At 43.0% G+C, this 72,089-nt stretch overlaps 1 protein-coding gene across 1 annotated transcript; it reads left to right on the top strand.

Moving 5' to 3' along the window:
- Positions 1–11,977: 11,977 nt before the first annotated feature.
- On the top strand, positions 11,978–71,210 carry LOC139530186 (protein phosphatase 1H-like). Its single transcript, XM_071326359.1, has 10 exons — positions 11,978–12,711; positions 28,158–28,329; positions 34,728–35,081; positions 40,459–40,571; positions 40,647–40,731; positions 41,228–41,346; positions 54,183–54,246; positions 56,246–56,353; positions 67,760–67,911; positions 68,402–71,210. Exons 1-10 carry the CDS (start codon positions 12,479–12,481, stop codon positions 68,547–68,549), a joined length of 1,548 nt encoding a protein of 515 aa, XP_071182460.1. The 5' UTR covers positions 11,978–12,478; the 3' UTR covers positions 68,550–71,210.
- The last annotated feature ends 879 nt before the right edge of the window (positions 71,211–72,089 follow it).

Here is a 72,089-nt window from a genome sequence, read left to right as displayed (position 1 = left end):
TTTGCATTAGCGTAGCCTCTTCTGTAGCCTGTCAACTATGTGTCTGTCTATCCCTCTTCTCTCCTCTCTGCACAGACCATACAAACGCTTCACACCGCGTGGCCGCTGCCACTCTAACCTGGTGGTCCCAGCGCGCACGACCCACGTGGAGTTCCAGGTCTCCGGCAGCCTCTGGAACTGCCGATCTGCGGCCAACAAGGCAGAGTTCATCTCAGCCTATGCTTCCCTCCAGTCCCTCGACTTCTTGGCACTGACGGAAACATGGATTACCACAGATAACACTGCTACTCCTACTGCTCTCTCCTCGTCTGCCCACGTGTTCTCGCACACCCCGAGAGCTTCTGGTCAGCGGGGTGGTGGCACTGGGATCCTCATCTCTCCCAAGTGGACATTCTCTCTTTCTCCCCTGACCCATCTGTCTATCGCCTCCTTTGAATTCCATGCTGTCACAGTTACCAGCCCTTTCAAGCTTAACATCCTTATCATTTATTGCCCTCCAGGTTCCCTTGGAGAGTTCATCAATGAGCTTGACGCCTTGATAAATTCCTTTCCTGAGGATGGCTCACCTCTCACAGTTCTGGGTGACTTTAACCTCCCCACGTCTACCTTTGACTCATTCCTCTCTGCCTCCTTCTTTCCACTCCTCTCCTCTTTTGACCTCACCCTCTCACCTTCCCCCCCTACTCACAAGGCAGGCAATACGCTTGACCTCATCTTTACTAGATGCTGTTCTTCCACTAATCTCATTGCAACTCCCCTCCAAGTCTCCGACCACTACCTTGTATCCTTTTCCCTCTCGCTCTCATCCAACACTTCCCACACTGCCCCTACTCGGATGGTATCGCGCCGTCCCAACCTTCGCTCTCTCTCCCCCGCTACTCTCTCCTCTTCCATCCTATCATCTCTTCCCTCTGCTCAAACCTTCTCCAACCTATCTCCTGATTCTGCCTCCTCAACCCTCCTCTTCTCCCTTTCTGCATCCTTTGACTCTCTATGTCCCCTATCCTCCAGGCCGGCTCGGTCCTCCCCTCCTGCTCCGTGGCTCGACGACTCATTGCGAGCTCACAGAACAGGGCTCCGGGCAGCCGAGCGGAAATGGAGGAAAACTCGCCTCCCTGCGGACCTGGCATCCTTTCACTCCCTCCTCTCTACATTCTCCTCTTCTGTCTCTGCTGCTAAAGCCACTTTCTACCACTCTAAATTCCAAGCATCTGCCTCTAACCCTAGGAAGCTCTTTGCCACCTTCTCCTCCCTCCTGAATCCTCCTCCCCCCCTCCTCCCTCTCTGCGGATGACTTCGTCAACCATTTTGAAAAGAAGGTCGACGACATCCGATCCTCGTTTGCTAAGTCAAACGACACCGCTGGTTCTGCTCACACTGCCCTACCCTGTGCTTTGACCTCTTTCTCCCCTCTCTCTCCAGATGAAATCTTGCGTCTTGTGACGGCCGGCCGCCCAACAACCTGCCCGCTTGACCCTATCCCCTCCTCTCTTCTCCAGACCATTTCCGGAGACCTTCTCCCTTACCTCACCTCGCTCATCAACTCATCCTTGACCGCTGGCTACGTCCCTTCCGTCTTCAAGAGAGCGAGAGTTGCACCCCTTCTGAAAAAACCTACACTCGATCCCTCCGATGTCAACAACTACAGACCAGTATCCCTTCTTTCTTTTCTCTCCAAAACTCTTGAACGTGCCGTCCTTGGCCAGCTCTCCTGCTATCTCTCTCAGAATGACCTTCTTGATCCAAATCAGTCAGGTTTCAAGACTAGTCATTCAACTGAGACTGCTCTTCTCTGTGTCACGGAGGCGCTCCGCACTGCTAAAGCTAACTCTCTCTCCTCTGCTCTCATCCTTCTAGACCTATCGGCTGCCTTTGATACTGTGAACCATCAGATCCTCCTCTCCACCCTCTCCGAGTTGGGCATCTCCGGCGCGGCCCACGCTTGGATTGCGTCCTACCTGACAGGTCGCTCCTACCAGGTGGCGTGGCGAGAATCTGTCTCCGCACCACGTGCTCTCACCACTGGTGTCCCCCAGGGCTCTGTTCTAGGCCCTCTCCTATTCTCGCTATACACCAAGTCACTTGGCTCTGTCATATCCTCACATGGTCTCTCCTATCATTGCTATGCAGACGACACACAATTAATCTTCTCCTTTCCCCCTTCTGATAACCAGGTGGCGAATCGCATCTCTGCATGTCTGGCAGACATATCAGTGTGGATGACGGATCACCACCTCAAGCTGAACCTCGGCAAGACGGAGCTGCTCTTCCTCCCGGGGAAGGACTGCCCGTTCCATGATCTCGCCATCACGGTTGACAACTCCATTGTGTCCTCCTCCCAGAGTGCTAAGAACCTTGGCGTGATCCTGGACAACACCCTGTCGTTCTCAACTAACATCAAGGCGGTGACCCGTTCCTGTAGGTTCATGCTCTACAACATTCGCAGAGTACGACCCTGCCTCACACAGGAAGCGGCGCAGGTCCTAATCCAGGCACTTGTCAGCTCCCGTCTGGATTACTGCAACTCGCTGTTGGCTGGGCTCCCTGCCTGTGCCATTAAACCCCTTCAACTCATCCAGAACGCCGCAGCCCGTCTGGTGTTCAACCTTCCCAAGTTCTCTCACGTCACCCCGCTCCTCCGCTCTCTCCACTGGCTTCCAGTTGAAGCTCGCATCCGCTACAAGACCATGGTGCTTGCCTACGGAGCTGTGAGGGGAACGGCACCTCCGTACATTCAGGCTCTGATCAGGCCCTACACCCAAACAAGGGCACTGCGTTCATCCACCTCTGGCCTGCTCGCCTCCCTACCTCTGAGGAAGTACAGTTCCCGCTCAGCCCAGTCAAAACTGTTCGCTGCTCTGGCACCCCAATGGTGGAACAAACTCCCTCACGACGCCAGGTCAGCGGAGTCAATCACCACCTTCCGGAGACACCTGAAACCCCACCTCTTTAAGGAATACCTAGGATAGGATAAAGTAATCCTTCTAACCCCCCCCCCCCTTAAAAGAGTTAGATGCACTATTGTAAAGTGGTTGTTCCACTGGATATCATAAGGTGAATGCACCAATTTGTAAGTCGCTCTGGATAAGAGCGTCTGCTAAATGACTTAAATGTAAATGTAAATGTGTCGGTCGATGCTCAATGGGCGAGAGGGCTGGTGAAAGTAAATGGAAAGAGAGTGTGCTCTGCAAGAGCCTGGAGAAGTGACATTAACTGGAGAGAAAACATTGAGCTGAACTTAACAGTATGCCAGTGGAAGGGAGGACAGTAGCAGGTGACCCAACTGTGGTTTGTGACTACTATGAATTCTCATTGTATCCAATTCAGTTGCGGTCATTCTGTTACTGATTTTCAGGTCATTCTGTTACCGAATAGAAAATGTGGTCACTCGTCAGGACACTGTTGATCAGAGGAGCTAGCCAACAACACAGCTAACACAATCACTTCAAACTGAATCTGGAAAGACTGCAAACTAGCTGTAATTCTTTTCGTTTTACCTTTTAAAATTGACATTACTTGTAAATATCCATAAAAATGATGCCAAATATTCATTATTTCGACTGGCTGAGAAACACTGCCTGTCTATCTCGTGCCAACTGAGTTCAAATTTGAATATTGAAACAATGTTGCAAATATCGGAGAGAAAGACAGCAAGGTTTATACAAATCTCCGCTGTTGAAAACAAAATGTTAGTCTTAAAGAAATGTGAGATAATGTCTAGATGCTTTTTATAGTGGAGGTCAAGTTTATAAATAGCCAGGCTGGGCTGATGAGACAGTGGATTGCGCGGTCAGATGGATAATTTTTTGGATAATTTGTATAAGTTTTATAATTTAGAACAAATCATGCTTTTTTTTCATCAATATCATGCAAATTATTACATGGAAATGGCTCGCCCGCGACCTCTGGAGGTGGCGTAGGTGTCGTCACAAGTTTACATTACAATAAAAGGTCTAGCCGAAGGTATTTTCTCAAAACCTCTAGAGAATCTCTCGTAGTGATAATACAGTCTAATATTGTTATGGTAATTCCTGCAACATCTGCAAAAAAATGAAGAAACAAGAACCGCTTCTGCTTGACCAGAATAAAGCTCAAGTGCGGAGATGGCGTCACAGCCAGCTAGACTATTCACAACACAACACCAGCTGCCTGAACAATTACCCAGCTGTTTGTCAGTCATGTCCCTGATCATTGGTCTGGATATGAGTGTCTGCTAAATGACTACAATGTAAAATGTAGGAACATTTTTAGCCACTGTTGCTTAAATTTGGGCTAGGCCCCTTTTTTTCTCCATTTCCGCTTGAATGACGTGACCAAAGTAAACTGCCTGTAGCTCAAGCCCTGAAGCCAGGATATGCATATAATTGGTACCATTGGAAAGAAAACACTTTGAAGTTTGTAGAAATGTTAAAATAATGTAGGAGAATATAACACAATAGATATGGTAGGAGAAAATCCAACCAGAAATGCAATAGTAAGGTCATATTGAAAATAAGCTCCCTTCCACAGGGTGTCAGCAGTCTATGTTCAAGGTTTCAGTCAGTTAACTTCAAAAACGAATAAGAAATATCAGTTTTAGTACAGGGACACAGTCTTGGAAATTTGTGTTTGCGCGCGGCATGAAGACAGTACTCACCTGCTAAAATCGGTTTCCTATTGGACATACTTCTTTGGGTAAGAAATATTATAGTTTGATTACATTTTAGGGTACCTGAGGAGTAAATGGAAACATATTTTGACTTGTTGAAACAAAGTTTAGGGGTAGATTTTCGGATTCCTTTCTCTGCATGTTGAACGAGTGGAATACTCAAATCGATGGTGCCAACTAAACTGACTTTTTGGGATATAAAGAAGGATTTTATCTAACAAACTACATGTTATAGCCGGGACCTTTTGGATGACAAATCAGAAGGACGATTTTCAAAAAGTAAGCGAATATTTAATCGTTATTTGTGAATGTATGAAACCTGTGCCGGTGGAAAAATATTTTGATGTGGGGGCGCTGTCCTCAAACAATCACATGGCATGTTTTCACTGTAATAGCTACTGTAAATCGGACAGTGCAGTTAGATTAACAAGAATTGAAGCTTTCAGCCAATATAAGACACTTATATGTACATAAATGTTTAATATCTATCATCTTTTTTTTTTTTTTTAATTGCGCGCCATCCAGTTTCACCGGAAGTTGTCCCCCGACCGGGACACCTATCCCTATTAACAATGAAAGAGGACTTAAAAATGAATCTTTATTGTTGAAACCAACACATCTGTGGTATAGCCTTCTGTTCATGCAGCTTGGGAGAACAGTGATGTAGCAACATTATTATTTTCACTTTGGAATAACACACACTCACCCTCGGCTCCCAGGAGGTCAACCATAAACCCCTTGTACAAATCTACTACTGTACTGTAGCTAACTTCTATAACAAACCTCAAACACCATTCCTAGCTTACATAGGAGCAACAAGCAATTGACAACTCCTCTCCATCACACACATCACACTGTTTCAGGCATTCTTCTCTCATTCATTCCACTCCATGCCGGTTCTCTTGGTGACTTCGTACCGTATCTTTGGGAGACAGCAGACATTGACATTCATTTCAGGTAAATCTCAGCTAACACCGACCCAGTCAAGGGTGTATGCCCAAAACCCTAGCATGTTTGCGCTGACCTTAGCATGACTTTAGTGTACTTGAATATACTTTATTCTCCGTCATAGCATTACAGCCCTGAGCAGAAATATAAAATTTCAAACAATAATACTGAAGAAGCTTAGACTTTATATTCAGCAATCATTATGAGTGAGTTGACTGGGTTGATTCTGACTTTCATTTCTTGTCTGTCAGAGGTAAGAAGAGCTTGATTGATTTGGGCTCATTTAGCAGACAACACAAGTCCTTAATCATTTATTTGATCATTTCATTATTTTCATCATCAATATCATATCACCTTCGGCAATCTGGTATTGCATCGTTATTTCCTTATACTTTCTCATAATACTGCAGCCTCATATTTCATATGTCTGATGAAAACATCTAGCAGCAGTAGAGAAAATCATCCAGGCTTCCTTTTGAAACCAAGATATATTAAAATCAAATCGAATCAAATTTTATTAGTCACATGCTTACTTACGAGCCCCTAACTGACAGTGCAGTTTCAAAAAATATGGATAAGAATAAGAGATAAAAGTAACAAGTAATTAAAGACGAGCAGTAAAAAAATAACAATATATACAGGGTATGTGTGGGGGCACCAGTTAGTTAAGGTAGTATGTACATGTAGGTAGAGTTAATTAAAGTGACTATGCATAGATGACAACAAAGAGTGGCAGTGGTGTGGAGAGGGGAGGAGGGGGGGGAGGGGGGCAATGTGAATAGTCTGGGTAGCCATTTTACTAGATGTTCATGGAGTCTTATGGCTTGGGGGTAAAAGCTGTTTAGAAGCCTCTTGGACCTAGACTTGGCGCTCCGGTACAGAGAGACCAGTCTATGACTAGGGTGGCTGGAGTAATTGACAATTTTCAGGGCCTTCCTCTGACACCGCCTGGTATAGAGGTCCTGGATGGCAGGAAGCTTGGCCCCAGTGATGTACTGGGCCGTTAGCACTACCCTCTGTAGTGCCTTGCGGTCGAAGGCCGAGCAGTTGCCATACCAGGCAGTGATGCAACCAGTCAGGATGCTCTCGATGGTGCAGCTACAGAACCTTTTGAGGATCTGAGGACCCATGCCAAATCTTTTCAGTCTCCTCAGGGAGAATAGGTTTTGTCGTGCACGCTTCACGACTGTCATGGTATGCTTGGACCATGTTAGTTTGTTGGTGATGTGGACACCAAGGAACTTGAAGCTCTCAACCTGCTCCACTGCAGCCTCGTCGATGAGAATGGGGGCGTGCTCAGTTCTCTTTTTCCTGTAGTCCACAATCATCTCCTTTATCTTGATCACGTTGAGGGAGAGGTTGTTGTCCTGGCATCACACGACCAGGTCTCTGACCTCCTCCCTATAGGCTGTCTCGTCGTTGATCAGGCTTACCACTGTCGTGTCATCGGCAAATTTAAAGATGGTGCTGGAGTCGTGCCTAGCCGTGCTGTCATGAGTGAACAGGGAGTACAGGAGGGGGCTGAGTACGCACCCCGGAGGGGCCACCGTGTTGAGGATCAGTGTGGCGGACATGTTGTTACCTAGCCTTACCACCTTGGGGCGGCCCGTCAGGAAGTCCAGGATCCAGTTGCAGAGGAAGGTGTTTAGTTCCAGGGTCCTTAGCTTAGTGATGAGCTTTGAGGGCACTATGGTGTTGAACGCTGAGCTGTAGTCAATAAATAGCATTCTCACATAGGTGTTCCTTCTGTTCAGGTGGGAAAGGGCAGTGTGGAGTGTAATAGAGTGCATCATCTGTGGATCTGTTGGGGTGGTATGCAAATTGGGGTGGGCCTAGGGTTTCTGGGATGATGGTGTTGATGTGAGCCATGACCAGCCTTTCAAAGCACTTCATGGCTACAGACGTGAGTGCTACGGGTGGGTAGTCATTTCTGCAGATTACCTTAGTGTTCTTGGGCACTAAGGTGGTCTGCTTAAAACATGTTGATATTACAGACTCGGACAGGGAGAGGTTGAATATGTCAGTGAAGGCACTTGCTAGTTGGTTAGCACATGCTCGCAGTACACGTCCTGGTAATCCGTCTGGCCCTGCGGCCTTGTGAATGTTGACCTGTCTAAAGGTCTTACTCACATCGGCTGCGGAGAGCGTGATCACACAGTCTTCCGGTACAGCTGGTGCTCTCATGCTTGTTTCAGTGTTATTTGCCTTGAAGCGAGCATAGAAGTAGTTTAGCTCATCCGGTAGGCTCGTGTCCGTGGGCAGCTCTCGGCTGTGCTTCCCTTTGTAGTCTGTAATGGTTTACAGACCCTGCCACATCCAACGAGCGTCAGAGCCGGTGTAGTACGACTCTATCTCAGTCCTGTATTGACGCTTTGCTATCTGTTTGATGGTTCGTCGGAGGGCATAGTGGGATTTCTTTTAAACTTCCGGTTTAGAGACGCGCTCCTTGAAAGCAGCAGCTCTAGCCTTTTAGCTCAGTGCGAATGTTGCCAGTAATCCATGGTTTCAGGTTGGGGTATGTATGACGGTCACTGTGGGGATGACGTCATCGATGCACTTATTGATGAATGTTGACAGATGTGGTGTACTCCTCAATGCCATTGGAGGAATCCCGAAACATATTCCAGTCTGTGCTAGCAAAACAGTCCTGTAGCTTAGCATCTGCTTCATCTGACCACTTTAAATAGATGAATAGATGAAAACTCTCTCGGTAGGTAATGTGGTCTGCAGCTTACCATGAGAAACTCTACCTCAGGCGAGCAATGGCTCGAGACGTCCTTAGATATAATGCACCTGCTGTTTTTTACAAAAATACATAGACCGCCGCCCCTTGTCTTACCAGACGCCGCTGTTCTATTCTGCCGGTACATCGTATAACCAGCCAGCTGTATGTTGATATTGTCGTTGTTCATCCACGACTCCGTGAAGCATAAGATCTTCGTTTTTAATGTCCCGTTGTTAGTTTAATCTTCCCAATAACTCATCGATTTTATTGTCAAAAGATTGCATGTTTGTGAGCAGAATTGAGGAAAGTTGGGTTTTATTCAATCGCCTCCTACTCCTCAGAAGGCAGCCCGCCCTCCGGCCTCTCTTTCTCCGCCTCCTCTTCACGCAGATCACTGGGGTCAGGGCCTGTTCCAGAGGGAGCCGTATACCCTCCGCCTCGGGCTCGTCAGAGTTGTGAAAGAAGAAAAAGGATTCTGCTAGTCCGTGGTAAGTAATCGCAGTCCTGATGTCCAGAATTTATTTTCGGTCATAAGAGACGGTAACGGCAACATGATGTACAAAAATAGTAAAAAAATAAGTTACAAACAATGCAGATAAACACAATCGGTTGGGGGCACGTAAAACGTCTGCCTTCTGCTCTGGTGTCATTTTCTATTCAATAATTTATTAGTGTATACTCATTAGTATAAGGGGATGCACATGTAAAAGGCCCCATGAGGACTAGCATTTTGTGTCAAATTAAAGCTGAGTCTATGTTTTTGAGAAATTAAGGTATATATTTTTTTCAACCATTTTACATTAAAAAAAATTGGAATAAGCAAAGCCTTTGATTTCTGGTCAAACAGATAGAAAAAGGGTCTTAGAAACATCTAGCAGAAAAGGTCTTAAAAGGTATTATAAGTACATCAAAACACAATAAAGTAAAGACCCCTACCAACTAATATCAACATTTTATATTTTGTTTTGCACAAATTATTTGCCTTCTGTAAGAAATATTGCCTAGTGTCTTGTCATTCTGTTACCAAAAACCCACGTACAGTATCTTTAAGATATTTTCTAATTTCTCTCCCTCATGAGGCGGGAGGATAATGAAAGTTCACAGAATTAACAAGTAAAGGTAGACCTACCAATTTAGTTATATTGTTTTTACTGATAACAATTTGGTTTATGATTTATTAAGTGATTAAAACATGTAATTCTGTTACCAAATTGGTAAAATAATGACCAAAATAACACAACCAGAATGACTGCAACCTTGGCAACAATTGGAATTCATAGTAATCACAAACCACAGTTGGGTCACATGTACTGACATACTATTATATTCAGCTCATAACTGTTTTCTTTCTCTTTCTGTCATCTGGTGGTCAAAGCAAGTGTGTAAAAACAGTCTGGACAACACCTCCCTCTCTCTCTCCCTGTCTCTCTTCTCTCTCCATGTCATTTCAGCAAGCCAGATTGTTCTGAAATCGTTTCTGTAGTTAGAAACAGATAAGATCAGCATTCCTGCAACATTATTTTGTTGAAATATAATTTGATCTCTGAAATATTAAGCTATAGAACCTAAGATCTAATTTGGACCAAACTTTTTTTAAACAATGAGTAAGACATGAGGAATACGAGGAAATTGTCAAAAAGCCACCCATGAACTCCCCACACCCCCTGCCAATCACACCCCAAATATGTTGTTTTTATTGAACCTTTATTTAACTAGGCAAGTCAGTTAAGAACAAATTCTTATTGACAATGACAGCCTACCGGGGAACAGTGGGTTAACTGCCTTGTTCAGGGGCAGAACGACAGATTTTTCGATCCAGCAACCTTTCAGTTACTGACCCAACGCTAATCACTAGGCAACCGCCGCCCCTGTATACTTGTATGTTTAAATCAACAATATGTCAAAGGATTCAATGACTGACAACTGAAACAAACAAATGGATCATACAAAGACAAACAGATAAATCCCAACATATGAGTATACAGTATCAGTTTTCTATGTCTGACAAGTAGTACGGCGCTGCGGCTCTGAGAATTGTTTCTTTATCCTATGTCATGAGTTATTATAAAATTGGTTAGCCAAATGCTAGTCCCGGATGTTGCGTATTGCGTTCATCCAATCAGACCAACTTACTGGGATGGTGCAGGCTTTTAACAGGTAAGGGAAGGGAGATAGCTAGAGGTTATCAAAGGTGTCAAAAAATGTCTGCATCTTTGTCCCATCTCTTTCTCTCGTGAAGTACAGTAAATCTTCTTTCCCTCTAGGCCTGATGTTCGGTCCAGGATCATGGGGAACCTGGTGTTGAAGAACAAAAAGGCCCGGTTTGTCATCACCCATAAACTGCTGCTGCTCTAATACAAGTATGAGGTGAGACGGTGAACTGATGTTGAACTGTGCAGTCAGTCATTCATTCTTTACTATGCGTGTATTCAATCTATCATTATTGGAATCGAATAAGCCTCTGTTATAGCTGAAGTCTTCAACTTCATTCCTAGACTCATGTTTTGAGGATTCTTCCCAGCTACCTGGCTCAGGACAGGGAGAGGCCACTACCTATACAGGTGAGTGTACAATGAAGTCTTCAGCAGGCTGGAAAATGGGATTTATCTGTTTGTCTTTGTTTGATCCATTTGTTTCAGTTTTCAGTAGTTGAATCCTTTGACATATTGTTGATTTAAAAAAAAATCATTTTCAACAAAAATGAACTGGATTGGTTAAAAAGTAATACTAAACAATTTTGATAAAGTGGATGATACATACTGAATTTATACTGTTCTTCATGCTAAGATAGAGCAATATACAGTTGAAGTCAGAGGTTTACATACACCTTAGCCAATATAATTGTAAAAAATAAAATAAAAAAATGCTGGTTGCACGAATAATAATGATAACTAAATGTTACATGAAATGTTAATATAAGAACCTAATGGAAAACCTTTTGTTAATATGTATTGGCAAAACTTCACTTAATGGTGAGGTATGTAATAATAATAATAATGTATATTTTGTCTTGCTGGACATTCAAAATGTGAAATATGAGTAGGTATGATGATTTGAGTCTTGCTTCTTCTGTAGTGGAATAGAGTTGACAACTAGCACTTGAATTGTTGAAAATAAATACTGTGTGTAAATACCGGAGTGATGTATGAATGTTAATTTAAAAAATTCATAGACCAATTTGTTATACTGTATCCATGTGTATATTCTGCAAGTACATTGAAATTAACTTGTTTTGTATATCTATTTTAAACTTTCACATTCCACTAAAACCGAACATAGATTGGACATGGGACATAGTTGTGTTTTCGACATTTTGCTAGGTGGGTTTCCTGTGTTTGGTCCAGACTTTGTTCTTACCTGCAGGGAAAAGCACCATTGTAGGTATGGGATGGGACCGAGACCACCCTTTTTGAGCGAACCACGGTGTGTTTTTATTGCGCTCCCGAGTGCGGATAGAGTGCTCACACCAGTTCAAACGAACAGACCTAGGGGGGGAAATTCGCCAGTTTGGAAAACCCGTTCCAAACCAATTCGGTGTGAAATACCCCTCATTTTCTGGTTAGGTTATTCCACTGCAGTTGACACATAGGCATAGTCCCTACTGTAATTGGACGTTCTATTCCTATACACAAATGCGATAACTTGGACATGTCTGAGAAGGGCATGTGGGAGATAGAATGTGAAATAGACTGAACTGAAAATGCTTTGTCAGACAGAAAAGGAGACTGACTAGGCCACTCCAAAGAGGATGTATGTGTCAGCTGACTGCACTTACCCTATTTCGAGGGTATGAGCAAGGAGCACTTCAGAGGGCAAGCAAACGTTGGATTGAAGTGACTCCTTATATGCTTTTGTAGTGTACCTGCCACTGGACGGCATTCCAGGATAACAACTAGCCTACCTTTGACCTACTGCCTGACGTGCTGCTAATCGTTTAAACTGATCACAGCGCGATGGCTGTGCAACCAAATCCAGAAAACAACCGGTTTGTCACATGACTGTGCTCATCATGAGTTTGTTTCCGCGTCTGAATGAGAGAGAGAGAGAGGGGCATATCTGAACTGTTGCGGTCCGCAAAACGCGCCGCCGAGCCAAGGTGATATTCCGGGCAAGGGGACCCGCACATTACCATCGCCCTGACACGCTGCGGCAAGAACATGCTCACACGGATGAAATCAGCTGTGGCCAATTTTATGGGAGGTATGATGGCTGGCAGTTCAAACGTTGACCATTTCGGTGGCCCCGATTTACCGCTGAAATATCCGTACACAAGACCAGAGTTTCTGGGACTGTCACCGGATGAAATCGAGTGCTCGGCGGATCATATTTCTCGGCCGATCCTCATTCTGAAAGAGACGAAGAGGCTGCCATGGGCCACTGGTTATGCAGAGTAAGTATGCGTCCATCTTTAAGTCGTAGCAAGCTATAGCAGCATTTAAAGCGGTAGGTTCAGCACGCTCCCTGGACCAGAGTCAGAAACATAAACATAATAATTAGCGCCATTTATTTCCATGTGAATAGGCTAATCCAGGGATGGGCAACTCTAGTCCTCGGGGGCCTGATTGTTGTCACACTTTTGCCTCAACCCCGGTTAACACACCTGATTCCAATTATCAACTAATCATCAGTTTAGAACATAATTACTTTTAATCAGCTATGCTTTCTAGGGATGGGGAAAAAGGTGACAGCTCCCCAGCCCCGAGGACGGAAGTAGCCCATCCCTGGGCTATACGGTCTGTCAGAATAGCCTCTAATTAAATTCAAGGGGGTTTATTGGCATGGGAAACATATGTTAACATTGCCAAAGCAAGTGAAGTAGATCATATACAAAAGTGAAATAAACAATAAAAATGAACAGTAAATATATATCTCACCAGTGGGTGCAAAAGTTGCCCCTTGATGTATGAAACGCAAACATAGATGAACACGGTTTCTATTTAGGCTACTAAATGACATTTGCATGGAAATGTTGTTGTGACACAACAACAGAAAGATGCTTTAGTATCCTATTGCTATAGTATTTACCCATACCATACCTGCTGTCTGCTACACCACCTAGCCCTACAATATACTGTTGCATGCCATTGTGCATCATGGCTAAAATATTATGATGGATATAGTGCAACTAGTTGTAGTTTCAGTACCATGAGTTAGGCCTACATGTGAACTATAATGGCATTTAATAGTTGCTTTGCCATGCTATATATCCTTGTGTCTGTCAGGGGATGATGGATTATCACTTCCCTTTACAGTTTCATTATTTATGCATGCCCCATTTCGAGTGCACAGGCAGATTCTATCATGGGGTTGTGGATAGTTTCAGGACATGGGTTCATAAACACTTTCCTTTGCACACACTGTTAAACCACACTGTAAAAGCAACAGTTACTGCTGCAGGTTGCCTTATGAAAAAGCTAACTTGTTCAGTGCTTCAATGAAGAGAGTAGTCTGTGCTGCTATATACATTTTTTTTAAATGAAACAAATCATGAAATGTTTTTTACTATTTCAAATGCCAATGAAATGCTAATTGTGTGGAGGAGAAGGCACGGAGAATAACTTGAAACGCACGTTATACGCATGTCATTCTTCTGAAGCAGCTATATTTGTCATTGATTGGTGAAGGACACTGCATTTTCAGACCCACCTAAATGAGACATTATGTGTTCACAGAGAGACACAGGTGTGGATTGTGCCAAGATGGGAAGTGGAAAAATGACTTTGAAGTCTGTTCTGTTCCCTGTCAGCCATTTAAATACTTGTTTATTTTCCTCAAGCTTAATCTGTCCATCGATCCTCCTGAGTTTTCAGTTTCTTTTCAGCTCTGGTAGAATGACAAATTGTGATAATAGGGTACATTTAGCCATTTGCAATACAAGTATACTTTGTGCAGGAAGAAGGGCTCTCGTTCTGCATCTGTTACAACTTTAACTCCCGTGTCCTGACGATGAACCCAATTTAGATGTGCACATGCTTCTCCATCTCAAGTTGGATACTGGCACAAATCCACCTCAATGTCACAAATGAGCATAACATTTTCCCCCAGTGCAGCAAAGTACAAGATACTGCCTAACATTTTACATTTGAGTCATTTAGCAGACACTCTTAACCCTAATTGCTATGAATAAGTGCCTTGCTCGATGGCACATCGACAGATTCTTCACCTAGTCGGCTCGGGGATTCGAACCAGGGACCCTTCGGATCTGCTGCACAGTGGTGATGTTGAAGATGGTAATGTTTTGAACTTCAAAGTAAAAAAAAAAGTTTTTATATTGGGGCTGCTGTGTTCCTCCTAAACAAACAAACCTTCCAGTCTGCATCCCTCGACCGTTGAATGTTAACTGTGATATCTGTGCATTCCCTCAGGCTTCCATCACAAGAATGAAAAAAGGACTAGCAGCCAAATTTGGACAACCATGGTCATTCAGCACCTACTCAGCATGCATGCAGCACAGCGCTAGATTGCTTTTATTATCAGAGTGGCGTGTAATCTAGTCCGTCAGGCTATGGCTGACATGCTTCTCCCAGCTGTCTGTGTAGGGATGGCACTGCTACACTGCTGTGGATTTGTCAACAGCTGGTTGACCAGCAGGCTCTGTTGTTGTGGTGAGATCTGTCCCCTCCCTCCCCTCTCAGCCAGCAGCCAGGCCCATATTAAGATGATGTGATCTCCACTGAGAACAGTGTCCCGTGCCAAGGAATCACCCTCTTAACTGTGATATAACATAGTCAGAGGCTGCGTTATAAGAGCTGGACTCGAGTTGTTGTATTTCACAGATTGGCGATGGGTGGCGGAAGAATAGAAGTGGCACTACAACAATCCTCCCCTGACCTGGCCGCTTTGCACACTTTCTCCTGGTCTGCTGTCAGGTCCTGTGAGCGCCAACATTTCAGAAGGGCAGAGTCCTGCTCTCTCTATGTCCCCACCTCTCTTTCTCTTACTCATGTTCCCCTCCGTAGGCCTACATGAAGTCTACTCACCCCCTTTTATATGACTGTCTATCTATCGCTATGGCTCTCTCTCTGTCCCTCCCTCCCTCCCTCTTCCTGTCCTGCAGCTACATAGTACTCATGAACTGAATGGAAGAGGACCAATACATTAGTCAATATGTGTCTGTGTAGAATGAACACTGCTAATGTGATGACTGGAGGGTGGCAGACATGCATATCTAAGTGAATGTCACAGAGAAGTGCACATCACTGTACACACTTGGATAGTGGGCAATCACATGATGTAGTAGCACGTGTTTGTCTTTCTATCTTGTAAGGGTGCCAGTAGCAGGGTAACTTAGATGGCCACAAGGAAATGAGTGGTTTCAGTTCATATTGTCGACCATACACAGGAACTGGATCAGAGTCATATGTTCTCTTCTCCTAATATAATGATTTGAATGTGATCAGTCACTTACGTTGGGTTAGAATGATCAATCAATTGTGCCTTTTTGTCATAAATAGATCCTGACAACGTAATCAGAATGTAAGAGATGGAACTTGACCAAAAACAATGGAAAGGCCATGGAAACGCGTGTGGGAAAGATCCCGAATCGCCTCTTTGCCCCCAGCAAAATGTGCTTACATTTAGGCTTTTGTTTATGTATTGTTTATGTATTACACACTATGTTGAGGTGAAAATCGGGAGTGTAATGCTTTTTCAACCCCAATACATGTTCATGTCATCATCACCAATCAACTGCATTACAGTTAAATGACTTCTGACCACCACCGTTTTCTCTATGCTACCAGCTTATATAAACGGGAGTTAGCAGTTATTTCTTCTAAACCTGAAACGGGACCACTTCTAAATCAGAGACGTGAAACTTCAGTCCTCGGGGGCCTGATTGGTGTCACACTTTTGCCTTAGCTAACACACCTGACTCGAATAATCAACCAATCATGATCTTCAGTTTAGAATGCAATTAGTTTAATCAGCTGTGTTTGCTAGGGATGTTGAAAAAGTGACACCTCCGGCCCCCGAGGACTGGAGTGTTCTAAATCTTATACATTGAAAAACAACCAAATATATCAAAATCTGACTTTATTAATTAGATTGTGGACCTGTTACAATACATCAATCATGATTGATTTGACAAATATCCACTTTGTTAGATCAGATTTGTTGAATGTGCACCAATCCGGCAAATGCTTGGGCGGTATACCGTGTATCCCGGGGTATTTGGAAAGGGCCACGGGGTGGTTTTTCAATTCTAACTATTTATTTTGAAGTTTTTCAATAAATGTTCATATTTTGTAGAAAGCAGGAGCAGGTGAGTATTGACGTTTTTATATTGAAAGTCACATTTTTTTTTATATTTTCTTTTTATATAGAGTGATCAGAGGCGTGCAACCAGTTTTACTTCACAGAAAATACATTAGTGCAACACATTTGGCAGAAAATTGCTTAATTTTCATCAGATGACAACTGAAGTGCAACGCTATTTAGCTGGCAGCCACAAGTAAATGAACTTACAATGAAAAGCAAGGTATTTTTAGCAAAAAAACGATGCATGGCAATCATTAGGAACACCTTCTTAGTATTGAGTTGTATCGTCAGAACAGCCTCAATTGGTCGGGGCATGGACTCTACAAGGTGTCAAGCATTTCACAGGTATGCCGGCCCATGTTGACTCCACTGCTTCCCACAGTTCTGTCAAGTTGGCTGTATGTCCATTGGGTGGTGGCACATTCTTGATACACACAGGAAACTGTTGAGCGTGGAAAACCCCAGAAAGGTTGCAGTTCTTGGCACAAACTGCCTGGTACCTACTACCATACACTGTTCAAAGGAACTTCAATATTTTGTCTTGCCCATTCACCCTCTGAATGGCACACATACACAATCCATGTCTCAATTGTCTCGAGGCTTAAAAATCCTCCTTTAACCTGTCTCTTCCCCTTCATCTACACTGATTTGAAGTAGATTTAACAAGTGAAATCAATAATGGATCATAACTTTTTCCTGAATTCACCTGGCCAGTCTGTCATGGAAAGAGCAGGTGTTTATCTTTCATTTAGAATCTGTAGTAACTCTGAGAATAGAAAGGACTATTGTGAAACAGCACAGTGGAAAAATATATGGCAGCTAGAAATGGATGGTCTTCAGAGATAGATGGGAGGGGTTGAGGGTAGCTCAAGGCTGGGACTAAAAACAAACAAAAGATAACTCATGTAAAATATACTGTCCATGAAATGTATGTAGTATGTATAAGCTGGAAGTGGAAAGGGGGATACCTAGTCAGTTATACAACTGAATACCTTCCGCATTTAACCCAACCCCTCTAGTTTACTCCAATTAGGGGAGGGGTTTTAGTTTTAGGGGAAAATCATAAAGAAGGAGAATATATAAATGGGGGATTGGAAATGAGGCGGATGATTACATAGATTGTGGCTTCTATCAATATGCAATATTAAAGCTGATCTACCCCCCAGCAGGTGTTCTTAATGTTTTGTATACACAGGGTGTTTCTAATGTTTATCATAGGAAATGTAGCTGGATTCATTCTAAGGTTTTAACGCGACCCCTAAGTTTAACTTGCTAGTTATTAATTCAGCCACTTACTTAGATAAGGAGACGAGGCATCATATAGAGGTATCTTTCTGCCATCAAGTCAAAGCCCTTTGGATGAGTTATCTGTGCAGCTGCCACTGCTCTTCATTTTCTTGTTTTTTTTCTCTTCTCTGATCGCCTGCCCCCTCTTCTCCGAAGCTGCGGCTCCAGACTCCACACAGACACAGCATGTACACATGCTGCTTCAGAGCTAGTACTGTTCTTCCTTAAGACAAGCATGCTTCAGCTTTGTTCATTTGCAGAATGTCTCTCATTCACATTCGATTGTAAATGTCCGAAGTCACCGAAAATGACTTTCAGTAGCTCCTACCTATATGTCTAACATTATGAATTTGTTTTTATTTTCGTTTGCACTCTTTAGCTAGCAGCCTCCATAGAAATTCTCTATTACTTCTGCTAATTTTCTTAGTTTCATGCAACAGACACCCAATAGGCTTTTGATTTTTGGGGGGGAGCCCCCTTGTGTACTAAGCAGGTAATACCGTAAATCCAGGGATGAGAGAAGGACGGTATGAAAATCTGGATTCCACCCAACCCTAATCTGGCATCCTCCTTCTATCCCCCACGGTCTACGTACTATTGACATCTTTACCGCGTCTATAAGAGAGGACTAGTAAGAGATGTCTATTCTGATTAATGATCAATGTCTGCTTGTGAGGTAAGATTATTGGTGATGAGAGAATCATACTTCTCCTCAGATGCAAATTTCAGCGTGAGGGCTGTTGATTTGCTCTTCTCTGCACTGTGTTGGCTGGCTTCTGACAATGACTGTGGTTGCACAATAATCACACCCTTCACATGCACTTTGGTTGTACTATTCTACTGCCTAACTGTCAAGGCCCGAGCATCACTGGCTACGTTCCCATATCCCAATATCCGCACTAGCGCACACTTAGTAGTGTCCAATACATTGACTTTGTTTCTAAGTGCTAGTGCTATGCTAGTGTGGACTGTGGATATTGGAACAGATCCACTGTCCCGTTATTAGGACCAAGCAAACGGACACTGACGGTTCCAAATGCATTCGGATCTATTAAGGTCAGACAGAGCAAGTGAGGCCCAAGTGTAGAGGAAGTGGAACGAGATAACAAACCAAATGCAACAATCACATGCCTGGCGGTGTCTGAGAAAGGCCTGAAAAATTAACAAATACTCCAGCCACCCGAGACGTCAAATTGTATTAGTCACATGCGCCGAATACAACAGGTGAAGAAGACCTTACAGTGAAATGCTTACTTACAAGCCCCTAACCAACAATGTAGTTTAAAAAATATGAATAAGAAATAAAAGTAACAAGTAGTTTAAAGAGCAGCAGTAAAATAACAATAGTGAGACTATATACAGGCAGTACTGGTACAGAGCCAATGTGCGGGGGCACCGACCAGTCGAGGTAATTGATGTAATATGTACATGTAGGTAGAGTTATTAAAGTGGCTATGCATAGATAACAGAGAATAGCAATGGTGTAAAAGAAGGGAGGGGGAGCAATGCAAATTGTCAAAGTAGCCATCTGATGAAATGTTCAGGAGTGTTATGGCTTGGGGGTAGAAGCTGTTGAGAAGCTTCTTGGGGTCTTTGACAATTTTTAGGGCCTTCCTCTGACACCGCCTTGTATAGAGGTCCTGGGTGGCAGGAAGCTTGGCCCCAGTGATGTACTGGGCCGTACGCACTTCCTCTGTAGAGCATTGCGGTCGGAGGCCGAGCAGTTGCCATACCAGGCAGTGATGCAACCAGTCAGGATGCTCTCCATGGTGCAGCTGTAGAACCTTTTGAGGATCTGAGGACCCATGCCAAATCTTTGCAGTCTCCTGAGGGGGAATAGGTTCTGTCGTACCCTCTTCACGACTGTCTTGGTGTGATTAGTGTGAAAGGACACGGACGGTTCCAAATGCAAGGTAAACATCTATCGTTCTGCCCCTGAACAAAGCAGTTAACCCACTCTTCCCCGGTAGGCTGTAATTGTAAATAAGAGTTTGTTCTTATTTACATAGTTAAATAAAAAACATGTAAGTTTGTTGGTGATGTGGACACCAAGGAACTTGAAGCTCTCAACCTGCTCCACTACAGCCCCGTCGATGAGAATGGGTGCGTGCTCGGTACTCCTTTTCCAGTAGTCCACAATCATCTCCTTTGTCTTGATCACGTTGAGGGAGAGGTTGATGTCCTGGCACCACACGGATAGGTCTCTGACCTCCCTATAGGCTGTCTCATCGTTGTTGGTGATCAGGCCCCTGATCACTGTTGTGTCATCGGCAAACTTAATGATGGTGTTGGAGTCGTGCCTAGCCATGCAGTCATGAGTGAACAGGGAGTACAGGAGGGGACTGATCACGCACCCCTGAGGGGCCCCTGTGTTGAGGATAAGCGTGGCGGATGGGTTGTTACCTACCCTTACCATTTGGGGTTGGCCCATCAGGAAGTCCAGGATCGAGTTGCAGAGGGAGGTGTTTAGTCCCAGGGTCCTTTAGTTTATTGATAAGCTTTGAGGGAACTATTGTGTTGAACGCTGAGCTGTAGTCAATGAATAGCATTCTCACATAGGTGTTCCTTTTGTCCAGGTGGGAAAGTTCAGTGCGGAGTGTAATAGAGATAGCATCATCTGTGGATTTGTTAGGACGGTATGCAAATTGGGTCTAGGGTTTCTGGGATAATGGTGTTGATGTGAGCCATGACCAGCCTTTCAAAGCACTTCATGGCTACAAATGTGAGTGCAACAGGTCGGTGGTCATTTCTCCAGGTTACCTTTGTGTTCTTGGGCACAGGCATTATGGTGGGCTGCTTAAAACATGTTGGTATTACAGACTCGTACAGGGAGAGGTTGAAAATGTCAGTGAAGACACTTGCCAGTTGGTCAGCGCATGCTCGTAGTACACGTCCTGGTAATCCGTCTGGCCTTGCGGCCTTGTGAATGTTGATCTGTTTAAAGGTCTTACTCACATCAACTGCGGAGAGTGTGATCACACAGTCCTCCGGAACAGCTGGTGCTCTCATATATGTTTTAGTGTTATTTGCCTCGAAGCGAGCATAGATGTAGTTTAGCTCGTCTGGTAGGCTCGTGTCACTGGGCATCTCTCGGCTGTGCTTGCCTTTGTAGTCTGTAATGGTTTGCAAGCCCTGCCACATCTGACGAGCGTCGGAGCCAGTGTAGTATGATTCGATCTTAGTCCTGTATTGACACTTTGCCTGTTTGATGGTTTGTTGGAAGGCATAGCGGGGTTTCTTATAAGCTTCCGGGTTAGAGTCCCTCTCCTTGAAAGCTGCAGCTCTAGCATTTTAGCTCAGTGCGGATGTTGGTTGGGATATGTACGTATGGTCACTGTGGGTACGACGTCATCCATGCACTTATTGATGAAGCCAATGACGGATGTGGTGTACTTCTCAATGCCATAGGAAGAATTCCGGAACATATTCCAGTCTGTGCTAGCAAAACAGTCCTGTAGCTTAGCATCTGTTTCATCTGACCACTTTTTTTATTGCCTGAGTCACTGGTTCTTCCTGCTTTTAATTTTAGCTTGTAAGCAGGAATCAGGAGGATAGAATTATGGTCAGATTTGCCAAATGAAGGGCGAGGGAGAGCTTTGTACGCGCCTCTGTGTGTGGAGTAAAGGTGGTCGAGAGCTTTTTTCCCAGTGGTTGCACATTTTAACATGCTGATAGAAATTTGGTAAAACAGATTTAAGTTTCCCTGCATTAAAATCCACAGCCACTAGGAGCGCCACCTCTGGATGAGCATTTTCCTGTTTGCTTATGGCGGAATACAGCTCATTGAGTGCAGTCTTAGTGCCAGCATCGGTCTGTGGTGGTATGTAGACAGCTACTAAAAATGCAGATGACTCTCTAGGTAGATAGTGTGGTCTACAGCTTATCATGAGATACTCTTCCTCAGGCGAACAAACCTTGAGACTTCCTTAGATATCATGCACCAGCTGTTGTTTACAAATATGCATTGTCCGCCGCCCCTTGTCTTACCAGACGCCACTGTTCTATCCTGCCGATACATCGTTGTTCAGCCACGACTCCGTGAAGCATAAGATATTACAGTTTTGAATGTCCCTTTGGTAGTTTAATCTTCCTCATAGGTCGTCGATTTTATTTCCCAATGATTGCACGTCAGCTAGTAGAACGGAAGGTTTATTCGATCGCCTACAAATTCTCTGAAAGCAGCCCGACCCAGTTTTATCTTCTTCTCGTCGTCTTGAAGCAAATGACGGGGATTTGGGCCTGTTCGCGGGAAAGGAGTATGTTGTTCACGTCGGGCTCGTCAGACTCGTTAATGGGAAAAAAAGCTTCTGCCAGTTAGTGGTGAGTGATCACTGTCCAGAAGTTATTTTCAGTCATAAGAGATGGTAGCAGCAACGTAACGTACAAAATAGTAAAAAAATAAATATTTTATTTTTACAAACGACACAAAAAAGCAAACATAAAAAAACAATCGGTTAGGAGCACGTAAAACGTCAGCCATCTTCTCCGGCGCCGTCTAACAAAAGGCTGTTCTCCATGCTCCCGTCCGGCAGGTGGTACCGGTGCATCAAGGCCAAGGCTCAGACCAACAGACACCTAAATAGTTTATTTCCCCTGGCCATAAGGCTAACAACTATGCCCATCTACAGGTCTCTACCCACTCAGACACAACCTACGCTGCTGCTAAAATGAATATTGATTAGATGTATTAATCCATTAAGCTGCTGTCCAATGATTATTGATTGTCATTACCATTCGTTATTAACTATTTATCCTGCTACTGGTCACTATTAAGCCTGTTTACATGTACGCTACTTGTCAAAAGTTTTATGACACCTACTTATTCAAGCGTTTTTCTTTATTTTTACTATTTTCTACATTGTAGAATAATAAACTTTTTTTGGTGACTACATGATTCCATATGTGTTATTTCATAGTTTTGATGTATTCACTGTTATTCTACAATGTAGAAAATACTAAAAATAAAGAAAAACTCTTGAATAAGTAGGTGTTCTAAAACTTTTGACCGGTATTGTATATATTACCATTTACTATATTACAATGGAAATGTGTATATATTCCTGTTACCAGTCACTTTTCAGCTCTGTTTATTTGTACATCCTACTGCCATTTTTTAAATATTATTTATAAACCCACCTCAACCTCTCCAGTACCCCTGCACATTGAATAAGGTACTGGCACTGACCTTTTTATATACTTGCATTCTCATGTTTCTTTAATCTTATTTTTATTATTATTATCTTTGCATTGTTGGGGAAAGAGTTCTTAAGGTAAAAATGTCACTACTGTTTTACACCTGTTGTATCCTGTGCACATGGCGAATAAACTTGAAACTCTTCATCTCTTAGGCCAGTGCCAGGTTGCCCATTCCGCTCAGATCAGAGATTAAAGACTTCTTAACGCTCAAGTGTAACACTTGTTGTGGTCGGGGTTCCGGCTCAGCCTCAGACAGTCTGGGCTCAAACACAAAGGGATCATTCATTACTGTATCTTCTCTATTCCTCTATGGGAAACTCTGCTGAGGTGGATGTCAGTGCAATGCCAAACATGTCTGTCTGACAATAAGACAGTTTCTGGTTAAACTGATTTTCAGACAAACGAAAGATTAGGCCTGTTATTGCAAGTATCAGACCAGTGTCACTTTGATGAAGGTGTTGGGTGAGTTTCAATGTGAAACAGGTGTATGGTAATTTAGTGAACACTGAAACCCTACACTGTATATTAGAGGTCGACCGATTAATCGGAATGGCCGATTTTAATTAGGGCCAATTTCAAGTTTTCATAACAATCGGAAATCGGTATTTTTGCACACCGATTTAGACGATTTAAAAAAACAAAACAATGTACACCATTATTCTAGGCAAGTCAGTAAGAACACATTCTTATTTTCAGGAACGGTGGGTTAACTGCCTTGTTCAGGAGCAGAACGACAGATTTTTACCTTGTCAGCTCGGGGATTCAATCTTGCAACCTTACGGTTAACTAGTCCAACGCTCTAACCACCTGCCTTACAATGCACTCCACGAGGAGCCTGCCTGTTAGGCGAATGCAGTAAGAAGCCAATGTAAGTTGCTAGCTAGCATTAAACTTATCTTATAAAAATCAATCAATCATAATCACTAGTTAACTACACATGGTTGATGATATTACTAGTTTATCTAGCATGTCCTGCGTTGCATATAATCGATGCGATGCGCATTCGCGAAAAAGGACTGTCGTTGCTCCAACGTGTACCTAACCATAAACATTAATGCTTTTCTTAAAATCAATACACACGTATATATTTTTAAACCTCCATATTTAGTTAATATTGCCTGCTAACATGAATTTATTTTAACTAGGGAAATTGTGTCACTTCTCTTGCAACAGAGTCAGGGTATATGCAGCAGTTTGGGCCGCCATAAACATCAATGCCTTTCTTAAAATCAATACACAGAAGTATATATTTTTAAACCTGCATATTTAGCTAAAAGAAATCCAGGTTAGCAGGCAATATTAACCAGGTGAAAATGTGTCACTTCTCTTGCGTTCATTGCACGCAGAGTCAGGGTATATGCAACAGTTTGGGCCGCCTGGCTCGTTGCGAACTAATTTGCCAGAATTTTACGTAATTATGACATAACATTGAAGGTTGTGCAATTTAACAGGAATATTTAGACTTATGGATGCCACCCGTTAGATAAAATACGGAACGGTAACGTATTTCACTGAAAGAATAAACATTTTGTTTTCGAGATGATAGTTTCCGGATTCGACCATATTAATGACCTAAGGCTCGTTATGATTTGATAGAGCAGTCTGACTCAGCGATGGTAGGCACCAGCATGCTCGTAAGCATTCATTCAAACAGCACTTTAGTGCGTTTTGCCAGCAGCTCTTTGCAATGCTTCAAGCATTGCGCTGTTTATGACTTCAAGCCTATCAACTCCCGAGATTAGGCTGGTGTAACCGATGTGAAATCGCTAGCTAGTTAGCGGGGTGCGCGCTAATAGCGTTTCAAACGTCACTCGCTCTGAGACTTGGAGTAGTTGTTCGAGGGTGGCTGTTGTCAATGTGTTCCTGGTTCGAGCCCAGGTAGGAGCGAGGAGAGGGACGGAAGCTATACTGTTACACTGGCAATACTAAAGTGCCTATAAGAACATCCAATAGTCAAAGGTATATGAAATGCAAATCGTATAGAGAGAAATAGTCCAATAATTCCTATAATAACTACAACCTAAAACTTCTTACCAGGGAATATTGAAGACTCATGTTAAAAGGAACCACCAGCTTTCATACGTTCTCATGTTCTGAGCAAGGAACTTAAACGTTAGCTTTCTTACATGGCACATATTGCACTTTTACTTTCTTCTCCAACACTTTGTTTTTGCATTAATTAAACCAAATTGAACATGTTTATTTATTTGAGGCTAAATTTATTTTATTGATGTATTATATTAAGTTAAAATAAGTGTTCATTCAGTATTGTTGTAATTGTCATTATTACAAAAAAATATAAAAAAATGGCCGATTTTTATTTATTATAATTTTTTTTAATTTTTTTTTAATCGGTATCGGCTTTTTTGGGTCCTCCAATAATCGGTATCGGCGTTGAAAAATCATAATCGGTCGACCTCTACTGTATATGGCCCATACAATAATTAAACCATTGAATCAAGCTCTGCGCACCAATTTAGCTATTCAAACCTAGTATCATGGGCTCTAACAACCTGGTAACTTGCCCAGTATGGTTTAAAATGAAAGAAAGGAATTGGATAGCTAGGATATTTGTTTGAGGTAGGATTAGTATTTTAAGCCTAGTCTCTTGCTCCTATACTGTTTGGTGCTCTTCACCTTTTTAAATTGGGAGCACACCAGTGCTTACCAATGAAAACAGTTCATTAGAGCGCTATCACTTTACTACAGGTCTTTTGCCACTGTGAGGGCTCTATGATTTGAGTCTATAGGGTCCTGGGAGATCACCCATTTTGTAAAAGCCTTACAAGGAGACCAATTATCAGTGATCTGACTGTGTGAATTTCAGCTTCTCTTCCTGCCAATTGCCTGCCAATGTCCTGTTCTCTCCAGTGTGTCTGTAGTCAGCTGAGACTAGAGAATGGAGCCCTGCTTTGTCTCTCTTATCAGTCGGTTCATTATAACAAACCCTCAAGTACAGATTATGTAACAACTAATGTACATACCCTGGCATGAATGTTTTCATTGCCATTTGCAATGGAAGCCGAGGCTAGTGCATGTGAAAAGTAAATGTTCATATTTTGTAACACTGGAGTCTAGACTGGACAAAAGCAGACAAAATGTATCCATTAGTTCAGATTTCTCTGCGGCCCAGTCCTACATGTACGAGGGAAATTATTTGCCCAGGTCTTTTTATATGTACAGTGCATTTGGAAAGTATATTCCACATTTTGTTATGTTACAGCCTTATTCTAAAATTGATTAAATTATTTTTTTTCATCAATCTACACACAATACCCCATAATGACAAAACGAAAACAGGTTTTTAGAAATGTTTGCAAATTCCTTAAATAAAAAAGAAATACTTTAAGTATTTAGACCTTTTGCTTTTTTTTGTTTCAATTGATCATCCTTGATGTTTCAACAACTTGGAGTCCACCTGTGGTAAATTCAATTGCTGGACATGATTTGGAAAGGAACACACCTGTCTATACAAGGTCCCACAGTTGATAGTGCATGTCAGTGCAAAAACCATGCTATTAGATCGAAGGAATTTTCCGTAGTGCTCCAAGACAGGATTGTAATTTTTATTAGGATCCCCATTAGCTAATGCTGTAACGCTAGCTAATCTTCCTGGGGTCCAACACCAATTAACAAGACATTACAAACAACCACAAATCAAGACTTCACAAACATTAAACAAGTAGACAATACAGACAATTAAAACACCTGACAGGGACACATTTAACATTCAGTTGATACTTTCTATTTCCTGTCCAGTCATATGGTCTATCGCATTAGATGTTCTTTTATTTTTTTCTTGAAGCGAGGCACAGATCTGGGGAAGGGTACCAAAAAATGTCTGCAGCATTGAAGTTCCTCAAGAACACAGTGGCCTCCAAGACGTTTAGAACCACCAATACTCTTCCTAGAGCTGGCCGCCCGGCCAAACTGAGCAATCGGGGGAGAAGGGCCTTGGTCAGGGAGGTGACCAAGATCCCGATGGTCACTCTGAGAGAGAGCTCCAGAGTTCCTCTGTGAGATGGGAGAACCTTCCACAAGGACAACCGTCTCTGCAGCACTCCACCAATCAGGCCTTTGTGGTAGAGTGGCCTGACGGAAGCCACTCCTCAGTAAAAGGCACATGACTGCATGCTTGGAGTTTGAAAAATGGCACCTAAAGACTCTCAAACCATGAGAAACATGATTCTCTGATCTGATGAAACCAAGATTGAACTCTTTGGCCTGAATGCCAAGCCTCATGTGTGGAGGAAACCTGGCACCAGGCCTACAGTGAAGTATGGTGGTGGCAGCATCATGCTGTGGGGATGTTTTTCAGCAGCAGGGACTGAGAGACTAGTCAGGATTGAGGGAAAGATGAACAGAGCAAAGTACCGAGAGATCCTTGCTGAAAACCTGCTCCAGAGAGCTCAGGACCTCAGACTGGGTTGAAGGTTCACCTTCCAACAGGACAATGACCCTAAGCACACAGCCGTGACAATGCAGGAGTGGCTTCGGGACAAGTCTCTGAATGTCCTTTAGTGGCTCAGCCAGAGCACTGACTTGAACCCATTTGAACATCTCTGGAGAGACCTAAAAAAGAAAAAAAAATAGCTATGCAGAGATGCTTGTAGCGTCATACCCAAGAAGACTTGACGCTGTAATCTCTGCCAAGGTGCTTCAACAAAGTACTGAGGAAAGGTTCTGAAAACGTATATAAATGTGATATTTCAGTTTTTAAACCTGTTTTTGCTTTGTCATTATGGGGTATTGTGTGTAGGTTGATGAGGGAAAAACAAGCACTTTAATCCATTTTAGAATAAGGCCGTAAAGTAACAATGTGGAAAAAGTCAAGGGGTCTGAATACTTTCCGAATGCACTGTATGTGTTAGGGCAGCGTTTCTCAAACTTTCTCAAACTCGAGGGGTGCATGTTTAGTTTTTTACCATATCAATACACAGCTGATTCAAATAATCAAAGCGTAATGATGAGTTTGGAAAATTCTGTAGTAGGGTGTCACAAACCACACATTGTTACATTGAAATCTGCTATACCTTTCCCACAGTGTGTCTGGTTCTGCTCCTCACATTCTTGTGCTCTTCTCTCCTTCTACAGGGTGATCAATGCTGGGAAGAGCCTTCTGAACGAGGACCAGGCATGCTGTGAGGTGGTGCTGGTGAGGAGGAGACTCAGTGCTGGGGGAAACTCCACCCCCAACATGACCCCCACCACACGGAGGAGGTCCTCCCTGCCCAATGGAGAGGGACTGGGGATCATGGAGGACTCTGTGAGTACCCCCCCCCCCCCCCCCCTTCCCACACATACTCCAGACCTAGTCTTAACCCCTTGCCCCCCCCCCCCCCCCCCCCCCCCATTCTGTCACATCAGGACCTGTTGACTCTTCTCTTCTCTCACATCAGTCATAGTCTATTCACCAGCACGACCTATAAGCCTGGTAAACGAGTGTCAGGCTACAGTACTTAGTAGGCTACAGTACTGCCTTTCAGCTACTTTAGTGGTCACCAACCTAACCCTTATTCCCCAGCCTCACATCCGTCATAAGGTTCTATTTTCGTCTGGCGTTATGGCGGCGCTAGAGTCAAATGCACTTTAGTTTGCAATTTTGTCATGTAAAAACTGTCTCACTGGCATTTTCCAGCCCTAATGCCAGGTTTGGCAATTTACCTGTCTAACATCAGCAGGTTTGCGCTCAGATGAGAGGGGTGGAAATATTTGAGGGGTGTCCTTAAAAACATGATCCAAAATGCTCATTTTAGGCAGCGCTGGTAGGGATATTTAAGACCAACCAAAAGCTGGTTTTAGCGGTAACACAGTTGGTTATGGCATGAATTTTACAACGGAAACAGTCTATCCAGCCGTGACGTACACGGCCCATATGCGCATGGAACAAGATCTGATTTGGTGCCTGTATACATCGTATTTGGAAACATAAAACACTTTTTTCCCCTACCTTTTTTTTATTTTTTTTAATTAAAAACTAAGCATAGCCTCCCCTCCTCTCAATGAAGGCTGTTTTATTTTTGTCCTGCCCAATGTAATCAAGTAGGCTAGTCAAGACTGTTGATAAAGTGTTTGGCTTGTGAGACGGCTTGAAAATGCATCTTAATCACCAAAGCTTTATTAAAATATCAATTTTTAGAGGAGCAAAACAGTGAGCTGACCTTCCCTTTTAATCTATGTATTGTAGACAGGCCTACATCATTTTAGCCATGCTTTGGATGTGCTTAAAACCCCCTCCATGATGTAGGTTACATGTGTCCATGCCAATCATGAAACGAGAGACGTGAATACTGGTGAACCGCATAACAATTTTTGGTTTTCCGTTTCACATTTTTAAAACCCAAGCCCTCCGTAGGCTACCCTTACCCTAGGCCTACTACAACGAAGGCTGGTTCAACAGCAATGCGTCGTGTCTTTTTTTTTTTATGCTGACGATTTTATATCATTACTTTTTTCATGTATTTATTGTTTGCTTGTTTTTCATTGAATTTTATTAAACCCAAACTTACTAGAATGATTCACTGTCCTGGCTTTATGGCGAGAATGTCCGTGGCACGCATGCAATGCAACTTCTGAAGAAGTGTGATCTGTCAGATGGTTCCAATATGTATATAAAACATGTATATTTAGGAGCAGTATAACGGGGAGTGGACATTCTCCCTTTGTCTTTATATTGGTTCTTTGTCCAGCTACTGTGAAAGGTTTAGATGTGTGTAAAACCCTCCATAGTCTGCGTTGTTTTAATATGATATGCCCACAGGAAGCGATTATGGTGCCTCAAAGTTTATTTTGACCTATTTACAGCAAGTTGTTTTGCTTAGAATTTGATTAGAATTTTTCGCTCTTTTTTTTTTTTGTGTGAATTTAATCTTGCTTTTTGACCAATGTTTGGCATGTCCGTGCTCAGCCATAATGCAATTTATGGTAGGCCTTGCCCCTATATCAGTGTGAATGCTATGTATATATTTCCACACTGAAGCCATGTGTTACTTACAACTTGGGCTGCAAACAGGTTCAAGTTAACATATTTAGCAAAGATTTTACTAAATGTTGGTATTTTGTTTCTGTAAGCTGTTTTAACGAACTATAACGGACTAACATGGGAATTGGAGTTTGTTGAAAATATGAAATATCCTTATTCATGTCACCAAAGGAGAGAGGGGATTGCAGAATGTTTACATTCTACAAATATATGTTATTGTCAGACATCAGGGATCCTATGGGAGGAGAAGAGACACGGTCTGGTACAAGTCAACATGACAGCAGTGAGTTTGGGCATAGGTCAGGTTAGATGATAATGACAAAGCAAAAACAGGTTTTTAGAAATGTTTGCAAATTTATATATAAAAAAACAACAGAAATTATATTTTACATAAGTATTCAGACCCTTTTGAGGTAATTGAGGTAATATGTACAAGTAGGTGGAGTTATTAAAGTGACTATGCATAGATAACAACAAAGACTAGCAGCAGTGTAGAAGGGGGGGGAAATGCAAATAGTCTGAGTAGCCATTTGATTAGTTGTTCAGGAGTCTTATGGCTTGGGGGCAGAAGCTGTTTAGAAGCCTCTTGGACCTAGACTTGGCGCTACGGTACCGCTTGCCGTGCGGTAGCAGAGAGAACAGTCTATGACTTGGGTGGGTGGTGTCTTTGACAATTTCTAGGGCCTTCCTCTGACACCGCCTGGTATAGAGGTCCTGGATGGCAGGAAGCTTGGCCACGGTGATGTACTGGGCCGTACGCACTACCCTCTGTAGTGCCTTGCGGTTGGAGGCCGAGCAGTTGCCATACCAGGCAGTGATGCAACCTGTCAGGATGCTCTTGATGGTGCAGCTGTAGAACCTTTTGAGGATCTGAGGACCCATGGAGCCAAATCTTTTCAGTCTCCTGATGGGGAATAGGTTTTGTTGTGCCCTTAGGGTTGTTGTCCTGTTGGAAGGTGAACCTTCGCCCCAGTCTGAGATCCTGAGCGCTCTGGAGCAGGTTTTCATCAAGGATCTCTCTGTACTTTGCTCCGGTCATCTTTGCCTCGATCGTTACAGTCTTCCAGTCCCTGCCGCTGAAAAACACATCTGGAGTTTGGAGTGTGACTGTTTGAGGTTGTGGACAGGTGTCTTTTATACTGATAACAAGTTCAAACAGGTGCCATTAATACAGGTAACGAGTGGAGGACAGAGGAGCCTCTTAAAGAAGAAGTTACAGGTCTGTGAGAGCCAGAAATCTTGCTTGTTTGTAGGTGACCAAATACTTATTTTCCACCATAATTTGCAAATAAATTCATTACAAATCCTACAATGTGATTTTCTGGATTTTTTTTTCTAATTTTGTCTGTCATAGTTGAAGTGTACCTATGATGAACATTTTTAAGTGGGAGAACTTGCACAATTGGTGGCTGACTAAATACTTTTTTGCCCCACTGTATATACAGTTGAAGTTGGAAGTTTACATACACTTAGGTTGGAGTTAATTAAAACTAGTTTTTCAACCACCACAAATTTCTTGTTAACAAACCAACTTTGGCAAGTTGGTTAGGACATCTACTTTGTGCATGACACAAGTAATTTTTCCAACAATTGTTTACAGACAGATTATTTCACTTTTATAATTCACTGTATCACATTTCCAGTGGGTCAGAAGTTTACATACACTAAGTTGAATGTGCCTTTAAACAGCTTGAACAATTCCAGAAAATTATGTCATGGCTTTAGAAGCTTCTGATAGGCTAATTGACATAATTTGAGTCAATTTGGAGGTGTACCTGTGGATGTATTTCAAGGCCTACCTTCAAACTCGGTGCCTCTTTGCTTGACATCATGGGAAAATCAAAAGAAATCAGCCAAGACCTCAGAATTTTTTTTTATCTGGTTCATCCTTGGGAGCAATTTACAAATGCCTGAAGGTACCACGTTCATCTGTACAAACAATAGTACGCAAGTATATATACCATGGGACCACGCAGCCATTGTACAGCTCAGGAAGGAGACTCATTCTGTCTCCTAGAGATGAACGTACTTTGGTGTGAGAAGTGCAAATCGATCCCAGAACAACACCAAAGGACCTTGTGAAGATGCTGGAGGAAACAGGTACAAAAGTATATCCACAGTAAAACAAGTCCTGTATTAACATAACCTGAAAGGCCACTCAGCAAGGAAGAAGCCACTGCTCCAAAACCGCCATTAAAAAGACAGACTACGGTTTGCAACTGCACATGTGGACAAAGATCATACTTTTTGGGGAAATGTCCTCTGGTCTGATGAAACAAAAATAGAACTGTTTGGCAATAATGGCCATCGTTATGTTTGGAGGAATAAGGGGGAGGCTTGAAAAGCCGAAGATCACCATTCCAACCGTGACGCACGGGGGTGGCAGCATCATGTTAGGGGTGCTTTGCTGCAGGAGGGACTAGTGCACTTCGCAAAATAGATGGCATCATGAGGGCGGGAAATTATGTGGATATATTGAAGCAACATCTCAAGACATCAGTCAGGAAGTTAAAGCTTGGTCGCAAATGGGTCTTCCAAATGGACAATGACCCCAAGCATACTTCCAAAGTTGTGGCAAAATGGCTTAAGGACAACAAAGTCAAGGTATTGGAGTGGCCATCACAAAGCCCTGACCTCAAATCCAATAGAACATTTGTGGGCAGAACTGAAAAGCGTGTGCGAGCAAGGAGGCCTACAAACCTGACACAGTTACATCAGCTCTGTCAGGAGGAATGGGCCAGAATTCACCCAACTTATTGTGGGAAGCTTGTGGAAGGCTACCCAACACGTTTGACCCAAGTTAAACAATTTAACGGCAATGCTACCAAATACTAATTGAGTGCGTGTTAACTTCTGACCCACTGGGAATGTGATGAAAGAAATAAAAGCTGAAATAGATAATTCTCTCTGCTATTATTCTGACATTTCACATTCTTAAAATAAAGTGGTGATCCTAACTGACTTAAGACAGAGAATTGTTACTGGGATTAAATGTCAGGAATTGTGAAACATTTAAAACATTTACATTTAAACTAAGGTGTTTATAACCTTCCAACTTCAACTCTATATACTCAGCAAAAAAAGAAACGTCCTCTCACTGTCAACTGCGTTTATTTTCAGCAAACTTAACATGTGTAAATATTTGTATGAACATAACAAGATTCAACAACATAAACTGAACAAGTTCCACAAACATGTGTCTAACATAAATTGAATAATGTGTCCCTGAACAAAGGGGGGGGGGGTCAAAATCCAAAGTTACAGTCAGTATCTGGTGAGGCCACCTGCTGCATTAAGTACTGCAGTACATCTCCTCATCCTGGACTGCACCAGATTTGCCAGTTCTTGCTGTGAGATGTTACCCCACTCTCAAGGCACCTGCAAGTTCTCTGACATTTCTGGGGGGAATGGCCCTAGCCCTCACCCTCCGATCCAACAGGTCCCAGACTCGCTCAATGGGCTTGAGATCCGGGCTCTTTGCTGGCCATGGCAGAACACTGACATTCCTGTCTTGCAGGAAATCACACACAGAACAAGCAGTATGGCTGGTGGCATTGTCATGCTGGAGGGTCATGTCAGGATGAGCCTGCAGGAAGGGTACCACATGAGGGAGGAGGATATCTTCCCTGTAACGCACAGTGTTGAGATTGCCTGCAATGACAAGCTCAGTCCAATGATGCTGTGACACATCGCCCCAGACCATGACGGACCCTCCATCTCCAAATCGATACCGCTCCAGAGTACAGGCTTCGGTGTAACGCTCATTCCTTCTATGATAAATGCGAATCCGACCATCACCCCTGGTGAGACCAAACCGCGACTCGTCAGTGAAGAGCAATTTTTGCCAGTCATTTCTGGTCCAGCGACGGTGGGTTTGTCCCGGTGATTGTTGCCGGTGATGTCTGGTGGGGACCTGCCTTACAACAGTTCTACAAGCCCTCAGTCCAGCCTCTCTCAGCCTATTGCAGACAGTCTGAGCACTGATGGAGGGATTGTGCGTTCCTGGTGCATCTCGGGCAGTTGTTGTTGCCGTCCTGTACCTGTCCCGCAGGTGTGATTTTCAGATGTACCGATCCTGTGCAGGTGTTGTTACATGTGGTCTGCCACTGCGAGGATGATCAGCTGTCCGTCCTGTCTCCCTGTAGCGCTGTCTTAGGCGTTTCACAGTACGGACATTGCAATTTATTGCCCTGGCCACATCTGCAGTCCTCATGCCTCCTTGCAGCATGCCTAAGGCACATTCACGCAGATGAGCAGGGACCCTGGGCATCTTTCTTTTGGTGTTTTTCAGAGTCAGTAGAAAGGCCTCTTTAGTTTCCTAAGTTTTTATAACTGTGACCTTAATTGTCTATCGTCTGTAAGCTGTTAGTGTCTTAACGACCGTTCCACATGTGCATGTTCACTAATTGTTTATGGTTCATTGAACAAGCATGGGAAACAGTGTTTAAACCCTTTTACAATGAAGATCTGTGAAGTTATTTGGATTTTTACGAATTATCTATGAAAGACAGGATCTTGAAAAAGGGACGTTTCTTTTTAGCTGAGTTTATATATATATATTTGTAAATTATAAAAATGTTGATTTGGCTAATTGTTTGTGTTTTGTTCTACTTATTCTCCTGTGTTTGTGCGTGCCAGCTTTTGACATTGCAAAATGTGTGTGTCTGTGTTTGTGTGTCCAGGATGCAGTGCCCGGACTGATCTTCCACTACTGGGGGCTGTTTGACGGCCATGCGGGCTCAGGGGCGGCGGTGGTGGCGTCTAAGCTGCTCCAGCACCACATCGTAGAACACCTCCGAGAGGTCCTGGATGTCCTGAGGAACCCGGCCCAGCTGGTCCCCATCATCCACGGGGAAGAGCCCACCAACCTCACCCCCACCACCCACAGGGGCATCACCAGGACCGCCTCACTGCGGGGGGCCGCAGGGGCACCCGGCTCCCCCAGTCACCCCCCTCCCACCAGGTTCTTCACAGAGAAGAAGGTCCATCATGAGAGCCTGGTGATGGGAGCCATCGAGAATGCCTTCAAAGAGATGGTGAGTTCATTGCCATGTTCAGTAGGTTAACATTGTGGATTGTTGCAGATAGAAATGTCATGAATAGAGTTGATGTGATTCCCTGTTCTACATCTGAGACAGGCATGTCTGTTGTACATGATCTATTTCTTTCTGAACGTTTCAGTATGTTGTGCCCTGGTGAATTCAGCCCTGGTCTGAAAGAACATACTAACCATCCTGAATTAATTACAGTATATAAGGGACACTGCAGCATCGATTTAATTACTGCACATTCATTGTAAGAGACATTGCAGCGCTCCCATCATTCCCATCATTATCTGCTTAGCAACTAGTTTTTTTTTCTGAAGATATGCAGTTGGCATAATGAGATCAACGTCACAGCTTACTGCGCAGTGGGAATAGGACTAGTAAGCATTGTCTAAATACAGTTTTCTTTTTTATTTCTAAGAAGAACTGTCCGGTTGTTGTCCTCTGCCTGTACAGTTGAAGTCGAAAGTTTACATCCACTTAGGTTGGAGTCATTAAAACTCATTTTTCAAACACTCCACACATTTCTTGTTAACAAACTATAGTTTTGGCAAGTCGGTTAGGACATCTACTTCGTGCATGACACAAGTAATTTTTCCAACAATTGTTTACAGACAGATTATTTCACTTATAATTCACTGTATCACAATTCCAGTGGGTCAGAAGTTTACATACACTAAGTTGACTGTGCCTTTTAAACAGCTTGGAAAATTCCAGAAAATTATGTCATGGCTTTAGAAGCTTCTGATAGGCTAATTGACATCATTTGAGTCAATTGGAGGTATACCTGTGGATGTATTTCAAGGCCTACCTTCAAACTCAGTGCTTCTTTGCTTAACATCATGGGAAAATCAAAATAAATCATCTAAGCCCTCAGAAAACCAATTGTAGACCTCCACAAGTCTGGTTCATCCTTGGGAGCAATTTCCAAATGCTTGAAAGTACCACGTTCATCTGTACAAACAATAGTACACAAGTCTAAACACCATGGGACCACGCATTCTGTCTCCTAGAGATGAATGTACTTTGGTGCGAAAAGTGCAAATCAATCCCAGAACAACAGCAAAGGACTTTGTGAAGATGCTGGAGGAAACGGGTACAAAACTATCTATATCCACAGTAGAACGAGTCCTATATCGACATAACCTGAAAGGCCGCTTAGCAAGGAAGAAGCCACTGCTCCAAAACCGCCATAAAAAAGCCAGACTACGGTTTGCAACTGCACATGGGGACAAAGATCGTACTTTTAGGAGAAATGTCCTCTGGTCTGATGAAACAAAAATAGAACTGTTTGACCATAATGACCATTGTTATGTTTGGAGGAAAAAGGGGGATGCTTGTAAGCCGAAGAACCCCATCCCAACCGTGAAGCACGGGGGTGGGGGTGCATTGCTGCAGGAGGGACTGGTGCACTTCACAAAATAGATGGCAAAATTGTGGATATATTGAAGCAACATCTCAAAACATCAGTCGGGAAGTTAAAGCTTGGTCGCAAATGGGTATTCCCAAAGGACAATGACCCCAAGCATACTTCCAAAGTTGTGGCAAAATGGCATAAGGACAGTCAAGGTATTGGAGTGACCATCACAAAGCCCTGACCTCAATCCTATAGAAAATGTGTGGCCAGAACTGAAAATGCGTGTGCGAGCAAGGAGGCCTGCAAACCTGACTCAGTTACACCAGCTCTGTCAGGAGGAATGGGCCAAAATTCACCCAACTTCTTGTGGGAAGATTGTGGAAGGCTACCCAACACGTATGACCCAGGTTAAACAATTTAAAGGCAATTGAGTGTATGTTAACTTCTGACCCACTGGGAATGTGATGAAAGAAATGAAAGCTGAAATAAATCATTCTCTCTACTATTATTCTGACATTTCACATTCTTAAATAGTGGTGATCCTAACTGACATAAGACAGGGAATTTTTTACAAGGATTAAATGTCAGGAATTGTGAAACTGAGTTTAAATGTATTTGGCTAAGGTGTATGTAAACGTCCAACTTCAACTGTATGTCTGAAATAGATTGTGTCATCGCTCCTGGTTTGATTTGAATTAACTCCATCTTTAGCTGTGTCTGCTTTCCTCAGCAGTTCTTTGGCACTGAGAGTTGAGTGGCGTCTAACAGCTGGCTGCCAGTGATAAGGGTGCGTTTAGTGTCGGCATGTTGCCCCCCTCCCAGTCTCTCTAATCCATTATCTGTGGCTGTTCCTCAAATCAGCAGCATATGGTGCCAGTCAGTCCACAGCACCACGATTTATGGACTTTTTCCCCTTCTAACCCGCAGGCCAAAGGTTTCAGTGCTGCTCACCATCTGGTTGTGGTGCTGTAAGAGGATGTGTGGACTTCGACTTAGCTCACTGAGTGGCCCAGTGGTCGGACACACAGCCAATCAAGAGTGTGGTCTTGACAGGCTTTGGCCAATGAGGAGTCAGCAAGGTCATTGGTTATTAGCCTCATTGTTTCATCTTGTTGTTGAGGATTCTGGCTTTGGCTTCAAGACAAATTTTGGCACTCGCTAAATTCTGCTGTTGTGTTTCCTTTCTTGAGAGCTAAGAGTTCACCACCTGGTGTCTAGTCCACTGATACAATCTAAGTCTGAAATGTTGATCACTTAGTGCCAACTGCATTCTGGTCTCATCTGTTTCACACAACTCCTTACAATAACTCACATGACTTCAGACAAACCTGGGTACTGCAGCAGTAGCTGTTGTTTTTCTCATCATCACCACTAGATGGCAGTGTGCGGCCATCCATTGAGTGAGTTAGTGTAATTTTCCAAGTCCAGTGTCACTGTCAACCCAAACTATCAACTGTAATAATGCACCATTTCCCATGCACCTGTGCACATTTCAGATTGTGTCGATGCTTAACGATTGTGTTGTAATGAATGTGTGACGTACAAGGATTTAAGATTAAACGTCTATATATAAATGCACAATTTCATCAGAAAGCAGTTCACTGTCGTGTCGATGCAGTTGAGTGTATGTCATGCAGATGTTTGCCTTTTGATCGTTATAGAGTCAAAAACCTTCACCATGATATTCCACATTATATTCAGCTCATTCCTATACTTGATTTCATAGCGTGATAAAGCTATTTTCTGCCCCTCTCTCTCGCTCTTCACTCTTTTTCACAGGCAATCCGTATCCCTCTTCTCTCCCATCTTTTTTTTGTTCCTCATCCCCTCTGGCTCTTGTCTGGCTCTTGTCTGGAGCTTTGCTCCCCATCTCTTCGTTAATCTTGCTTCTTATTTTTAATGAACCTCATTCTCAAGTGAAATCTGTCACTGATTTGGGTGATGGTGGTGCATAATTCAGACTAGAATCAGAACCACTGGCTCTGATTCTAGTTCTCAGGTTGACATGAATCACCACCACGGGCTGTTTCTGGAGGAGGCTGCCAGAGCCTAATAAACACGGAGATGTTTAAACATAAAAAAGAAACGTGGCTCACGATGACGACACTGTTTACATTGAGAAGGACATAAATAACTGGGGGAGATCCGATTTTTGGCCTAGTCTCCCGCCCTGTAAAGACATGTACTGTGTATACACCCTACTAAAGCTGCAGTCAAATGAACCTGCAATAGGGTGCAAACCATAATCCTAACTGTTGTCTTGCATTGACCTATTTTAGTCATTTAGCAGATGAGAGCGATTTGAAAGTGTACTGCACTGTTGAGGAGAGCTTGCGGTAAGCATTTCACTGTATCGTTTACACCCTGTATCCTGTGCACGTGACACATGAACTTTGATTACATTGTATTACAGTTCATTCGTCTTAAGGTGGCTAGGTGATACAACTACATATCCCAGTCATAGTAAACAACAAAAATGTCCTCATTAAACCAGCGCTAGTGAGACGAGACAAGACAAGTGCGAGTGTTAGTGTAAGATAGGCAAGGGTGTTAAAAACATTTTTTGCAGGGGGGGGGGGGGTGTAGCTAGTTGTTTATGCAGACATTTTCATTATTGAAGCCTTTCCTCCCTGCAGCCACAGGCGTTTGATAGCAGGATACGTAGGTATGCACTGCTACAGAGTCATAACTTACCCTCGGTGAAGGACACATTTTGTTCACTAAGTTCCCCCTCCCTAATGCACACACACATTCCTGAGCAATGTGTTTCTCCTCCAAGGTGACAGCAGTGGTGGGGCCAGGGTGGAGGGTGCTGGGGTGTCACTAGGGCCTTGTTACACAGAAACACACACAGTGTGCTCCATCAGATAGTTGATAGCCAGCAGAAGAGCGCAAGGCAGAGTGCTCTAGCGTGAGTGTGTTTTCCACAGGGGGACTACAAGCTAGGGACAGAGTAAATTAGCGGACATTATTTTGTCACTCTTAACATTGTGCTAGAGACTCATGACATTGCTATAACCCAAAATACACACATTTTTACTCATCACCTCCTGGTCTCGGCCTGTATTTATACAGCCAACGTCTCAGAGTAGGATTGTTCACCCTGATAGACGAGCGTCCTGCCCAGGGGGTGTACTTGTACATCAAGCTGCTTCACGCTACAGAAATATGAGATGGGCCCACCGAGCCGGAGCCTTTTGCGCTTCAAACCAATTCAACTCTTCCACGACACTTTTACGATAGTTTTAGATAACAAAGGGTTAACTAGTGAGCGTACATAATATATAGGTTGAGAACTATAGCTTGGTTGGTTCAACTTTTTATGTTACCTTTTTGATTAATTCAGTAACGGATTAATTATTCATCTAATTAATATCATAGATTTTTTAAATAATTCTCTTGGTTTAATTAGTATTGAAATAATCGACCTAATTAAGCCGTGTAATAACGATTACTCCCTCAAACGTCACCTTGTCTTCAGGTTTCCATCATTTTTTATCTCTCCTTGACGTATTCCTCTCATGTTATGTACAGTATGTTACTGTAGCAAGGATTTTAATCCATAGCAGGTCTTTGTGCTATATTGTAGTGTGGGAAAAAAGTGTTTTCTTTTATGATTGGTAGTGTATGTTTTCATGTGTATTTATGTGAGTGTGTTGTATGTGTATTTATGATATATGTATGTGTTGTGTTATTGTGACGTGTATATGTACACTGAGTGTACGAACATTAGGAACATCTGCTCTTTCCGTGACATAGACTGACCAGGTGAATCCGTGTGCATCAAGAATGGTCCCCCACCAACGAACATCCAGACAACTTGACACAACTGTGGGAAGCGTTGGAGTCAACATGGGCCAGCATCCCTGTGGAAAGCTTTTGATACCTTGTAGAGTCCCTGCCCCAACAAATTGAGGCTGTTCTGAGGGCAAAAGGGGGTGGAACTCAATATTAGGAAGGTGTTCCTAATGTTTTGTACTCTCAATGTATATTTATGTGTTTGGTTTTCAGGATGCCCAGATTGAGAGAGACAAGGCTGTGTTTAACGTCTCAGGAGGCTGTACTGCTCTGTGTGCGCTCTTTTTACTCGGAAAGCTCTACGTTGGAAATGCCGGGGACAGCAGGTGAGACACAGACGCACACACTGAAATAAACACTCAAACTGTTTGAATTAACACCGATTGCTTTGTCCTGCACAGAGCAATCATTATCCGAGGTGGAGAGGTTATCCCCATGTCTACAGAGTTCACACCCGAGTCAGAGCGGCAGCGCTTGCAGTTCCTGGTAAGTGGAGGAACTCAACAGACACTGTATCACAATGCATGACCTTCCCTCCCTCTTCAGACATTCACTATGCTTGCTACCTGCTTCCTACCTGGTCCGTGCTGGTGTAATAACGCCCACAGTTCCTGGTAAGAGGAGGAACTCTACCACAACCCTCTGAATCACAGTGAACCCGGGCTGTTCTCTGTCCCTGACCTGGGTTCAAATAGTATTTGAAATCATTTCAAATATTTTAGCTGGCCTTGATTGAGCCTGACTGGCACAATGGAACCAATAGACAAAAAATAACAAACCCCACTTATCAGAGTAGAGAAAACGCTCAAACAATTTTAAAGAATTCAAATAGTATTTGAACCCAGGTCTGCTCAGTTACTCACTGACAGTTACTAAGCTTAGCTCTTTTGCCTGGTGTCTAGGCTGGTTTAATTGACTGGCGTGCCCAGGGGATAGGAAGACAATCTCTTCACGCTCCTCTCTCTCCTCTTTCTATGTGAAGGCCTACATGCAGCCACACCTGTTAGGGGGAGAGTTTACACATCTGGAGTTCCCCAGACGAGTACAGAGGAAGGAGGTGGGGAAGAGGATGCTCTATAGGGACTTCACTATGTCTGGCTGGTGGGTATCCATCCATCTATCTGTTTGATTACTGCTACTCAAATAATGACGGGCCTTGGTCCTCTCATTGTGATAAGTTACAGACAGGTGCTACATTCCTCAATGCAGCACCTATCATACCCCCACCATTTTACCATAATCATGAGATAATCAAGATTAGGCATCTTTGCATGATTTGTCATTGAAATTTCACATTATCACGAGCAACTACGCTCCGCTATTGAAATAATGTCCTTTGTCCGCAATCATTTTGTCTATCTGAACCCCCCATTCTTATCAATGTACTGAGTGCCAGCTGATTGACAGGACATGCTCTGATGGACTCAGACATTCTGTGTCATCTGTGTGAATGACTGGGACAGTTCAGCTCATCAGTGATCCCTGGACTGAACTAGGGCCCATCATAGCGTCTTTGATTCACTCCATAGAGAACCGAGGCAGACTGAGGAGAGTGAGAGAGGGACAGACAGAGACGGTGGTGGTGATTAAGGGGAGATTTATCAGTGCTGGCTCTTTCTCAAGGCGGTTCTGTCTGTGCTGTTAAGATGTGCCGATGTAGGACAGGGCAGTGCTGCTCACTGAGTCCAGAACTCGGAACAGAACTGATATCTGTGATGTATTTTTAACAGATTCCTTTACAGTGAAGTGGGCCTTTTTCAGAACTGGCCTCTAAGCGTACAGAGAAAAATAGATGTGTGCGCGTGCTGTCATGCCCATATGGGGCACAGGGACACATCCCACTCAGAATTTTCCTGTAATACTACCAGCCACTTTCATGGTGTTGGTTTTAGCTAGCCCAGAAACACTGTAGGTTCCCAACCTCATAACTTGCTACCAATAAGTAATTTCAAGTTAGATTAGCTAGCTTTTCTAACTACAGTATTTTAGCTGGCAAGGTTGATCGACTTTAGAAAAGCAAACAATAACTACAGTATGTACTGAATAACATGCTAACCACACCGCTCGCCTCGCATGCGCTCTCGCTGCTCTGTGTCGCTCTCGCTGCTCTGTGTCGCTCTCGCTGCTCTGTGTCGCTCTCGCTGCTCTGTGTCGCGCTCTCTCTCGCTGCTCTGTGTCGCGCTCTCTCTCGCGCTCTGTGTCGCGCTCTCTCTCGCTCTCTGTGTCGCGCTCTCTCTCGCTCTCTGTGTCGCGCTCTCTCTCGCTCTCTGTGTCGCGCGCTCTCTCTGTGTCGCGCGCTCTCTCTGTGTCGCTCGCTCTCTCTGTGTCGCGCGCTCTCTCGCTCTCTCTGTGTCGCGCGCTCTCTCTATGTGTCGCGCGCTCTCTCTCGCTCTCTCTGTGTCGTGCGCTCTCTCTCGCTCTCTCTGTGTCGCGCTCTCTTTGGTCGCGCTCTCTTTGGTCGCGCTCTCTTTGGTCGCGCTCTCTCTGTGTCGCGCTCTCTTTGGTCGCGCTCTCTTTGGTCGTGCTCTCTGTCGCGTTCTCTCTCGCTCTGTGTTGCACTAGCTCTCTCTGTCGCTCACACACACACACACACACACACACACACACACACACACACACACACGCCTAGTTGGCAGTGAGCTGGGCTGTGAATTGACAGTGCAGATGGGGGGGTTGTTAAGCATGGGAGGTGTTTTAGGGTCGTGTTCAATTGATGGATGTTTTAGCAGCATGCATGTTCTACATGTTCAAACGCCCCAGCTGCCAGGCAGGCACACCAGCCAGCAGTGAAGAAACAAAGAGAGAAAGATAGAAAAGAAAAGGAAGGTAAGAGAGAGGTATGGAGGCTGGGCTGGGTGGAGAATGGGGAACAGTGATTCTGGGCTGGTTTAATTGACTGTTAGAAAAAGTATCTAGATCCTCTAATGAGACTGGAAGGATCCAAATTGTGGATTTAAAAGAACATGAATCATCAGCATATAATGACACCTTTTGTTTTTAAGCCCTGAATTTCTAGCCCCTTGATATTATTGTTGGATCTGATTTTAATAGCTAACATTTCAATGGCTGTTTAATACTGTCTGAGAAGGAGCCATTATTGACTATTTTGCACCTGGGGTTACTATACTTAACCTATTGTATAAGAGATTCTCCAAAATGAAAATATTCCAGGCATTTCTATATAAGTTCCAATCGTATTTTTTCAAAATCCTTTTCGAAGTCAGCTATGAATACCAGGCCTGGTTTCCAGATTTTTCATGGTGTTTTATTTTTTCAAGTACTTGTCTTATTATCTTCAATGTATTGTCTATGTAAAAATAAAACTGTCTGGTTAGGATGAATAATATCTGACAATTTTTGCATCACAACACAGAAGTAAGTGTAAGGGGCCTCCAGTTTTTTTTTATGGACTGTATATATTAGATTATATTTACCACCTGGGTCCTGTTTCAGTAGTAGTGAACTCAAACCTTCTTGATGAGTACCTGATAGTTGACCATTTATATAGGAGTGGTTAAAACATGTTAATAGTGGATCTTTGAGTAGATCAAAAAATGTTACACATACAATTGAAGTTGGAAGTTTACATAGACCTTAGCCAAATACATTTAAACTCAGTTTTTACAATTCCTGACATTTAATCCTAGTAACAATTTCCTGTCTTAGGTCAGTTAGGATCACCACTTTATTTTAAGAATGTGAAATGTCAGAATAATAGTAGACTGATTTATTTCAGCTTTAATTTCTTTCTTCACATTCCCAGTGGGTCAGAAGTTTACATACACTCAATTGGTATTTGGTGGCATTGCCTTTTAAATTGTTTAACTTGGGTCAAACGTTTTGGGTAGCCTTCCACAAACTTCCCACAATAAGTTGGGTGACTTTTGGCCCATTCCTCCTGACAGAGCTGCTGTAACTGAGTCAGATTCGTAGGCCTCCTTGCTCGCACACGCTTTTTCAGTTCTGCCCACAAATTATCTATAGGATTTGAGGTCAGGGCTTTGTGATGGCCACTCCAATACCTTGACTTTGTTGTCCTTAAACCATTTTGCCACAACTTTGGAAGTATGCTTGGGGTCATTGTCCATTTGGAAGACCCATTTGCGACCAAGCTTTAACTTCCTGACTGATGTCCTGAGATGTTGCTTCAATATATCCACAGAATTTTCCTGCCTCCATGATGCCATCTATTTTGTGAAGTGCATCAGTCCCTCCTGCAGCAATGCACCCCCACAACATGATGCTGCCACCCCTATGCTTCACGGTTGGGATGGTGTTCTTCAGCTTGCAAGCGTCCCCCTTTTTCCTCCAAACATAATGATGGTCATTATGGCCAAATAGTTATATTTTTGTTTCATCAGACCAGAGGACAATCCTCCAAAAGGTATGATCTTTGCTCCTATGTGCAGTTCCAAACTTTAGTCTGGCTTTTTTATGGCTGTTTTTTTAGCAGTGGCTTCTTCTTTGCTGAGCGGCCTTTCAGGTTATGTCGATATAGTACTCGTTTTACTGTGGATATAGATACTTTTGTACCTGTTTCCTCCAGCATCTTCACAAGGTCCTTTGTTGTTGTTCTGGGATTGATTTGCACTTTTCGCACCAAAGTACGTTCATCTCTAGGAGACAGAATGCGTCTCCTTCCTGAGCGGTATGACGGCTGTATGGTCCCATGGTGTTTATACTTGCGTACTATTGTTTGTACAGATGAACGTGGTACCTTCAGGCATTTGTAAATTGCTCCCAAGGATGAACCAGACTTGTCGAGGTCTACAATTTTTTTTTTTTTGAGGTCTTGGCTGATTTCTCTTGATTTTCCCATGATGTCAAGCAAAGAGGCACTGAGTTTGAAGGTAGGCCTTGAAATACATCCACAGGTACACCTCAAATTGACTCAAATGATGTCAATTAGCCTATTTTATTTATATTTTTTATTTATCCGTTATTTTACCAGGTAAGTTGACTGAGAACACGTTCTCATTTGCAGCAACGACCTGGGGAATAGTTACAGGGGAGAGGAGGAGGAGGATGAATGAGCCAATTGTAAACTGGGGATTATTAGGTGACCGTGATGGTTGAGGGCCAGATTGGGAATTTAGCCAGGACACCGGGGTTAACACCCCTACTCTTACGACAAGTGCCATGGGATCTTTAATGACCTCAGAGAGTCAGGACACCCGTTTAACGTCCCATCCGAAAGACGGCACCCTACACAGAGCAGTGTCCCCAATCACTGCCCTGGGGCATTGGGATCTTTGTTTAGACCAGAGGAAAGAGTGCCTCCTACTGGCCCTCCAACACCACTTCCAGCAGCATCTGGTCTCCCATTCAGGGACTGACCAGGACCTGACCAGGACTATTAAAAGCTTCTAAAGCCATGACAACATTTTCTGGAATTTTCCAAGCTGTTTTAAATGCACATTCAACTTAGTGTATGTAAACTTCTGACCCTCTGGAATTGTCATACAGTGAATTATAAAAGTGAAATAATCTGTCTGTAAACAATTTTTGGAAATATTACTTGTTTCATGTACAAAGTAGATGTCCTAACCGACTTGCCAAAACTATAGTTTGTTAACAAGAAATTTGTGGAGTGGTTGAAAAACCAGTTTTAATGACTCCAACCTAAGTGTATGTAAACTTCTGACTTCAACTGTACCTCAACTGGTATGCTATCCAGCCCTGGAGTTGTCCCTGGCCTAAAGGCTTTAATTGCATCAAGAAGTTCCTCCTCTGCAATTTTGCCTTCACACAAGTCTTTCTGTACAACTGTTAATTTTACACTATTATTAGGGGAAGAAATCCTTACAGTTACCTTCAGTTAGTGGAAATGGAGGAGACTGAAAAGGGAACGTATGCTTAAAGTACTTTGCTTCATCTTTCAAAGCATAATTAGGTGAATCATGGATGACTCTTTCTGGTAGCATTTCTATGTTAAAGATTCAAAAGGAATTTGGTAAATTGTTCATAATTTTCCATCGAATTCGCTTTATTTTCTATAATAGATTATACTTGATTGTAACTATTTTGACCTAAATAGTTTTTGTTTTAAAGAGAAGTGTTGAATTGCATGACCTCTAAAAGTGTCCCATACAATAAGTGGATCTGCTCTACCTATGTTATGTAGGAAAAAGTCACTCATAAAATCCTTTGTCTTGGTTAAAAACATGTTGTCGATATCTGCAGCCACGTGGAAATTCTGTAAGATCAAATCAAGTTTATTTTATATAGCCCTTCGTACATCAGCTAATATCTCGAAGTGCTGTACAGAAACCCAGCCTAAAACCCCAAACAGCAAGCAATGCAGGTGTAGAAGCACGGTGGCTAGGAAAAACTCCCTAGAAAGGCCAAAACCTAGGAAGAAACCTAGAGTAATGTGGATGCCAATTATTTTATGGTCCGACCGCATTCTGACCCCTATCAAAACTTGTTTTACTTTTGGTGCCAGTGCAAACGATACAAGAAAGTAATCAAGACAACTAGCTTGATTAAGCCTTCTCCATGTACACTATATATACAAAAGTATGTGGACAACCCTTCAAATTAGTGGATTCGGTCACACCCGCTGAGATAAAATCGAGCACATAGCCATGCAATGTCCATAGACAAACATTGGCAGTAGAATGGCCTTACGGAAGAGCTCGGTGACTTTCAATGTGGCACCTTCATAGGATGCCACCTTTCCAACAAGTAAGTTTGTCAAATTACTGCCCTGCTAGAGCTGCCCCAGTCAACGGTAAGTGCTGTTATTGTGAAGTGGAAACGTCTAGGAGCAACAACTGCTCAGCCGCAAAGTGGTAAGCCATACAAACTCACAGATCTGGACCGCTGAGTGTCGTAGCGCATAAAAATAATTTGTCCCTGTTTGCAACACTCAATACCAAGTTCCAAACTGCCTCTGGAAGCAACATCAGCACAATAATTGTTCGTCGGGAGCTTAATGAAATGGGTTTCCATGGCCGAACAGCCGCACACAAGCCTAAGATCACCATGTGCAATGCCAAGTGTCGGCTGGAGTGGCGTAAAGCTCGCTGTCATTGGACCCTGGAGCAGTGGAAATGCGTTCTCTGGAGTGATGAATCACGCTTCACCATCTAGCAGTCCGACGGACAAATCTGGGTTTGGCGGATGCCAGGAGAACGCTACCTGCCTCAATAGTGCCAACTGTAAAGTTTGGTGGAGGACGAATAATGGCCTGCGTTCGGGCTAGGCCCCTTAGTTCCAGTAAAGGGAAATGTTAACGCTACAGCAATGACATTCTAGACATTTCTGTGCTTCCAACTTTGTGGCAACAGTTTGGGGAAGGCCCTTTCCTGTTTCAGCATGACAATGCCCCTGGGCACAAAGCGAGGTCCATACAGAAATGGTATGTTGAGATCGGTGTGGAAGAACTTGACTGACCTGCACAGAGCCCTGACCTCAACCCCATCAAAACCTTTGGGATGAATTGGAACTCCGATTGCGAGCCAGGCCTAATCGCCCAACATCAGTGCCCGACCTCACTAATGCTCTTGTGGCTGAATGGAAACAAGTCCCCACAGCAATGTTACAACATCTAGTGGAAAGTCTGGATTTGTAAGCCTACCTATATCCACTAGTTCTAATGTGTTCAGTCCTTTTTCCATACAACTTCATCTGTAATTGTAGAGTGAGTTTCCTTTAAACAATATACATTATATTCCTTCCCTTTTAACCATGTAAAGACTGATTTGTCTTTTTTTTATCTGCTAAGCCATTACAATTATAACTAGCTGTACTTATTTCACCACTTACCAGAATGAGATACAGGTTTAAATTATACTTACTGTAAAATATGCCTGTTCACTTACTACCAACAAGTACCATGATGATCAAGCTGCTAGACACCTAGTATCAGGGACAACACCCCTTTCTATCTTACCATCCCTGTACCCGTAACACGCCTTTAGCGTCTTAAAAAACACCTTCAACCCGCGATTGGCGTGGCCCAGGTAAGAAATTGTGTGTGGTTAGAATTCTAAGCATGTAGAGCTAATGTCTCTCACACCTCTGCACTGAGTGTGGCCCTGCCCGCTCATAAGAGATGAGATCACTGCACTCCTGCCCATCTCTCATCATCAGCAGAGCAGAGAGCATACAGACAAGCAGCTACACCCACCACCTTTCCTCCCCTCCCTCAGTCACACATCACACTGTGGTGGTTGTAAAAAATCCTATGAATAAAACAATAGTCTACTTTAACTAACAATGACAGACAGAAAATAAATCCACACACTGGTATATGCGCCGGGGGGTAGGTTAATCAGACAACGTTTTGATGCCAAACTGGGTCTTTGTCAGGAAAATGAGCCTGTGAATGTCTGGTGCTGTTTGCAGCAACTAAAGTGTTGTTCCTGACGGTCCCAGAGGTGTGAGTGGGAACAGATATTAGAACAGGATTGTGTGTATGTCACGTTGTCACAGATGCTTTATCTCCAGCAAGACAGAGATAGAACGAGCTCCGAGACGGGGGGAGTTCGCTCTAAACACTAACTTCACTGGGTGTCATTTTCAACCTTTCCCTGACCCATTCTGTAATGTTTCGAGCAGACCACCATAGTCCCTGTGCCACAGAATGCCAAGTTAACCTGTCTAAATGACTATCGCTGCGTAGCACTCACATCTGTAGCCATGAGATGCTTTGAAAGGCTGGTCACGGCTCACATCATCCCGGACCCACTCCAATTCGCATATCGCCCCAACAGATCCACAGATGACGCAATGTTTATTGCACTCCACACTGCCCTTTCCCACCTGGACAAAGGGAACACCTATGTGAGAATGTTTGTTCATTAACTACTGCATAGTGTTCTCCAAGCTCATCACTAAGCTAAGGAACCTGGGAATGAACACCTCCCTCTGCAACTGGATCCTGGATGTCCTGACGGGACACTCCCAGGTGGTGAGGGTAGGCAACAACACATCCGCCACGCTGACCCTCAACACGGGGCCCCTTAGGGTAGCGTGGTTAGCCTATAGATAGGATTGGTACACTTTACATTAGAGAAGCTTCCATTAAAGAAAACCCTCTGTTCTTTTGGATAGATAGCTCTCAACCCATGGTGTTGGGAGAGGATGTAAAGCCTTAACACACTACCGTTCAAGAGTTTGGGGTCACTTAGAAATGTTCATGTTTTCCATGAAAACATACATGAAATGAGTTGGAAAATGAATAGGAAATAGAGCCAAGACGTTGACAAGGTTATAAATAATGATTTATTCATTGAAATAATAATAATTGTGTCCTTCAAACTTTGCTTTCGTCAAAGAATCCTCCATTTGCAGCAATTACAGCCTTGCAGACCTTTGGCAATCTAGTTGTCAATTTGTTGAGGTAATCTGAAGACATTTCACCCCATGCTTCCTGAAGCACCTCCCACAAGTTGGATTGGCTTGATGGGCACTTTTTACGTACCATACGGTCAAGCTGCTCCCAGAACAGCTCAATAGGGTTGCGATCCGGTGACTGCTGGCCACTCCATTATAGACAGAATACCAGCTGACTGCTTTTTCCCTAAATAGTTATTGCATAGTTTAAAGCTATGCTTTGGGTCATTGTCCTGTTGTAGGAGGAAATTGGCTCCATTTAAGCGCCGTCCACAGGGTATGGCATGGCATTGCAAAATGGAGTGATAGCCTTCCTTCTTCAAGATCCATTTTACCCTGTACAAATCTCCCACTTTACCACCACCAAAGCACCCCCAGACCATCACATTGCCTCCACCATGCTTGACAGATGGCGTCAAGCACTCCTCCAGCATCTTTCATTTTTTCTGCATCTCACGAATGTTCTTCTTTGTGATCCGAACACCTCAAACTTAGATTCGTCTGTCCATAACAGTTTTTTCCAATCTTCCTCTGTCCAGTGTCTGTGTTCTTTTGCCCATCTTAATCTTTTCATTTTCTTGGCCAGTCTGAGATATGGCTTTTTCTTTGCAACTTTGCCTAGAAGGCCAGCATCCTGGAGTCGCCTCTTCATTGTTGACGTTGTGACTGGTGTTTTGCGGGTACTATTTAATGAAGCTGCCAGTTGAGGACTTGTGAGGCGTCTGTTTCTCAAACTAGACACTCTAATGTACTTGTCCTCTTGCTCAGTTGTGCCCCCAGGGCCTCCCACTCCTCTTTCTATTCTGGTTAGAGCCAGTTTGCGCTGGTCTGTGAAGGGAGTAGTACACAGCGTTGTACGAGATCTTCAGTTTCTTGGCAATTTCTCACATGGAATAGCCTTCATTTCTCAGAACAAGAATAGACTGACGAGTTTCAGAAGAAAGATCTTTGTTTCTGGCCATTTTGAGCCGGTAATCGAACCCACTAATGCTAATTGTCCAGATACTTAACTAGTCTAAAGAAGTACAGTTTTATTGCTTCTTTAATCAGGACAACAGTTTTCAACTGTGATAACGTAATTTCAAAATGGTTTTCTAATCAGTTAGCCTTTTTAGAATGATAAACTTGGATTAGCTAACACAACGTGCCATTGGAACACCGGAGTGACTGTTACTGATAATGGGCCTCTGTACATCTAAGTAGATATTCCATTAAAAATAATCTGTTTCCAGCTAAAATAATCATTTGCAACATTAACAATGTCTACTCTGTATCTCTGATCAATTTGATGTTATTTTAATGGACAAAAAATGTGCTTTTCTTTCAAAAACAAGGACATTTGTAAGTGGCCCCAAACTTTTGCACGGTAGTGTACATTTTACCAATAACAGATGAAGGTCAATAACATCAAATGCTGCACTAAAGTCTAACAATACAGCTCCCGCAATATTCTTATCAATTTGTTTCAGCCAATCATCAGTCATTTGTGTCAGTGCAGTACATGTTGAGTGCCCTTCTCTATAAGCATGCTTGAAAGTCTGTTGTTTAATTTGTTCACAGAGAAATTGCATTGTATCTGGTCCCAAAATGTTTTTGTTTTGTTTGCTAAGACCTGGCAGCAAACTGATTGGTCGGCTGTTAGAACCAGTAAAGAGCACTTTACCTTTCTTGGGTAACAGAATAACTTTAGCTTCCCTCCAGGTCTGAGGACAATCACTTTTCTCGAGGCTCAGATTAAAGATATGACAAACAGGAGTGGCAATATAGTCCACTACCATCCTCCGTAGTTTTCCATCTAAATTGTCAATACCATGTAGTTTCTCTTTATTGATGGACAACAATAATTTATTTCCCACTTATTTCCATCGCCAACTGTACAGAATTCAAAATTACACCGTTTTTCTTTATTATTAGGTATTTTATTCAGGTACAATGTTGAATGAAAAGAACTACAGTATGATACTATAATAGTTAGTTATTCTCTATTCTAGTTTTAGTTCAGCAGAGTCATAAAGGACCATAGATTAAGGGGCTAAAGCGCATGACAGCATTTCTGTGCACGGCCTTACATGCAGAGTTCATGTAATGCCAAATGGATGATTGGATAACCTGGCCTCAGCTCTAGCTCTGCACTCTGCAGAAAGTGCTGAGTGTGAGACCTGCTGGCCCAGGGTGGAAACATATGGTCTCCCCTCCCCGAGTGGAACCTGTAATCCGAAAACCATTCCAGTCTTGTCTAATTCTCTTCTCTCTACACCAGCACAGCTGAAATGCATCTGACAAGGTATGGAGACAAGGTATGGAGAAGCCGGTGTTTTTCACATTAACACGCAGGTGTGAATTTAGAGTAGGAAACCCCAAATAATTTTAGTCAGTATAACGGTGTGTGATTTGTGGCAAGCGGGTGGTTATTTTCGATATGGTCATAACTGCTGCTAAGCAAGGAAGGTGGAAGGTTTACATTGAAAAATTATGGGAAGTAAGTGTCGTGTTCATGACTCACGAGTACATTGGAGAAAGTATGGACTTTTTAACATTTAATGTACTATAGATACCCAGATTCAAATGGAATGGGAATGTTGGGACCTTTCCGTAGCACCTTCATCGACTCCCACAGAATGAGAATATGGGGGAATATACAAGGGTGGTAGATCACCCCTCCCTATATATATATATATATATATATATATATATACACTGCTCAAAAAAATAAAGGGAACACTTAAACAACACAATGTAACTCCAAGTCAATCACACTTCTGTGAAATCAAACTGTCCACTTAGGAAGCAACACTGATTGACAATACATTTCACATGCTGTTGTGCAAATGGAATAGACAAAAGGTGGAAATTATAGGCAATTAGCAAGACACCCCCAATAAAGGAGTGGTTCTGGAGGTGGTGACCACAGACCACTTCTCAGTTCCTATGCTTCCTGGCTGATGTTTTGGTCACTTTTGAATGCTGGCGGTGCTTTCACTCTAGTGGTAGCATGAGACGGAGTCTACAACCCACACAAGTGGCTCAGGTAGTGCAGCTCATCCAGGATGGCACATCAATGCGAGCTGTGGCAAGAAGGTTTGCTGTGTCTGTCAGCGTAGTGTCCAGAGCATGGAGGCGCTACCAGGAGACAGGCCAGTACATCAGGAGACGTGGAGGAGGCCGTAGGAGGGCAACAACCCAGCAGCAGGACCGCTACCTCCGCCTTTGTGCAAGGAGGAGCACTGCCAGAGCCCTGCAAAATGACCTCCAGCAGGCCACAAATGTGCATGTGTCTGCTCAAACGGTCAGAAACAGACTCCATGAGGGTGGTATGAGGGCCCGACGTCCACAGGTGGGGGTTGTGCTTACAGCCCAGCACCGTGCAGGACGTTTGGCATTTGCCAGAGAACACCAAGAGTGGCAAATTCGCCACTGGCGCCCTGTGCTCTTCACAGATGAAAGCAGGTTCACACTGAGCACATGTGACAGAGTCTGGAGACGCCGTGGAGAACGTTCTGCTGCCTGCAACATCCTCCAGCATGACCGGTTTGGCGGTGGGTCAGTCATGGTGTGGGGTGGCATTTCTTTGTGGGGCCGCACAGCCCTCCATGTGCTCGCCAGAGGTAGCCTGACTGCCATTAGGTACCGAGATGAGATCCTCAGACCCTTTGTGAGACCATATGCTGACACATGCACATTTGTGGCCTGCTGGAGGTCATTTTGCAGGGCTCTGGCAGTGCACCTCCTTGCACAAAGGCGGAGGTAGCGGTCCTGCTGCTGGGTTGTTGCCCTCCTGCGGCCTCCTCCACGTCTCCTGATGTACTGGCCTGTCTCCTGGTAGCGCCTCCATGCTCTGGACACTACGCTGACAGACACAGCAAACCTTTTTGCCACAGCTTGCATTGATGTGCCATCCTGGATGAACTGCACTACCTGAGCCACTTGTGTGGGTTGTAGACTCCGTCTCATGCTACCACTAGAGTGAGAACACCGCCAGCATTCAAAAGTGACCAAAACATCAGCCAGGAAGCATAGGAACTGAGAAGTGGTCTGTGGTCACCACCTGCAGAATCACTCCTTTTTTGGGGGTGTCTTGCTAATTGCCTATAATTTCCACCTTTTGTCTATTCCATTTGCACAACAGCATGTGAAATTTATTGTCAATCAGTGTTGCTTCCTAAGTGGACAGTTTGATTTCATAGAAGTGTGATTGACTTGGAGTTACATTGTGTTGTTTAAGTGTTCCCTTTATTTTTTTGAGCAGTGTATATATACACACACACACACACACCAAAACAATCTGAAACGGTAACACCTCATCTCATACATTCATTGGCAATTACCATTTTGTCACAAGGGGATATTTTCACAAGATCAACTAGAAAAATATGCTAAGTAATCTATCCATCGCTCCTTTTCTGTATTGTTTGCGTGTGTTTTTTTTCTCTGATCCTTTCTTCCTATCTCTGTCTCCTCACTCGTCTAGGCTGCAGGCCCTGAGGGAGGCTATGAGGCGGTGCATCTCCATAGCACACTGCATACGAACCGCTGCCTGCCTCCCTGCCTGGCTGCCATAAAATAAAAAAAACATGAGTCTTCTCTCCTGTGTGCAGGGCATATAAAACCATTGAGGACGATGACCTGAAGTTTCCCCTAATCTATGGCGAAGGGAAGAAGGTAAGACTGCTCTCACCCGTTAGCCCGTGATTCAGCCGCCCCGGACCCAGCCTGTTAATGGGGTTACTCCCACAGCCTTGTTTTTAGGAGCTGTAATCACAGCTCCACCAAGGCACCATTAGTCAGCCCACTGTCACTCTGTAGAGGAAGGAGCAGTCTTTGTCTGCAAGAAGGCTCACTGTGGTGGCATTTCAGACCATCTTTATAACAGTATCACTGAACACCCAATAAGATTGCTAGCCTATATCCTGTTATTGTGGTTCCTGAGATGCAAAGCCAAAGTTTGGTTATCAGCGTATGCTACCCTGCATATTAGGGCCTCTGCCACTCATCTGGCATGCAGGCAGTAGTCAGCTGTGTCGTTAGATGAGGACCAGGCAGATGTCACCCAAGTGCAGTCTGTTACCACACCACAGTAAGCCTCCTATCACAGTCGGCTGTGCCCACGACATCAAGTGCCGGCCAAGCTGAGTCCTTCCTTTGAAGTGAGGGGGAGAGCGATATAGAGTGATAGGAGGGGAGAGGATTGAGTTGTGCTGGAGAAACACCACCGCACTTCAAAGACCGGCACAGCCTGTCGGGGCAGTACCTATGCTCAACAATTAATCCCAGGATGTTTCTCCTCCACCCGAGGAGCTTTATCTCTGTCTTTACCCCTTAGACTCTTCCTCTTTTTCTCCTCTCTCTCATCTCGCTCTTGTTGCGGCATCTGCACTGCATACTGATCCCAGTTCAGCCCAACTGACTGTACGACTGCCTCCTCGCTCCCCTCTCTCCTCTCTCCCCCTTTATACTCTTTCGCCCCCTCTGTCTTCCCTCCTCTCTTTCCTTTTCCTCTCTCCTCTCTCGCCCCCTCCTTCCTCTCTCTCTCCTCACATGGCTCCTTATACAATTAGCACTGCTCCCCAGCTCCAAGCAGCTAGCCTTTTTCAGAGGCAGAGGCGATATGTGCAGACAGTAGGAATCAAAAGGAATTTCACACAGTTTACAAATGAGGGAGACCGTAGACAACGTCGGTGTCTCAGACTAGGTAGAGAGGAGAGAGATCATTAAGGATTCACACAACCGGAACATGTCGTGATGTGGTGCTTTGCTTCATTGTACAATGAACAATCGCTTCCATTGCATTCGAGGTGGCAACTTGGATTATGCAGCGGTGCTTGTGTTTATTTGCCTTTATTTTTTTAAATGGTGTTTGTGTGTGAAGATTAAAATGACTTTATTGGTCAATTGCACACAAGGTCCAACTAATTTTACTTCCAATTTTAACCCAACCCCTCCTAAACACACACACACAGTTTTTTTGGAGAGGTGCGGAGGGCTGGGTGCCCAGGGAGCTGTTGTTGCGGGGGGTTAAGTACCTTGCTCAAGGGCACAACAGCAGGCAATGGCATCTAAGATTAGATACCAGCAACCCTCTGGTTGTTGGCTCACTTCCCGGGTTTCGAACTGGCAACCTTCCGGTTGCTGACTCGCCTCTCTAACCTCTAGGGTGTGTGTGTTTATGAAGATAAGATTTGTAGTCCTGTATCTTGTAGCATAGAGCAGTCTCCAGGGAGATATCATTGGGGGGGTCATCATTATTAAAGTCATGAGGCCATCATTGGTCCAGTTGAAGTTTTTCCCTAAATGACAGAGGAGAGTAGTGTTCATCTGGGCCAGGGTAAATAGAATTTCAACTCAGTTGATTCTAGCAGTGAATTGAAATTCATTCCATGTATTTAATAGGGAGATTTTTTTCCAAAGAGGATTCTTTCAATTCATGGTTGGAATTTAAATTCCCTCTCCCGTGAAGTTGACAGACCGAATTGAAAAACCGGTAGAATTGACTCTGACCCTGAGGTCCAAACACATCAAAGGACTTCAATGGATCAAATTAACCCAAACATTGGTTTGAAATAATACTTGTTGCCAAAACAGAGTCGGGGAGTGAGGATCATAGAGTCAGAGGGAGGTGATGTTTATAGTTCCTCTCTTTGATGGTCTCATCCCTCCACAGGCACGTGTGTTGGCTACCATCGGGGTCACCAGGGGCCTGGGAGACCACGAGCTCAAAGTGCATGACTCCAACATCTACATCAAGCCCTTTTTGTCCTGCTGCCCAGAGGTAGAGTACGGTACTACTTATTCTCTATTTCCTGTGTATCAATAACCTGGAGAGTATAATAGTGCCATAACAGTGCATCAGACCTTATTGACCAAGGTCATCACGATCAAATGACAGGAAACTGCATCTGTGTTCCAAAGGGCACCCTATTCCCTATTCTATATCAGGGATCATAAACGAGATTCAGCCAGCTGGTCGGGGGGCCGGAACATAATTACAAATCATTTGTAGACTGCAAATTGACCACAAAAAGCCTTGCTTACATTTGAATACGGTCACATCGTGTATCTCTCTTATGCATGGGAGAACTTGGGAACAGATTTCTTAAATTAAAATAACTTTGAGGTGATTTTTTTTTTTTTTTTTACAGTTTCTTATGTGCAACAATTAAAACTCCACACATTTTTGGGGGCCAAATAAAACCACCAACTGGCCAGTTGGGCAACCCTGCCCTATATAGTGTACTACTTTTGATCAGGGCCCATCATTCCATCCAACCATTATCTTGTCTGCATTGAAGTTAGTGACATACCAACATTGACGTATGACATACAAATATTTCAACTCATCGTCCTAAAAGGAGTTTTCAGCTCCCAACCAACTTTCTACTGAACAATTACCTTCTGACTCCTGATAGTCACAAGCTCTCAATACTCTCTTGATCTTTTATTTCAAAGCCCTCTGAGTTCAGTCATGGTTCAGACAGTGTGCTTGTTTTGAAGAGTTCTTGTTTTGAACCTCTATCCTTGCTGTCTTATCTTCCCTTGCTGTTGCTCTAAACTTTAAAGCGACTGTAAATACATGTGCAGACAGTATGTACAGTGCATTCGGAAAGTATTCAGACCCTTTCCCACATTATTATGTTAGGTTACACCCTTATTCTAAAAAACACACAATACCCCATAATGATAACGTGAAAACAGGTTTTTAGAAATTCTAGCAAATTTATCAAACATAAATACCTTATTTAAGTATTCAGACCCTTTGCTATGAGACTCAATTGAGCTCAGGTGCATCTTGTTTCCATTGATCATCGTTGAGATGTTTATACAACTTGATTGGAGTGCACCAGTGGTACATTCAATTGTTTGGATGTGATGTGGAAAGGCACACACCTGTCTATATAAGGTCCCACAGTTGACAGTGAATGTCAGAGCAAAAACCAAGCCATGAGGTCGAAGGAATTGTCCATAGAGCTCCAAGACAGGATTGTGTTGAGGCACAGTTCTGGGGAAGGGTACCAAAACATTTCTGCAGCATTGAAGGTCCACAAGAACACAGTGGCCTCCATCATTCTTTGGAACCACCAAAATTCTTCCTAGAGCTGGCCGCCTTTGCTCAGTTTGGCAATCGTGGGAGAAGGGTCTTGGTCAGTGAAGTGACCAAGAAGCCACTCCTCAGTAAAAGGCACATGACAGCCCACTTGGAATTTGCCAAAATGCACCTAAAGACTCTGACCATGAAGATAATCTGGTCTGATGAAACCAAGATTTAACTCTTTGGCCTGAATGCCAAGCCTCATGTCTGGAGGAAACCTGGCACCATCACTACGGTGAAGCATGGTGGTGGCAGCATCATGCTGTGGGGATGTTTTTAAGCGGCAGGGACTGGGAGACTAGTCAGCATGGAGGGGAAAGATGAACCACGCAAAGTATAAATCAAATCAAATTTTATTTGTCACATACACATGGTTAGCAGATGTTAATGCGAGTGTAGCGAAATGCTACATAGAGAGATCCTATAGATCTCGAGAGAGAGAGAGATCCTTAATGAAAACCTGCTCCAGAGCGCTCAGGACCTCAGACTGGGGCGAAGGTTCACCTTCCAACAGGACAACGACCCTAAGCACACATCCAAGACAACGCAGGAGTGGTTTCGGGACAAGTCTCAATGTCCTTGAGTGGCCTAGCCAGAGCCCGGACTTGAAACCTGATAGAACATCTCTGGGGAGACCTGAAAATAGCTGTGCAGCGACGCTCCCCATCCAATCTGACAGAGCTTGAGAGGGTCTGCAAAGAATAATGAGAGAAACTCCCCACATACAGGTGTGTCAAGCTTGTAGCATCATACCCAAGAAGACTCAAGGCTGTAACCGCTGCCAAAGGTGCTTCAACAAAGTACTGAGTAAAGGTTCTGAATACTTACATAAATGTGATATTTCTGTTTATTTATATATATTTTTTTATATATTTGCTAAAATTTCTAAACATGTTTTTGCTTTGTCAATATGGGTTATTGGTGTAGATTGATGATGGGGGGGAAACGATTTAATCAATTTTAGAATAAGGCTGTAACATAACAAAATGTGGAAAAAGTAAAGGGCTCTGAATATTCCGAATGCACTGTATATAAGATGGAGGTTGTAAATTGCTATGGAATCCGGTCATCAGTGGTTTCTGCAGTTTCAGACTCGGTGAACCCAAGTTCAAGGCATTTCCTGTTGATCATATTTTCAAACAGTGGTGCTTGTAGGTCAAAAGTAAGATGCGGTTAGTGGGAGTGTCATCATTGTTTTACAGTAAGGCATCTCAATGTCGGAGTCTCTCTTGTATATTGTGAAATTGATTCTTTATTGTTTCTCCGACTGGTTGTTATTCCAGTCAGACAGAGGCATTATTGTTCTGACGATAGCTTTTTGACTTGTGATCATAAGGTCAACAACATGTCACGGATGACCGATGATACATTTGCGATAAGTCTTTGATTCTTTCAGAACCACTTTTACAACACTGTCATCATGCAGTGTTTGTTCATTGACTGACTAGTACTCTATTTGTGAGGTGAAGGACGCGCCTCTTATGAAGTAACAACATTGCAAAATGCCCCTGGTCATTGCCATTACAGTACCCCCTCTACCAGCACATAGAAACAACAATACATCAAAACCATGGCACTTTGTCCGGAGACCAAAGCCCAAGGCATTACTTGGTGCTCTCGGAGTGTGACATGCAGCAGGATGCCTTTTTATTATACCAGATCAAATCACATTTTATTGGTCACATACACATGGTTATTGCGAGTGTTGCAAAATGCTTCTGCTTCCAACACTGCAGCAATATCTAACAATTCCACAACAACTACCTAATACACAAAAATCTAAGTAAAGGAATGGAATAAGAATATATCCATATAAATATATGGATAAGCAATGACAGAGCGGCATAGGCAAGATGCAATTGATGGTATAAAATACAGTATATACATATGAGATGAGTGATGCAAGATAAGTAAACATTATTAAAGTGACTAGTGAATCCATATATTAAATTGGCCAATGATTTCAAGTCTGTATGTAGGCTGCAGCCTCGCTGTGTTAGTGATGGCTGTTTAACAGTCTGATAGCCTCGAGATAGAAGCTGTTTTTCAGTCTCTCGGTCCCAGCTTTGATGCACCTGTACTGACCTCGCCTTCTGGATGGTAGCGGGGTGAACAGGCAGTGGCTCAGGTGGTTGTTGTCCTTGATGATCTTTTTGTCCTTCCTGTGGCATGAGGTGCTGTAGGTGTCCTGGAGGGCAGGTAGTGTGTCCCCGGTGATGCATTGTGCAGACTGCACCACCCTCTGGAGAGCCTTGCGGTTGTGGGCGGTGCAGTTGCTGTACCAGGTGGTGATACAGCCCGACAGGATGCTCTCAATTGTGCGTCTAAAAGTTTGAGGGTTTTAGGTGACACGCCAAATTTCTTCAGCTTCCTGAGGTTGAAGAGGCGCTGTTGCACCTTCACCACACTGTCTGTGTGGACCATTTCAGTTTGTCCGTGATGTGTACGCCGAGGAACTTAACTTTCCACCTTCTCCACTGCTGTCCCGTCGATGTGGTGCGCCTTCTGCTGTTTCCTGAAGTCCACGATCATCTCCTTTGTTGACGTTGAATGAGAGGTTGTTTTCCTGACACCACACTCGGAGTGCCCTCACCTCCCTGTAGGCTGTCTCGTCGTTGTTGGTAATCAAGCCCACTACTGTTGTGTCGTCTGCAAACTTGATGATTGAGTTGGAGGCGTGCATGGCCAGGCAGTCATGGGTGAACAAGGAGTATAGGAGGGGGCTGAGCACGCACACTTGTGGAGGGTCCCAGTGTTGAGGATCAGTGAAGTGGAGGTGTTGTTTCCTACCTTCACCACCTGAGGGCGGCCCGTCAGGAAGTCCGTGATCCAATTGCACCGGGCGGGGTTGAGACCCAGGGCCTCAAGCTTAATGATGAGCTTGGTGTGTACTATGGTGTTGAATGCTGAACTTTAGTCAATGAACAGCATTTTTACATAGGTATTCTTCTTGTCCAGATGGGATAGGGCAGTGTGATTGTGACTGCATCATCTGTGGATCTACAGTACTGGGGCGGTAAGCAAATTGAAGTGGGTCTAGGGTGACCGGTTAGGTATAGATGATATGATCCTAGACTAGTCTCTCAAACCACTTCATGATGACAGAAGTGAGTGCTACGGGGTGATAGTCATTTAGTTCAGTTACCTTTTCCTTCTTGGGTACAGGAACAATGGTGGCTAACTTGAAGCATGTGAGGGCAGCAGACTGGGATAGGGAGCGATTTAATAGGTCTGTGAACACACCAGCCAGCTGGTCTGCGCATGCTCCGAGGACGCGGCTAAGGATGCCGTCTGGACCGGCAGCCTTGCGAGGGTTAACACGTTTAAATGTCTTACTCACGTCTGCCATGGAGAAGGAGAGCCCCCAGTCCTTGGCAGCGGGCTGCGTCGGTGGCACTGTATTATCCTCAAAGCGTGCAAAGAAAGTGTTTAGTTTGTCTGGAAGCAAGACGTAGGTTCCGTGACGTGGTTGGTTTTCATTTTGTAGTCCGTGATTGTCTGTAGACACTGCCGCACGCGTCTCATGTCTGAGCCATTGAATTGGGACTCCACTTTGTCTCTATACTGACATTTTGCTTGTTTGATTGCCTTGCGGAGGGAATAACTACACTGTTTGTATTCGGCCATATTCCCAGTCACCTTTCCATGGTTAAATGCGGTGGTTCGCGCTTTCAGTTTTGCACTAATGCTGCCATCTATCCACGGTTTCTGGTTAGGGTACGTTTTAATAATCCAATACACTTCCTTATAAACTCACTCACCGAATCAGCGTATATGTCAATATTAATCTCTGAGGCTACCCGGGAACATGTCCCAGTCCGCGTGATCAAAACCATCTTTAAGTGTGGATTCCGATTGTTCAGACCTACATTGAATAGTATTTAGCACAGGTACATCCTGTTTGAGTTTCTGCCTATAGGAAGGGAGGCGCAAAATGGAGTCGTGGTCAGATTTTCCGAAAGGAGGGCGGGGGAGGGTCTTGTATGTATTGCGGAAGTTAGAGTAGCAGTGATCCAGTGTTTTACCAGCGCGAGTGCTACAGTCAGTATGCTGATAGAATTGAGGTAGCCTTGTTCTCAAATTTGCTTTGTTAAAATCCCCAGCTACAATAAATGCAGCCTCAGGATATATAGTTTCCAGATTACATAAAGTCCAGTGATATGGTCGGCATTTGATTGTGAGGAATTCTAGGTCAGGTGAACAAAAGGACTTGAGTTCCTGTATGTTTTTACAATTACACCATGAGACATTAATCATGAAACACACCCTACTGTTTATTCCTGTCGGTGCGATGCACAAAGAATCCAGGTGGCTGTACCGACTCCAACAGCATATCCCGAGAGAGCCATGTTTCCGTGAAACAGAGTATGCTACAATCCCTGATGTCTCTCTGGAAAGCAACCCGTGCCTTAATTTTGTCGACCTTGTTATCTGGAGACTGGACATTAGCGAGTAATATACTTGGAAGCGGTGGGTAGTGTGTGCGCCTCCGAAGTCTGGCCAGATGACCGCTCCGTCTGCCTCTTCTCTGGCGGCGTTGTTTTGGGTCAGCCCCTGGAATCAATTAAAATGCCCTGCGTGGTTCGGACAAAGGATCCGCTTCAGGAAAGTGGTATTCCTGGTCGTAGTGCTGGTAAGTTGACGGCGCTCTGATATCCAATAGTTCTTCCCGGCTGTCTGTAATAACACTTAAGATTTTCTGGGCTAACAATGTAAACATCAAAAAACGAAATACTGCAAAGTTTCCTAGGGACTAGAAGCGAGGCAGCCCTCTCTGTCGGCGGCATATTTTCCAGAAGATACATAGAGTGTGCTGTAGCAGAGGTAATGGGCACAGTAACACATTAACACATCTATACAGTTAGAAGACCTCTTTGTGGAACCTGCAGGCTCTAGCTGTCTTATCATAAAAGATGAGATCAAGCTCAAGGAAAGGAAGACCATATGGTCATTTCCATGTAAAAGGACCCATGAGCACCAACGTGAAGTTCATAGGAGCATCTCAAATTGGGTGTCAAATGAAAGCTAAGAGTCTATATTTGTGAGAAATGAAGGCATATATACTTTTTTCAACCATTTTCTATCCTGAAGTTTTGGAATAAGCAAAGGCTTTGATTTCTGGTCAACCAGATGGAAAATGGGTTTTAGAAAACATCTACTAGAAAAAGTCTTAAGGTATTAGAAATGCATCGAAACAGAAAAATGTTGACTCCTGCCAACTAATATTAACTTCTATTATTTTACCAAAAACCTGCATATCTTTAAGATTTTTTTCAAATGTCTCATCCTCATGAGGGAGGATAATGAAAGTTCACAGAAGTAATAAGTAAAGGTAGACCCATCAATCAGTTATGTTTTTAGTAATATCAATTTTGTTTATGAATTATTAAGTGATTTAAAACTCAATTCCATTACCAAATCTGTAATGGAATATCCTAAAATTCATGCTATTGAAATGGCTACAATGGGAAATCGTAGTAGCGACAAACCACATTTGGGTTCACAAGTTTAGACTGCGCAGTAGAGTATAATTCAGTAAAGTATAGTACTGTACAGTAGAGCACATGAGTTGAGTACACTATATTGTACTCTACTGTACTCTACTGAGATCTACTGTGCTGTACTTTGATGTCCAAACTTGTGAAACATAGACGTCTATGAATGGTTCAGATTTGGTCTGGACCAACCAAATTTGGTCTCGTTTGGGGGCAGAGCTCAATAAAATAATAGTCAGTGTGGAATAGCATCCACTTCACTTACTGTAGTTCAATAACCAAAATATATTTTTTCAAAGTTACTGTGCCATGCCATAGCTGACATCCCTTTTTTTTCTGCAGACATCATTGAATCAGATATTTAAGAGTTTTTGGTAAATGTGGACACACAAAAAAACAGATTTGACTGAAATTCTGTTTAGTTCTTCCAGTAAATGTGTTTTCGAAGTTTACATACACTTAGGTTGGAGTCATTAACTAGTTTTTCAACCACTTCACAAATTTCTTGTTAACTTCTTATGGCTGCAGGGGCAGTATTGAGTAGCTTGGATGAAAGGTACACAGAGGTGCCCATAGTAAACTGCCTGCTCCTCAGTCCCAGTTGCTAATATATGCATATTATTATTCGTATTGGATAGAAAACACTCTGAAGTTTCCAAAACTGTTTGAATAATGCCTGTGAGTATAACAGAACTCCTATGGCAGGCAAAAACCTGAGAAAAAAATCCAAACAGGAAGTGGGAATTCTGAGGTTGGTCGATTTTCAACACAGCCCCTACAGAACACACAGTGGGATATGGATGAGTTTGCACTTCTTACGGCTTCCACTAGATGTCAACAGTCTGTAGAACCTTGTCTGATGCCTCTACTGTGAAGGGGGCCGAAGGAGACAGGAAATAGTCAGGTCTACCATGACCTGGCCAGGCTCTGACCATGCGCGTTCACATGAGAGGGAGCTCTGTTCCATCGCACATCTGAAGTCAATGTAATTCTCCAGTTGGAACGTTACTGAAGATTTATGTTAAAAACATTCTAAAGATTGATTCAATACATCGTTTGACATCTTTCTACTGACTGTTATGGAACTTTTTGACATTTCGTCAGCTTTTAGTGAACGCGCTTTCTGACTTTGGATTTGTTTACCAAACACGCTAACAGAAATAGCTATTTGGACATAAATGATGGACATTACCGAACAAAACAAACATTTCTTGTGGGAGTCCTGGGAGTGCATTCTGACGAAGATCAGCAAAGGTAAGTGAAGATTTATAATGCTTTTTATGAGTTTTGTTGACTGCACAATTTGGCGGGTAACTGTATGGCTTCCTTTTGTGGCTGAACGCTGTTCTCAGATTATTGAATATTGTGCTTTTGCCGTAAAGGTTTTTGAAATCTGACACAGTGGTTGCATTAAGAACAAGTGTATCTTTAATTCTATGTAAAACATGTATCTTTCATCAAAGTTTATGATGAATATTTATGTTATTTGACGTGGCTCTCTGCAATTTCTCTGGATATTTGAGGCATTTTAAACTGAGGTTTTTGGATATAAATATGAGCTTTATCGAACAAAACATATATGTATTGTGTAACATGAAGTCCTATGAGTGTCATCTGATGAAGATCATCAAAGGTTAGTGATTAATTTTATCTCTATTTCTGCTTTTTGTGACTCCTCTCTTTGGCTAGAAAAATGACTGTGTTTGTCTGTGATTTTGCGGTGACCTAACATAATCGTTTGTGGTGCTTTCGCTGTAAAGCCTATTTGAAATCGGACACGTTGGTGGGATTAACAACAAGATTACCTTTAAAATGGTATAAGATACATGTATGTTCGAGGAATTTTAATTATGAGATTTCTGTTGTTTGAATTTGGCGCCCTGCACTTTCACTGGCTGTTGTCATATCATCCCGTTAACGGGATTGCAGCCATAAGAAGTTAAACTATAGTTTTGGCAAGTCAGTTAGGACATCTACTGTGTGCATGACACAAGTCATTTTTCAACAATTGTTTACAGACAGATTATTTCACTTATAATTCACTGTATCACAATTCCAGTGGGTTAGAAGTTTACATACACTAAGTTGACTGTGCCTTTAAACAGCTTGGAAAATTCCAGAAAATGATGTCATGGCTTTAGAAGCTTCTGATGGGCTAATTGACATCATTTGAGTCAATTGGAGGTGTGCCTGTGGATGTATTTCAAGGCCTACCTTCAAACTCAGTGCCTCTTTGCTTGACATCATGGGAAAATCTAAAGAAATAAGCCTAGACCTCAGAAAAACATTGTAGACCTCGACAAGTCTGGATCATCCTTGGGAGCAATTTCCAAACTGCTGAAGGTACCACGTTCATCTGTACAAACAATAGTACACAAATATAAATACCATGGAACCACGCAGACGTCATACCGCTCAGGAAGGAGACGCATTCTGTCTCCTAGAGATGAACGTACTTTGGTGCGAAAAGTGCAAATCAATCCCAGAACAACAGCAAAGGACCTTGTGAAGATGCTGGAGGAAACGGGTACAAAAGTATCTATATGCACAGTAAAACTAGTCCTGTATCGACATAACCTGAAAGGCCGCTTAGCAAGGAAGAAGCCCCTGCTCCAATACCGCCATAAAAAAAAGCCTATATATTATACACTGCTCAACAAAAATAAAGGGAACACTTAAACAACACAATGTAACTCCAAGTCAATCACACTTCTGTGAAATCAAACTGTCCACTTAGGAAGCAACACTGATTGACAATAAATTTCACATGCTGTTGTGCAAATGGAATAGACAAAAGGTGGAAATTATAGGCAATTAGCAAGACACCCCCAATAAAGGAGTGGTTCTGCAGGTGGTGACCACAGACCACTTCTCAGTTCCTATGCTTCCTGGCTGATGTTTTGGTCACTTTTGAATGCTGGCGGTGCTTTCACTCTAGTGGTAGCATGAGACGGGTTACTTCCTAAGTGCTTCCTAAGTGGACAGTTTGATTTCACAGAAGTGTGATTGACTTGGAGTTACATTGTGTTGTTTAAGTGTTCCCTTTATTTTTTTGAGCAGTGTATGTTGAAGCAACATCTCAAGACATCAGTCATGAAGTTAATGCTTGGTCGCGAATGGGTTTTCTAAATGGACAATGACCCCAAGCATACTTCCAAAGTTGTGGCAAAATGGCTTAAGGACAACAAAGTCAAGGTATTGGAGTCGCCATCACAAAGCCCCGACCTCAAATCCTATAGAAAATCTGTGGGCAGAACTGAAAAAGCATGTGCGAGCAAGGAGGCCCACAAACCTGACTCAGTTACACCAGCTCTGACAGGAGCATCTGACCCACTGGGAATGTGATGAAAGAAATAAAAGCTGAAATAAATAATTCTCTCTACTATTATTCTGACATTTCACATTCTTAAAATAAAGTGGTGATCCTAACTGACCTAAGTCAGACCTTATCTCAGCTCACTGGTCACCATAACAGCACCCACCCATAGCAGGCGCTCCAGCAGGTATATTTCACTGTTCAGCCCTAAAGCCAATTCCTCCTTTTGCCGCCTTTCCTTCCAGTTCTCTACTGCCAATGACTGGAACGAATGACTGGAACAAAAATCACTGAAGCTGGATACACATATCTCCCTCACTAACTTTAAGCACCAGCTGTCAGAGCAGCTCACAGATCACTGCACCTGTAAATAGCCCATCCAACAACCTCATCCCCATACTGTTATTTATTTTTTCTGCTCCTTTGCACCCCAGTATCTCTACTTGCACATTCATCTTCTGCACATCTATCACTCCAGTGTTTAATTGCTAAATTGTAATTATTTCACCACTATGGCCTATTTATTGCCTTACCTCCCTTATCTTAACTCATTTGCACACACTGTACATAGACTTAATTTTTCTATTGTGTTATTGACTATGTTTGTTTATTCCATGTGTAACTCTGTGTTGTTGTTTGTGTCGCTTTGCTTTATCTTGGCCAGGTCGCAGTTGTAAATGAGAACTTGTTCTCAACTAGCCTACCTGGTTAAATATTTTTTTAAATAAGACAGAATTTTTTTGTAGGATTAATTGTCAGGAATTGTGAAAAACTGAGTTTAAATGTATTTGGCTATGGTGTATTGTAAACTTCCGACTTCTTCAACTGTAGCTCATTCTAATATTTCTACTACTGTACATTGCATTTTAGTTACACTGTTTGTACACACTGCATATTTATTTCTATACTGGAATCATAAGCCACTCTATCTACTGCTGTACATATTATTCTTAGTACATCATGGGCATATATGTACAGATTGCATTTGGATTACTGTTAGTGCTATTTGGTTGTTAATTGAATTTATTCTGACATTTTGATAAAAAAAATTGCATACGTTTTAATATTGTGTACTGTGACACTTTACTGCATTGTTAGGAGCTAGTAACATAAGCATTTCGCTGGACCCGCAACATCTGCTGAACTGTGTACGCGACCAATAAACTTTGATTTGATAGTGGTGGAGACATGTTACAAATGATTTACAGACAGGATGTGCCTCTGTGATCTTCTCTCTGGAATAACATAACCATTACCTGCCTCTACGCCCATCTACAGGTCAAAGTTTACCCTCTGACTCAGTACGAACACGGGGCGGATGACGTCCTGGTGATGGGGACAGACGGGCTGTGGGACGTCCTCTCCAACCAGGAGGTTACCGAGGCAGTCACCTGCTTCCTGGCCAACTGTGACCCTGATGACCAGCATAGGCATGTTCTGCTCATTCTACTGTAGCACAGCTGCTGCCCCCAGTCAGATAGACAGATAAATATTGTTGTCACAAGCCTGAACTTCCACTCACCCCGCTCTTATTTGGGGAGGATGAACGTTGTTATCTTGTCGTAATTACACACTTTTCTAAACATTTGGATAAGTACTTTCTGAAGTTGATGAAGAGCTTGTGAGACTAGTAATGGAAAGATTCCTTTCTTGAGGATGGCATGGTGGTTGATTTCAGTCATCAAAACAGGAAAAACATTCCAATCGTTTCCGAAATGTCCTACCCCTTCAAGTCTTTCTTAGTTTGGGGATTAGTAAGTTCGCTTCAGGTGGCTAGTGGAAGAGTTTAAAGACTTTCTGAAAGGTAGGCTGTCATGTCATTATTCTCTTGCTATTTGTACACACACTGGAGATTAACACAACTAGCTGTCTGCTTTATGTCTCAGTATACTGTCCTTTGTCTCTTCCATTGTGCCCCAGGTACACGATGGCAGCTCAGGACCTGGTCATGAGGGCGCGGGGGGTTCTGAAGGACCGAGGCTGGAGGATAGCCAACGACCGGCTGGGCTCTGGAGATGACATCTCTGTCTACATCATCTGTCTGATGTACGGCAACCGGCAGACCTAGCCCAGGCCCAGCTCGCCAGCACCCACCATGGGACTCAAGACATAGATTGTGTCTGAAATGGCACCCTATTCCCTATATAGTGCACTGCACTACTTTTAGCCAAGTCCATAAAAAGTAGTGCACTGTATAGGATGCAATTTTAGGCACTCGCCCAAGTGGCAGACCTAGCTGAGGCCCAGCTAACCACCCACCATGGGACTCCAGACAGGCTGCTCTCCCATCTATCCTAACCCCCCTTTCCTTAAATCAATGCCCTGGTGCTCACACCGTGCTTAATCCTGGATTGTTTTCCTGGGGAAGCAAAATGGCACCTGGTTGTATTACAGTACAGGGTAGCATGATTGTGCTTCTCTCTTGTGAAAGGAAATTCTCAGGATGTTACAATATACAGTACCTTCAGTTTCTTCTTTTGTTTCTGTGCTGCAAATGAAAAATGGACAATTCTGGAGTCAGAGGCCTATGAGGGCCATGTATTTGAAACTATTCAGTAGGCTACGGTTTCTGCATAGCCAAATATTTTCTGTTACAATGGAAGGCTATAGCTTTCACAAAGGCGATCCTACTCTTTTGGATCTCGCATGGGACAATTTTAAATGAAGGGCAAAGGGACCGTCTTTCGAAGTGCAATGCTTTATGGTGTTGGTTTTTAGCCTATTTAGATGAGATATTGTTAATATATTACTGATTATGAACATGTAAATAAGCTTAAACATGAATGGATTTTAGATGTGGATTTCAGTTATATACCCTGTTTGAGTTGTGTGTACAGTATACGTTATGGAACCTGTTTTTGTTCATATGATGTTCTGTGTGTCTTTTCTGACTAAGGTCAACCATCCATAAATCACTGACCTAGACTAGGGGTGTCAAACATACAATCTGGCCTGACGGGGGTTTTAGTAAAAATCTGTTTTATGTTTAGAAATGATAATGGATCTACATTTTATACAGTTTTTTGACTGTGTTCAACTTGCTAATAATCACGTAAATGAAAGCTAGACAGTCAGGGAGAATCAAATTCTCTCCATTTTGATGGGTTTGTATTTTCTTTGTCATTGCTGTACTCCTGAATCTGAATTTACTTAGAGGTTATGAAGGGACACATCTTCCCGCTCGATTAGGGTTGCAAACGGCATGTATATTACTGGAAACGTTCTACGTTTTTTGGTATCTTTCAAGGATTTTATCCTATCCATCACAAGACATTTAGTGGCCATTTTGGGTACATTCGATTATCACAGGGGTCTGTAATAATCTCTGGCCCTCTGTGTGGCTTTATCACATGTACAATATATGAAATAATTGAATAAGATGATGAAGTATAGAATGAGAAAGCTGTAAAACATTATCCTAAATATACATTTAGAGAATACCATTGGTGTTTTAATGAGGGTTTCAGCATTAAATATCTTTATTTTTATAAAATATTTTACAAACTTGTATTTATATTACTATGTATTTATTGGCTTCCAACTGTTGTCAGTTGTGGGAAAAAAGTAAGTTGGAAGAGTTGCAGAGTTGAGGGATAATCAACGAAGAGCTATGCGTTCTATGCAAAATAATGAACAACGTGGAAGGTGTGTTCCAAGACGCGATAGTGGCGTAAACTGACCTTCCACAGAGTTGGATTATTTCCCAGAGAATGCATAGAGCCCCGAGTTGATTATCCATTTTATACCATAGCTATATTTTAACACATTTGCCAGAAATGTGTTAATTTGCTGGTAGAAATGTGTTCAAGTTGCCGTGATAACCCAACAGAATTGCTGGTTTAGCTAATCAAACCATCAGTCCTAGCTTGCTATTATGAAAATCGAATTCAGCAATGCCAATAATGTTTTCAATTCGACTTTTGCTTTCAAAAGCAGCTCAAACAAAACATGTAAGAGTGAACTATAGCCATTGAATTTTACGGTGTTGATATACCGTGCCTTTATAGGGAAATGATGCATGCTCTAGAATGCCAATCAGAAACAAGTTTTCAACAATGCTATGGTATAGTTATGCAATAAAGCCCGAGGGGATGTGGTATATGGCCAATATACCACAGCTAAGGGCTGTTCTTAAGCACAACGCAGCACAGTGTCTGGATATAGCCCTTAGCCATGGTATTTTGGCCATATACTGTACCACGAAGCCTTATTGCTATTATAAGTTGGTTACCAAAGTAATTAGAAGAGTAAAATAAATATTTTATCAGTCCCGTGGTATACGGTCTGATATACCACAGCTTTCAGCCAGTCAGCATTCAGGGCTCAACCGCCCAGTTTATAATTGAAAAAAATTCTGTTGTTGATTAGATGCTTTTTTTTATTAATTAGGGTATTTTCTCTTGAAGCATAAGATCTATCTACTAGAAATCCATGGACAATATGGACACAAATCAAATAAATTAATACTATGATATATATATTTTTACAGTTCTAGTATCAATTACCAAAGTTATGATAGATTGTGAAAGATTTTCTGTGAATTATCCAAATTACTGAAGATTGTGGTAACTTTGGTAAATGACTGGTAGCTTTGCAACCCTACATTTGATACATAATAGTGAAACATCTACCATGCTTTTGGTTTGTTTTAAACAAGAGATCCAATCCCTTGTCCTTGTTTCACCTGTGCATTTTTTCTATATGTCAAATACATGTCTGCATCATCCTGTGTTGCGTGCTTGTTTACTTTCGAAATATGAAACTGCATAGGTACAGTGCATGTGCCATTCTTTACTTAAATAATGTCATGTCACTCGTTTTCATACTAGTATGGCTTAGTCTAGCTCTGTTCAACATTGTATAAGGGCAGGGATGGGCAACTTATCACGAGGGGCAACAGTTGCGCTCGCATACACACAAAACATTTTAGTGCCCCCCCCCCTGAGAGCGGAGATAAAAAATTACAAAAATTAAGAGTTCATTTTGAGAATCTACACATTTTGCTATGGGGTGTAGAGAAAATGTTGCAGTTCTAAAGCAACTTTGCTGCAATTCTACAGTTTGTAGTTTTTAATATATAACTGAGTGAGACTGATTTAACAAAGTACATCGGGGCCCACTGATGGTAATTCGACCATAATAAGTTTATATAGTTTAGCAGCCAGCTAACTTAGCAATCAACAATTATTTAGCTGTCATTGGCTAATTTACTGACTCTGACTGACATAAGATAAAAACTGTTGATGCACAACCAAATTTCTTAAATTGCACCATGTGCATTTTACTATTTTAACTCTCAACCATAAGTTGAGACCCCGACTGGGTTCCCCAACCCCCCCCCCCCCCAAAAAAAAAAGAAATGTGATCAAAGGGCATTCAAAAGGAGGGTTGCTAGTTGCCCATCCCTGTATTAGGGGAAACTCCCCTATCTGTCATGTATTACATGAATATGACATAAGTATAAATGGTTTACTGAATGTTGTGAGGGAAGAATATTTACTTGAGACATGGTTGTGTAATTTTATCTTGAAACAAATGCTTGATTTAATCAAAAGTTCAAGTTACAACAAGTGTGTATCTCTCAAATTAACATTCAGACCAGAGTTAC

The sequence above is a fragment of the Salvelinus alpinus genome, chromosome 9 (genome assembly GCF_045679555.1).
Source record: "Salvelinus alpinus chromosome 9, SLU_Salpinus.1, whole genome shotgun sequence".
In the NCBI taxonomy this organism is placed as follows: domain Eukaryota; kingdom Metazoa; phylum Chordata; class Actinopteri; order Salmoniformes; family Salmonidae; genus Salvelinus; species Salvelinus alpinus.
Note: the sequence above shows the minus strand (reverse complement) of the source record. Positions and strands in the feature narration are given on the sequence as shown.

Bases quoted from the DNA above. Each gene is read 5' to 3' on its own strand.
- LOC139530186 (XM_071326359.1), top strand. From the start codon at position 12,479: ATGCTCACACGGATGAAATCAGCTGTGGCCAATTTTATGGGAGGTATG. The intron at 41,347-54,182 runs GTGGGTATCCAT...TCCTGTGTGCAG, and splicing joins GACTTCACTATGTCTGGCTG to GGCATATAAAACCATTGAGG. The intron at 67,912-68,401 runs GCATGTTCTGCT...ATTGTGCCCCAG, and splicing joins GACCCTGATGACCAGCATAG to GTACACGATGGCAGCTCAGG.